We start from the raw sequence: 72,089 nt of genomic DNA on the forward strand, positions 1-72,089 counted from the left end.
CTTGGAACTCTTTTTTATATTGATTTCTATCTTTAATTGTTTTGCTGCTATTGTGAATGAAAGCCTTATTTATTATAATGATTTTACTGGTTGATTCAAATTTTTAAGAAAGCTATTGATTTTGGTATGCTGATTTTGTATAGAACAATATTTTTGGACTCTTCTGTTAGTGGTCATATTTGACGTATAAATTCTATTAAAAATTCCATATACTACGTGAGAACAATGAGAATTTGTTTTTATTTTCTAATCCTTATAACTTTATTTTCTTGTCTTGTACAATGTCAGTATATCCAATACATAGAAGTGGTGCATGTAAGTGGTGATAATAGCCCAATAAGTCTTATTCTTTCAAGGGAGACTTTTAACACTCCATGGCTTATTATCATGTTTACTGTAGGTTTTGGTGCTCTTTTTCAGGTTAAAGGAGTTCCCTTCCATTTCCTCATTAACCCACTTATGTCCAGTGTTCCATTATCGGAACACTAAGCATGTGGGAGTTATTTATATCCTACTACTCAAGGTCATCGCCAAGGTCTGATTTTTTCACTCATGCAAAAATTCAAAAAATTGCAACCTCCAGCATAAATGGGTTAATATTATTTTTCTAGTCATGATGGGGGTTTAACGTATTCATAGGCTTTTTCTGAATTCCAAGTTCAATTGTATTGTTTTTATTTTTTAGTTTATTAATGAGAGGAATTTTACTACTAGGTCTTTTTAATATAAAGACCATTCAGTGTCACACACATATATACATACATACACACATATGTATCACACACAGTGCTAGGTTCAGTTTATTATTTTTCATAATTTTCATATCTATGTTTATAAGTAATATTAGTCCATTTTTCATTTCTATTTTTAATAAACAAATTGGCAGCTTTCTTTGAAACAACTTTTACAAGGTAGTGATTATTTGTTCTTTGTACATTTGGTAAAATTCTCATGTAAAACCTACTGGGCTTGGAATTTTGAGGGATACATTTGGCTACTGTTTAATTTTATTTAATAATTTAAAGGGTAACATGGAGATAGCAATTCACTTTTGTTTGTGAAAGGAAGAGCTTTTAGCCTTTTATCAGTGACAAAGGAAAAAACCAGGATGTCTAAAGAGAAAAAAAGAAGAAAAAGAAAGGAAAGGAGAGAAAGAAAAGAAGAAGAAGAAAGAAGAGAAAAAACTAGGCAGTTTGGGAACAGTGAATCTTGTTTTGTTATTTTTGGGATAAACACACTGAATAACTTGTAGCTAACACCACAAAACAAGGCCAAAACTTTGGGAGTTTAGTTGTCGAATATACTTGACAGGCTATCTCTGAATAAAGTCTGCATAATATCCTTCTGTTGGCACCTTCGCTTTAGTTAGGCAAGATCTGCACTGTTTTACTCAAAAAATTTTTCTTAGTTTCTACTTTTTCAGTCAAAAGAATTTCCCAAAGGAGCAAATTTGACTTTAAGAATGTTTAGTCCTGTGATGCAGAATCATCAGTTAGAAGTTTACTGGACATTAGATGTGAGAGGAAGGAAAACACATAGAAGAAAAATCATAAAAGTTATGAAAAATATTTTGCAGGTATTTTGTATTCATTGTTTTTTTTCTGAGACAGGGTCTGCTCTGTCACCTAGGCTGAAGGTGCAGTGGCGCCATCACAGCTCATTGCAGCCTTGTCCTCCTGGGTTCCAACAATTCTCCTACCTCTACCTCCCAACTAGTTGGGACTACAGGAGCATAGCACTACATCCAGCTAATTTTTAAATTTTTTGTAGAGATGTGGTCTTGCTATGTTACCCAGGCTGGTCTCAAACTCCTGGGCTCAAGCAACCCTCCCACGTTGGCCACCCAAAGTATTGGAATTACAGGCAAGAGCCACTGCACCTGGCCTGTATTCATTTTAAAAGCTACTTTCTGCCTAATAAGCAGAGTAAGTCTCAAGAATTAGTCTGATCAACTTCAGTTAACAAAGTGACCTTTTCATCTCTAATTGATTGTTTTTGTTTACCCATCTATTTAAAAAATCAATTATTACACACATTCCAGAGTGGCTACTTAACAATCAAGGATAACTGTATTACCTATGGCTATTTTAGTTAACAATTCCATGATAATCTTTAAAATTTTGGTTATTTAAACAATTAAATTTTGTTATTTAAGCCATAAGCAAATTAGAAATTACACAGTCTACTTTAGTAACTAGTTTAACTAGAGTAGAAATTCTTTTACAAACAAGTAAAATCCAATGTCAATGTCTTAGGTCCCTCCCTAAAATTATCATGTCTGATTTCTCATAAGATCTAATTAGGAGGCTTCTTTAGAATATTTGGAAAGGTCAAATGAAAGTATCCAAAATACATGTCTAAATTTAGTTTGTCTGATTTTGGAGGGAGACAATCATAGCTAGAATTAAAATATTATATAGTGATTATTGTATTGCTTTAGAAGAAAATAATTAAACTGAAGTTTCTCTCAGTATGCCCATGTCCCTTTCTTTTGTGGTATTCCTTGGATTCCTGTAAAGCTTTAAAAGTATTAGTGGCAGCAAGTAATCATTGGGCATGGTGCCATGCGCCTGTAGTCCCAACTACTTGGGAGTTGGAGGTGGGTGGATCATTTGAATCCAGGAGGTCAAGGCTGCAGTGAGCTGTGACAGTGCCACTGCACCTCCAGCCTGGGTGACAGAGCTGGACCCTGTCTCATACATGTATAAGGGTTAATACTTTGTAGGGTACTCTGAGGCCAGTTATCAAATTTAAAATTTAACACTTGACAGGTGTAGTGGTGGAGAAAAGATTTAAAGAGGATTATTATGAAAGAAAAGAAGAGAATGAGGAGATGCATAATATGATAAAAATACAAAGGTAAGTCTGATGGTCCATCAAAGATTTCAATCTGAAGGTTCTGGAAAGAAGCTCTCTACTCATGAAGACACCTTCTTAATCCATAGAATCTTGAAAGGAATCTGTCTACTTTAACATATGTCCTGCTTCTAGGGATCTTTTCGTGAGCCTCAGGGTCAGATCTTCATTTGTACTTGATGCCCAGGCTATGAAATTCAAAGAATATTTGCATTAGGACACATGTATCTATAGATGTGTGTCCTGAAGCTTAAGGACAACATTTGTAATTAGGAGAACCTGAAGTAGTTCTTTCCAATGCGGCTTCAAGGCTCACTTTTGATACTCTTTTAACGTACTCAATCTTCCAGATGTACATCTTTCATGAGATATAGATCTGGTGGCTGTTATCATTAGTGGTATCATTAGTGCAGGAGGTGAAACTTGAGGACCTTAATATTTTTACTTTAAAATATCATGATCTTGGTTTGTTTTCCGAGGGCCTTAAAGGAAGTTTCTGTTTATGGCTGAGTAGTATTCCATGGTGTATATTTTTAATCATTGGAGAGTATTGAATATATTCTGCACTTGGAAAGACAATGTTAACATATTCATATTGTCTTTAACATATGTTAATGTTTTCTTTCCAAGTGGGGAACGTGTTAACATATTTTATGTGTGTAAATGAGCTTTAGTGTTTTGGTAAGAAAAGAGTTTGAATTAAACCAGGACATTTACACATTATTATTAATGCATATTTAAACTTTGAAGCAACTGAATGAAATTCACTTGTAAATGCACAAATGATTAATGGAGTAGGGTCCTAAGTCTTGCCCTACCTTTGTCACTTTTCCTTAAATATGGAAGTATTTGGTTACTCATTGCGTTTCTCGGGGAACATTTTTCACCCCAATGTTTTTGAAAAGTTTGATCCAATTTTCTCTGTCACATAGATTAGTTTTTGTTAGATAACAACGAGAGGTCAGAGATTGGCTCTGGGTGACTTCATATGGTACATTTTTTGAGATAGTATTTTTTTTTTTTTTTGAGATGGAATTTCTTTCATTCTTATCATCCAGGCTAGAGTGCAATGGTGCAATCTCAGCTCACTGCAACCTCCACCTCCCAGGTTCAAGCGATTCTCCTGCCTCAGCCTCCCAAGTAGCTGGGATTACAGGTGTGTGCCACTATGCCTGGCTAATATTTGTATTATTAGTAGAGATGGGGTTTCACCATGTTATCCACACTGGTCTCGAACTCCTGACCTCAAGTGATCCACCCACCTCAGCCTCTCAAAGTGCTGGGTTTGCAGGCATGAGTCACCACGCCCAGCCATATCTTTTCTTTTTTATGTAAACAGCCAGTTATGTTTAAATATCTTTTTATTATTTAGAAATCAGAGCAAACAATGAATGGTTTTATAGTATTAATTTTGATTAAAACAGTAAAGACAGTTTAGCAAATAGGTGGAAAATGTTCTTTAGTTTTAAGAGTACATTTTTAGACATCCACTTCCCAGAAGATAAAGTAGATGTACTTTTTCCTATTCTTTCTGCTAAATACACCTAAAGACTCCAGACTATAAATAAAACAATATAAAAGAAGGATTCTTAGAGGTAGAGAGAAGAATGTAGGTTAGTTAGGGACCTTCAGATCTGAGAATAATGTGATGATGAGTTCCCTGGATTTTCTTTTTATTTCATAGATCTCAGACTTGGTGCCAAATAACTCAGCAACCCAGAAACACCGAATCACTCAGAGCCCCCCCACCACCCAAATCCCCAAGAAAAACTTCAACAAAATAATCTTGTTCTTTGTAGCCAAAAGACCAAGAAAGGGGTAGCTTAGGAAGAAGACTTTTTGACAATTATTATTCTACTCTATCCAAAAAACCACAGAAAAACTAGTCCTCACTCCACCCCAACACAAGCAAAGGCTGAGTGGAGAGCTTAGACTTCAACCTTCCTGAAGTTGCAATAAGGTACCCTTAAAATCTGACACTGGTTTCACAGAAAGTTAAGTGGGGAGCCAAGACTTTCATCTTGTTGGCAGGTATCAAGAGTTCCCCACACCAAAGTGTCAGTAGAGATATTCTGTAGAAAGCCTAGACTTTCACCTCCATCCAGCAGTAAAGAGGCATTGCACTTTCTCACCGCTGTGTTAGTATCACAGGAAGCTGAGTAGAAAGTCAGTACTTTCAACATTGCCTAACAGTATTGGGGCCACCTCTAACATGTGTCAGTGAAGACCCTGTGGGGACCATGAACTCCTATGCCTGCCCAGCACTTATGAGGAGCTCCTCCCCTTAGGTGTCAGCTGAGACCAAATGGAGAATCTGGACTTCTTGCTCCATCTAGCAGTAGCAAGGCAGTTCCTCACCTTGCCCTGTTGGAGTAGTGTCAGAGAAAGTCAGCTAAAACAGAATTTAAGATCTGTCATCTCAAAACGTAATATAAAAATGTCAGGTTTCAACAGAAAGTTACTTGTTTTACCAAGAACCAGGAACATCTGAAACTAAATGAAAAAAAAAATCAACAGATGCCAACATCAAGATGACAGATATTTTTAAATAATGTGAAAAATATTCTAAATAGCAATGATAAAAATAGCTTAATGAGAATTTACAGAAACAATGGAAACAAATGAGAAAAACAGAAAGCCTTCGCAAGTATGCTAGTTTGCTAGGGCTACCTACCATAGCAAAGTACCACAAATCAAGTGGCAATAGGTTTTAGAGTTCCAGAAGCTAGAGATCCAAGATCAAGGTATTATCATGGTTGATTTCTTCTGAGGGCTTTGAGGGAGGGTCTCTCTCTCCTAGCTTGGGGTGGTTTGCTGGCAGTCTTTGGTGTTCCTTGATTTGTAGGCAAATCACCGTGATATCTGCTTTCATGTTCACATGGTTTTCTCCCAATGTGCATGTCTGTGTCTATATTTTATCTTTTTATAAGAACACTGGCTATATTGGATTAGGGACCCAACCTACTCTAGTATGACCTTATCTTAATTAATTATATTTGCAACAACCCTGTTTCTAACTAAAGCATGTTCTGAGAGACTGGTGGTTAGGACTTTAACCTATGAATTTCTGAGAGACACAATTGTAACCCGTAACAGCAAGAAAACAGAAAGCTTCATCAAAGAAATAGAATATATAAAGAATAAACAAATATGAATGTTAGAACTGAAAAATATAATCATTAAAATAAAAGCTAAGTGGATAGACTCAACAGCAGGATGGAGGAACAGAGAAAAGAATCACTGAACTGGAAGATAAAATAATATAAACCACTCAATTTAAATAACAGAAAAATAGACTAAAAAGAAATGAACAGAGCCTCAGAGGGCTCTGTTTTGGGACTATAACAAAATACCTAACTGTCTGTCATTGGAGTCCCCGAAGGAGAGGTCAAAGAAGGTGGGGGCTGAACATTTTCTAAATTTGGCGTCAGATGTAATCCTAGATTCAAGAAGCTGAGTGAATCCAAAAGGAAGAGCTTTTAGCCTTTTATCAGTGACAAAGGAAAAAACCCAGGATAAATACATCAGTACCAAGACACATCATAATTAAACTTACAAAAACTAAAGACAAAGGTCTTAAAAGCAGAAACAGAGAAATGATACCTAACCATAAGAGAAAACAACAATACAATTACAGAGGATTTCTCATCAGAAATCATGAAGGCCAGAAGGAAGTGTCACAATATTTTCCAAAGGTTAAAAAAGATACCTGTCAGCCTAGAGTCCTATAGCTGGTGAATATATCATGAAATAAATGGGAAATTAGGACATTCTCAGATAAAGGAAAAGACAATTTGTTGCCAGAAGATCTATCCTGAAGAATGCTGAAGGAATTTCTTTAAATAAAAAGGAAATGATAAAAGAAGGAACTTTGGAACATCAGGAAGGAAGAAAGAATAATACAGGCAAAAATATAAATAAATACAATAGTAGGCTTTCTTTCTCTACTGGACTTCTAAATTATGTCTGACAGTTGAAGCAAAAGTTATAACATTGCCTGATGTGGTTCTAAATACATGTAGAGAAAATATTTAAGAAATATATTATAAATGGGGAATGATAAAGGAACACAAAAGGAGATAAGATTTTGATATTTCATTTAATAAAACCACATTATATCACATTTTTGTACACACACATATGTATGAATACACACATATATAAATATATATGTAAATACCTAAAACAGCTATTGAAAAAAGATATACAGAGATAGACTCCAAAAACACTGTAGATAAATCAAAATGGAATTCTAAAATATGTCTAAGTAGCCCACAGAAAAGCATTAAAAAATAAGAAAATAGAGAAAAATAGAAAACAAAATAAAACAGCACACATAAGCCCTAAAATATTTGAATAGCCCTATAACTGTTAAGGAAGTTTCACTCATAATTTTAAAACTCTCCCGCAAAAGAAAGCCCCAGACCCAGAAAGGCCTACTGGGAAATTTTCTAAGATGTTCAAAGAATTAACACCAGCTCTGTATGATCTCTTAACTACATTAAATGTAAATGATCTAAATATACCAACTAAAGGATAGAGATGGATAAAATGAATTAAAATCACAGTCCTTCTATATGCTATCTGCAAGAAGCTCAATTAAGATTCAATGATATAATCAAGTTGAAAGTAAAAGGAAGGAAATGGTTATATCATGCAAAAATTTTTAAAGGAAATCAAGATTAGCTCTGTTGATATCAGATGAAGTAGACTTTAGGGCAAAGAATGTTATCAAAGACATAGAGAGATGTTATATAATGAAAAAGAATCAACTGACCCAGCAGGTATAGCAATACTAAATGTATATACACCAAAAATCAGAGTTGCAAAATGTGTGAAGCAAAAACTGAAGGATCTAAAAGGAGAATTAGACAAATCCACAACTATAGTTGGAGACTATTGTTACAGTTGGAAATATCACTACAGACATTAAAATATCCAAAAATAATGAGATATTACTAGAGACTCTACACATAAATGTAACAACTTAGATGAAATGGACCTTTGAAAAACACAAATTACTAGAACTCATCCAATGTAAAACAAAATTTGAATAACCCTATAAGTGTTAAGGAAATTACCTCTATAATTGAAAAACTCCCCCAAAAAGAAATTTCCAGACCCAGATAAGTTCACTAGAAAATTCTCCAAAATGTTTAAGGAAGAATTAACACCAGGTTTATACAATCTCTCCCAGAAAATGAAAGAGAGAATGCTGCTTAACTCATTTTATGAAGTTAGTGTTACACAAAAAACAGAAATAGTACACACACACATAGACACACACCCACCCCAGAACCTACAGAGCCACAAATAAAAAGGCAAAAGTCTTAAACTAACATTAACAAATAGAAGTCAACAATATATAAAAAGATCGTACACTGATAAGGGTTAGATATTTGTTCCCTCCAAACCTCATGTTGAACTGTGAACTCCAATGCTGGAGATAGGGCCTAGTGGGAATTGTTTGGGCCATAGTGGGGGATTCCTCATAATGGCTTGGTGCCATGCCCTTGGTGATGAGTGAGTTCTCACTCTATTCATGCAAGAGTCAGTTGTTTACAAAAGCCTGGCACCTCTCTCTTGCTCTTCCTGTTGCCATGTGACACCTCCCCCTTCACCTTCCTGGGGCCTTACCAGAAATCAAGCAGATGCTGGCACTATGCTTGTAAAGCCTGCAAAACCGTGAGCCAAATAAACCTGTTTTCCTTATAAGTTATGCAGTTGCAGGATTGATTGATTGATTGATTTATGTTGTTGGTGGTGTTGTTTTTGAGCCAGGGTCTCATTCTGTCACCATGGTTGGAGTACAGGGGCACGATCATGGCTCACTGCAGACTTGAACTCCTGGGCTCAAGTAATCCTCTCACCTCAGCCACAGAGTAGCTGGGACCACAGGGTGTAAGCCACAATACCTGGTCAGTTTTTTAATTTTTTGTAGAGATGCGGTCTCCTTATGTTGCCCAGGCCAGTCTTGAACTCCTGGGCCCAAGTGATCTGCCCATCACAACTTGCCAAAGTACTGGGACTAAAGGCATGCGCCATCGCCCCTGGCCTCAGGTATCACTTTACAGCAATGCAAAACAGACACCATCACCAAGTAGTGTTTATTCCAGAGATGCAAATCTGGTTAATTATTCAAAAATCAATTAATATCACTGGACATGGTGGCACATGAATGTATTTCCAGCTACTTGGGAGACTGAGGCAAAAGGGTCACTTGAGCCTGGCAGTTTGAGGCCAGCCTTGGCAACACAGTGAGACCCTGTCTCTAAAAATAAATTTTAAAAAGTGCATCAACGTAATTCACCACATTAACAGACTGAAGATGAACAATCTCACCATCATATCAATTGACTCAGAAAAGTATCTGACAATATTCAACATCCATTAATGATAAAAATTTTCTGAAAACTAGGAGTAGAGAGGGACTTCCTCAATTTCATAGAGAGCATCTACAGAAAATCTATACCTAACATTATACTTTCCCTTTAAGATTGGGCAAAGGCGAAGATGTCTACTTTTTTTAAATGTAGGTTTTTATTAAATGGTAAGCATCTGTGATAAGATCCCTGAGCAAAAGGCCAATGTATATTTAAAATACCTTCTTTTTAAGATTTTCCAGGCTCTGAAATGCAGCATTTTTTAAAGTGCAGGTCACTGGTAGTCCAACCGAAGATACCCACTCTTAGCACTCTTACTCAACATAATGTTGGAAGGTCTAGCAAATGCAATAAGGCAATACAAATTAGAAAGAAGGAAAATGATCCCTCTTTGCAGATGACATGGAAAATCCCAAAGAATATACAAGAAACCCCAATGGTTATGGAAATATTTTGTATCTTGACTGCATGCTAATATCCTGATTGTGACATTGTACTATAGATTTGCAAAATGTTACCATTGGAGGCAACTGGATGAAGGTTACATGGACTCTTTCTTATTATTTCTTAGAAATGCACGTGAATCTATAATTGTCTGAAAATAAAAAGTTAATTTAAAAATATATCTTTAAAGTAGGTGTTAAGGCTGGGTGCGGTAGCTCACACCTATGACCCTAGCACTTTGAGAGACCAAGGAGGGCAGATTGCTCGAGCTCAGGAGTTTGAGACCAGCCTAGGCAATAAGGTGAAACCCCATCTCTAGAAAAAATACAAAAATTAGTTGGGCATGGTGGCGCATGCCTGTAATCCCAGCTACCTGGGAGGCTGAGGCAGGAGGATCACTTGAACCTGGGAGGCAAAGGTTGCAGTAAGCAGAGATCACGCCACTGCACTGCAGCCTGGGTGACACAGGGAGACCCTGTCTCAGAAAAAAAAAAAAAAAAAAAAAAAGCCTTTAAATGACTGAGTTTGGTTTTCTTTGGATGTTAGATTGTCTGCAATAAGTAGCTCTTAATTTGTTTTAGAATTTTCAGTGGAGAGGCACATGAATAAGTTAGAAAACTCCTTTGTTTCCATAGCATGCTGAAATCATGGATAATTCCAAAAGCAAAGTATATTAGCGGTATATTTACTTTTAAATATCTGTGGAGGTGCTATGTTCATATTGAGCTATCTCAGTAGAATTAGAGCAGAATATTTTACATGAAAATACTTATAAATTATATAGGTACAAAGAATGTCTTATTCTCAAGCTCTGAATTATCTCTAAATATTATATTAGGATTTTCATCAGAGTTGAACATCAGTCAAAAGAGAAAGAAATACTTGAGTGTGAATAACTCTTAGATTGCAGCAAAGAGATTTTCTCTTATTAGCAAGAGAGAAAAAAGGAGCCTGACTTATGTTAGCAGAGTATTTAACAGGTATATAGGAAGAAGACAATAAAACAGGAGACACAGGCTGGGCGCGGTGGCTCATGCCTGTAATCCCAGCACTTTGGGAGGCTAAGGCAGGAGGATTATGAGGTCAAGAGATCGAGACCATCCTGACCAACATGGTGAAACCCTGTCTCTACGAAAAATACAAAAATTAGCTGGGCATGGTGGCACACTCCTATCGTCCCAGCTACTCGGGAGGGTGAGACAGGAGAATCGCTTGGAGGAGGCTGCAGTGAACTGAGATCGTGCCACTGCACTCCAGCCTGGGGACAGAGCCAGCGAGACTCCATCTCAAAAAACAAAACAAGGCCGGGCGCGGAGGCTCAGGCCTGTAATCCCAGCACTTTGGAAGGCCGAGGCGGGTGGATCATGAGTTCAGGAGATTGAGACCATCCTGGCTAACACGGTGAAACCCCGTCTCTACTAAATATACAAAAAATTAGCCGGCGGCGGTGGCGGGCGCCTGTAGTCCCAGCTACTCGGGAGGCTGAGGCAGGAGAATGGCGTGAACCCGGGAGGCGGAGCTTGCAGTCAGCTGAGATGGCCCCACTGCACTCCAGCCTGGGCGACCGAGCGAGACTCAGTCTCAAAAAACAAAACAAAACAAAAAACAGGAGACTCAAATAGCCTGTATCCATTGAGAAAATTATCATTACTGTGAATCTTTTTTCTCTAGTGGCTATTGGACTTTTCTGTAACTTGGTATTCTGCAGTTTGTTTTATTTGCTTGCTCAGGACCTAAGGTGCTTCTTTAATATGAAGAAATATATTTCTTTAATTTTGTGAAATTTTCCGTTATTATACTTTTGAATACTGCCACTTCCCACCCACCTTGTTCTTTACTTCTGGAACTTCGATTTACGTGTGTTGAGCCTCTAATTCCATAGGGTATTTGCAAAGTCAGAAATATGACATATACTCATTTAACATGATTTCAGGTTCATCAAGGAATAATTTATACATAGTAAAGTGGCCTCTTTAGGTGCTCTGTTTGATGAGTTTTGACAAATGTATACACTCATGTGAGTGCTAAAACAATGTAGGATATTCCTATACTCAAATAATTTCGCTAATGCGCCTTTGTATTTAATCTCCTTCACCCACTTCCAGTCCCTGGAAATCACTGATCTGATTGCTGTCCCTATAGTTTTACCTGTTCCAGAAGGTCATATAAATAAAATCCTAGAGGGTATAGCTGTTTATATTTGGCTTCTTTCACTCAGCATAATGCTTTTGAAATTCACCTAGATCGTGGCATGCGTCTGTAGTTCATTCTTTTTATTGCTGAGTAGTGTTCCATAGCATGAGTGTATCACAGTTTGTTGATCCATACTAGTGGTGGACATTTCAGTTATTTCTGTTTTTGGCAATTTTGAATAAAGCTGCTATGAACATTTACCTATGGGTGCTTTTATATCTCCTGGGTAAGCACCTAGGAGTAGAGTTGCTGGGCTGATATGGTAACATCTTAGGTGTGGGATTGCTTATCGGTATTATAAGAAACAAACAGCTTTCCAGTCATTGTACCATTCCATTCTTACCAGCAATGTATGAGAGTTCTAGCTGCTGTGCATTCTTGCTAGCACTTCATACTGTTAGTTTTACATTTTAAAAAAGTTCTTTGGTACAGTGTCTGTTCAAATCTCTTGTCAATTTCAAAATTGAGTTTTGTGCCTTTTTATTATTAAATTGAGTTCTTTATAATTTAAATGCATGTCCTTTACTAGGTATATGTTTTGTAAATATTTTCTCCCCATCTGTGACTTCTCTTTTCATTTTCTTTATGGTATTTTTCAAGAGCCTACTTTTTTATTTTAAGTAAGTCTAATTTAGCAATTTTTTATTTTTTATTTTAATTTTATTGTTTAATTTATATTTATATTTTATTTTAATTTTAATTAAAATATTTTAAATAGGTCTAATTTAGCAATTTTATTTTAGCAAATAAATTTAATTTAGCAAATAAATTTTATTTAATTTATATTTATATTTTATATTTTAGTTTTAATTAAAATATTTCAAATAAATCTAATTTAGCAATTTTTTCCTTTTATGTTTTGTGCTTTTTGTTTCCTAAGACATCTTTGCCTAACCCAAACTGATGTTTAAACAGGCCAGGGGAGAGGTGTCAGTGTTCCTGGAACAACGATTATATTCATTCATTGGCCTGAGGCTTTCACGTAAGGAAGATAGTGTAATTTCAAAACTGCACTTGGTGCAGACCTACAGATGCCTTTGTCTCAACATCAAGGACTGGATATGTAACATTTCTTGCTGCTTCCCAAGGCTGGTGGTGGGCAGCCTCTGTGTATGTGTGTGTGTATGTGTGTGTATATATATGTGTGTGTGTGTGTGTGTGTGTATGTGTGTGTGTGTATGTCTGTGAAGGCATAGAGCTCCTTCTCCTTAGTGCAGGTTTGTAGCAACATTTCCTCTCTCTGCGTGGGTGTCAGAATCCTCATATCTGACCCTAAAGTCCCCACCCCCACTGCCCTGGTAGGATTAGCTTCCCTCTGTTGTACAGACTTTTCTTTTCTTTCATTCTTACTACTTGACAACTGGACGTTTTTCCGTATTTTAAGCTTGAAGATATATTTGGAAATACTTTTTATACTTATGTCATCCAGTATTTTATGTTTATAGCAGGTACAGGCCCTCTTTACAATAGGTGATCACCACATTGCCAGAAATTCTCTTCTTGAAGACTGTGTTTTCTGATTAAACCTGCCCTTACAATTTAGAATTTAGTCTCTCTCTGTGTGTGTGTGTGTGTGTTTTACATTTATTTAGTTATGCTTCAAATGTTTTAAATCAAGTGCTGAATTGTTTTCCAAAAAAAAGGGAGATGGATCCTCCTTCTTGAAGCTCATAACTTTTATAAAATCCAAAGAAGTTCCTTTAAAAATTCCCCTCCCAGACAATTGCATCCCCCACCATCTATGTCTCTGTTATTCAATGTTCAGTTTCTCTTCCTGGTTACATAGTTTGTGCACTTTGGTTTTACTCATTAATTATACCTTTTTCTCCTTGACTTACCAGAATCGTTAAATGACCACAGGATTTTCCCTATTACTGCATATTCTAAAATCTTTTTCATCAAATAATAGTGTAAAATATCAGAATAACCTGCATAGTTGCTGCATTATGCATTTGGAGATTTGTAGAGAACAGGAAAATAATTTTTATTTGAGAACAGAAAAATAATTTTTTATTTCATGGATTTCTGGTTCTATTTTAAGTCTGGAGTGGTATGTGGGAAGTATGAAACATGCCTCAACTCACAATGGTCTTACTACCTGATTGAAGAGGATAGGCTTTTAAAAGAAAAAATCTTACAATGCTGTAATATGAACAGCATGTAATGAAGTGCTGCAACATTGACTCATCAATGCACAGAGGTGGGGACAGCCATGGAAGGATGAGAGGTTGGGTGAGGCTCTCCAGGGCCCTCAGAGTCCTGAAGACACTGAAAGATTTGGAATGACAAAAAAAAGGAGATGCTGTTCTGACCAGGAAACAGCCTTATTAAGATACAGAGTACACATGGAATATGAGGGCTCAGTAAAGGTACCCTCATGTTCCCCACTTCAGCCACAGAAAGTAAACAACTCCCAAGAAAACCTTTTCTGCAAACAACCAGTACTTCTCTTGAAGGGGTCCACAAGGAGCACTTTTACAGATGGGTGAATTAGCAACTATGTTTTGTTTGGTAAAACAGAAACTAACAGGCAAACATCCTGATATTAACTCAGGAACATCTCCAGCCACAACATTTTCATTTGTTCTTACATATTCTTAGACCAGCTGAAGTAGATTTTTCCCTTACAAAGGAATTCAGAATGTATACTAAGGAAACCATTCCCTTCTGGGATCCAATCTAGTCCTTGTTTGGGAAATAAAACGTGGAACATATCCAGGTGGCTGAAAGAGAAGAAGAGACATCCTGACAATACTCATCAGGAGGCTCCCTGGATCCTTCCTTCTTCTAAGTCATTTTACCAGTCCTTGAAAATGTATTTTTCTACCAAATAAGGTTACTTATATTCACATTCTTTAAGCAGTCCTAGTCTTAGTGAGAGAAGACATACATATACCATCCAAAGCATGCACCGCGGAACAAGAGATCAGCGTGCTTCCCCTCAAAAGGCTATTCCCATGGGCCTTTCCCGTGTCCCCTCTTGTCACCACCACTCATCTCTCTATATTTCACAGTGAAGCCAATGGGAGTTCCACATTCTGCCTGGATTCTGTAAGGGTCTCATCATCCAAGGGCAAGAACAAATTGCTGGCAAACAGTCACACACATGTTTATAATCACTGACATTTGCACTGCTACAAAAAAAGAATGCATTCCTCCTACACATGTACATTGAAGATGGTTAGGAAAATCTGTTTTGAGTTAAGCTTCTTCTCTTTGATATGCATTTCCAATCACTAACCCAGTGCTGCTTTAATTTTGTTTGTAGGAAGCTGAACTGACACGAAGCAAAAGAAGTCCATTGTTTTGGACTGTGTTCCATACTTGGCTGTCCCAGAGGTTGATCTCACCACCATTCAGAGATCCAAGAAGAAGCCACTCGTTGGATTTAAGAAAACCCAGTAAGATGTTGCTACTATGTTATTTTTTTCTTTTGTATGTGTGTCTCTGCAGGTAGAGACTTAATTAGCCAATAAAACGTATTTTTGCATGACAATTGAAGTAAACTTTGTCTCAAATATGAGAAACTATGGCAGTCATACAGGAATTGTATGGCAAGCCTAAAGGACGGTCAACTTTAACAAATTTCCACAGGTAGGCCCAGATTTCCTATCTCTTTTCTAGTGTATCCTTCTTGCTCACAAGTACCTTACTCTTTTATTAACTCCTTCATTCAAGTCTCCAGCTCTTAATCAGCTCCTTCTCTCACCTTCCTCCCCTGAGCATCTCTTCTATCATATTTTCCCATCTAGACCACATATCTGCCACTGCTCCCCTCATAACCACCATCTCACTAGCCAGGGTTGACTTAGCTCTATGCACAAGATAGCTCTGACTAACTCCTTCCTATAAGCTGAGACTACCATCCATCAGCATATCTTGGACTTGGTTTTCTAATTTTGTTCTTCCACTTTCCTTTATTGCTCTTTTAATTCTGTTCCAGTGGTTTGTCTGGTGGATTGTTCTTTATTGTGACCAATACAGGATGGAGACATTAACACAGGAATTAATTTATTTGGTGTTTGCTCCCAGTTTGTCCCCAGATAATTTTTCGGTATGGAGACAGGTTGGCATTTTTAGGGCACTGCCATCTGGGCCTCTGCCATCCATAAACAAGGGATGGAGGGGTGGATGGAAAAAAGAAAAATGACTATACTGATTTCTGAAAATTACTGAGATTGAGAAAACCAAGGTCTCACATAGCGTAGTTGTGTTAGATCCCAACCCGGATAGTAAGTCTTCAGTATAGTTTCTCTGAAGTCATTTGGGTTTTAATAAGGTCAGAATAACCAGGACACTGAAGTTGGTACTACTGTCATCAATAAAGAATGGGCAGCATTTTTGGCTATCGTCATTAGCAGGAGGACAGATTGATGGTATTTTTGTCCTAAAAGCTAAGAACCTTCCTACTTCTCACTCAGAATCTTTTCCTTAATTATATTTGCCTGAACCGTTTTGTAGCTATTGGTCCCTATATTCTGTATTAGAAACTAAATAAATCTATTTCAGTCTCTTAACTAAGATTTATAATAATACAAATTTATTTCTTAGTAGTCTATGCTTTGGTTCAGAGTGTACTGTTAGGAAGAGGACCTATTTGGAGGGTTGTTCTCTACCCATCTTTTTGGGAAAGTAGTATGGAAGAATACTGAATCATTAATCAGAAAGGAGACACAATTTCTTTTTCTTCAACTTGATAACCCAATTCTCAACTGCAAGGCAAGAGAAAAAAGTAAGGCACATCTGCTCCATCCCCTGCTGTCTATCCCTACCCTCTATTCTATAGGTTGAGATAAGAGAGGCTAGAAATAAGATGTTGATCTTCAATTATATTTTTCATTCATTCATTCATTCATTCATTCACTTCCCATGGGAAAGATTGATGCCAAGCAGGTGAAACAAGGTGAAGAGGATGAATGGAAAAGAAAACATATAAAATATTTAGCTTCCCAAAGTAGGGGGTGAGGCACTGGTGGAGAAGAAACAGTGGGTGCTCAGCTTTGGACAGGTAAATGCCTGAAGCTAGTGTCTGCCTTGAGATAGTTTTGCTCTTTACCTCTCTAAGTACAAACAGCAGATGACTCAAGTTTGAGTAGAGAAGTGGGCAGAAGCGTTTGTTCTCTGCCTCCATATGTCCCCAGTGATTATCCGGCAAGCCTCCCCACAGGGAGACAATTGACTGAGTGGTACATCTTCCTTATATTCTCGCATTTCTAAAGATCCCAGTTTATTTATTTCTAGTAATTGGTTCTGTCATTGACTGAAAATCATGTATTATTAAAAAAAGTCTTTGTAGAAGACAGCCTATGCACTTCTTTGCTTTTGTGCTTTAGAAAGTAATGTGGTGTTTTCTAAAACATTACTGGTTCCACCCAAACACTTTTCCTTGGAGATACAATTAATTTAGGTTAGCACAACTGAACAAATATCCATTGACTATTCATCTGTAATATACAAGAGGACTTCAAAAAGTTCATGGAAAATGGAATTAAAAGATAGAGGCCAGGCATGGTGACTTATGCCTGTAATCCCAGCAGTTTGGGAGGCCGACGCAGGAGGATCACCTGAGGTCAGGAGTTCAAGACAAGCCTAATCAACATGGAGAAACCCCATCTCTACTAAAAAATACAAAATTAACTGGGCGTGGTGGCACATGCCTGTAATCCCAGCTCCTCAGAAGGCTGAGGCAGGAGAATAGCTTGAACTTGGGAGGTGGAGGTTGCAGTGAGCTGAGATTGTGCCATTGTACTCCAGCATTGGCAACAAGAGCGAAACTCCATCTCAAAAAAAAAAAAAAAAAGATAGAAATAAAAAATATACACTTGATTTCTCAACATAAGGTCTATGTAGTTTAAGACACTTACATAAGTGATTATGCCAGCCATTTTAGTCCATTCCTAAAAAACCGATAGGCCTGGGAATTTAACCATGTCAATAGTTAAAAATAGTCTTTTTTTATTTTTTATTTTTATTTTTATTATACTTTAAGTTCTAGGGTACATGTGCATAACGTGCAGGTTTGTTACATATGTACACTCGTGCCATGTTGGTGTGCTGCACCCATCAACTCGTCAGCACCCATCAACTCGTCATTTACATCAGGTATAACTCCCAATGCAATCCCTCCCCGCTCCCCCCTCCCCGTGACAGGCCCCGGTGTGTGATGTTCCCCTTCCCGAGTCCAAGTGATCTCATTGTTCAGTTCCCACCTATGAGTGAGAACATGCGGTGTTTGGTTTTCTGTTCTTGAGATAGTTTGCTGAGAATGATGGTTTCCAGCTGCATCCATGTCCCTACAAAGGACACAAACTCATCCTTTTTTATGGCTGCATAGTATTCCATGGTGTATATGTGCCACATTTTCTTAATCCAGTCTGTCACTGATGGACATTTGGGTTGATTCCAAGTCTCTGCTATTGTGAATAGTGCTGCAATAAACATACATGTGCATGTGTCTTTATAGCAGCATGATTTATAATCCTTTGGGTATATACCCAGTAATGGGATGACTGGGTCATATGGTACTTCCAATTCTAGATCCTTGAGGAATCGCCATACTGTTTTCCATAATGGTTGAACTAGTTTACAATCCCACCAACAGTGTAAAAGTGTTCCTATTTCTCCACATCCTCTCCAGCACCTGTTGTTTCCTGACTTTTTAATGATTGCCATTCTAACTGGTGTGAGATGGTATCTCATTGTGGTTTTGCTTTGCATTTCTCTGATGGCCAGTGATGATGAGCATTTTTTCATGTGTCTATTGGCTGTATAAATGTCCTCTTTTGAGAAATGTCTGTTCATATCCTTTGCCCACTTTTTGATGGGGTTGTTTGTTTTTTTCTTGTAAATTTGTTTGAGTTCCACAAGGCTACAGTAACCAAAACAGCATGGTACTGGTACCAAAACAGAGATATAGACCAATGGAACAGAACAGAGTCCTCAGAAATAATACCACACATCTACAGCCATCTGATCTTTGATAAACCTGAGAAAAACAAGAAATGGGGAAAGGATTCCCTATTTAATAAATGGTGCTGGGAAAATTGGCTAGCCATAAGTAGAAAGTTGAAACTGGATCCTTTCCTTACTCCTTATATGAAAATTAATTCAAGATGGATTAGAGACTTAAATGTTAGACCTAATACCATAAAAACCCTAGAAGAAAACCTAGGTAATACCATTCAGGACATAGGCATGGGCAAGGACTTCATGTCTAAAACACCAAAAGCAATGGCAACAAAAGCCAAAATTGACAAATGGGATCTAATTAAACTAAAGAGCTTCTGCACAGCAAAAGAAACTACCATCAGAGTGAACAGGCAACCTACAGAATGGGAGAAAATTTTTGCAATCTACTTATCAGACAAAGGGCTAATATCCAGAACCTACCAAAATAGTATTTTTTTACATTATTAAGTGAAGAAAAATAAGCACTCTTTAAAGACATTTTTAAGTTTAGGAAACAAAAAGAAGTCAGAAAGAGCCAGTCAGGACTGTAAGGCAGATGCCTAATCATTTCCCATTGAAATTCTCATAAAATTGCCCTTGTTTGATGAGAGGAATGAGCAGGAGCATGTCAACATGGAGAAGGATTCTCCATTGAAGCTTTTATGGGAATATGTCTGCTAAAGCATTGGCTGACTTTCTTAAAACACTTTCATGGTTAGCAGATGTTATCATTCTTTGGCCTTCCAGAAAGTCAACAAGCGAAATGCCTTGAGCATCCCCCAAAAAACTGTTGCTATGACCTCTTTGCTCTTGACCAATCCACTTTTGCTTTGACTGAACCACTGCTACTTCTTGGTAGCCATTGCTTGGATTGTGCTTTGTCTTCAGGATCATACTTCAAACATAGTAGAGCCATGTTTCATCTCCTGTGACAGTTGTTCAAAGAAATGCTTCAGGATCTTGATCCCACTTGTTTAAAACTTCCATTGAAAGCTCTGCTCTTGTCTGCAGCTGATCTGTCATGCAGTGGTTTTGCACCCACAGAGTGGAACGTTTGTTCAATTTTAATTTTCAGCCAGAATTGTGTAAGATGAATCACTTGAGATATCTGTGGTGTTGGCTATTGTTTCTGTTGCTGATCATCTGTCCTCTTCAGTTTGGATATAAACAAGATGAATTTTTTCTTTCAAATCGATATGAATGGTCTGTTGCTGGGCGTTTCATTTTCAACATCATCTTGTCCCTTCTTAAAACGAACCAGCTATTTGTATACTGCTGATTTCTTTGTGTCATTGTCCCCATAAACTTTTTCTAAAGCATCAGTGACTTCACCATTCTTCCACCCAAGCTTCACCATAAATTTGATGTTTGTTCTTCCTTCAAATTCAGCAGAATTCATGTTGCTCTGATAGGGATGCTTTTCAAACTGAGATCTTATTCTTCTTAGTGCCGCAAACTAGATCCTATTCATACATGTATAACAAGTTAGCACAAGTTTATTTCAGGGTAAACAAGTTTTCAAATCCATGCATAGTTTTTTCATAATATGCATTTCCATGAACTTTTTGAAAAACCTAAATGATATGTGTGTTGTTATAAGCAGTTAGCAAGAATTTTAACCTGCAAATAAATACATTGAGGAGTACATTTTCTATGCCAGAATAATTCTACTTCCTGTATTTAGGAAATAACACAGTAAAAAATGTACTTTGATATATTTTCTATCTATTTTGAATAAACAAAGAATTGTGATTTAAGTTCCATGTGTTTTTTCTGAGGAGCTGTAACATGTTCTGGCAAGTGACAGTCTATAAAACATCTACTTAGATTTCACCTTTGTCTTTGAAATAACAGCCTGACCATGTTTCCAATGAACATGTCTGCAGTCAGTGCCAATTTTCCTTTGTACTATGTATCTTTTAATAAAAAGATAAAATACTAACCTTTTTTTAAATCACAAAACACCTCTACAAGGAAGTGTACTAAAACATCTATGCAAAGGAATGGATGTGATATCTATGACTAAGAGCTATGTGCAGATCACTAAAAATCAAACTGGAGACAAAGCCAGAAAAATGCCCAAAGCCATTTGGAATTTTCTTTCATCTTAAGCTACTTGTTGCATTCCTGTATGTGGTGGAATTTCCACACAGTTGGTACCTTTCTATTCCCTGTTTCAGCAACAAAGTCCACATACAGGCACATCTTTACAGAACTGTTCAATTGTATGCATTTGCACACTCTTCCTCTTCAAACCCAAACAGTACAATCTCAACTTTTGCATAGCATCATTAAAATATTCTATAATTAAACCTATAATGATAGGTACATAAGAACAGGGAGTAAAAATCATAGATATGGCCAGACATTGTGGCTCACAGCTATAAACTCAGTACTTTGGGAGGCTGAGGTGGGAGGATTACTTGAGGCCAGGAGTTCAAGACCAGCATACACAACATAGTGAGATCCCACTTCCATAAATTTTTTAAAAAATTTTCCAGGCATGGTGACACGTGCCTATGGTCCCAGCTACTCAGGAGATTGAAGCAGGAGGATGGCTTGAACCCAGGAGGTTGAGGCTGCTGTGAGCCATAATTGTGCCACTGCATTCCAACCTGGGCAACATATTGATACTCTGTCTCTTAAAAAAAATCATAGGTACTTTCAAAAAAAATGTTAAATCAACTAAAAATGTATCATGTAACTTTTACGAAAACTAACCTAACTCCTTGCAGGCAAGATGGTTGCAAAGATTTTCAGAAGAAGTCTGATTATGGGTCACAAAAGAAGTGTGTCTCACACATAATCCTGTTCTGGGTGGTTAAGGAGGAAGAAAGTGTACTTCATCAGTGGAAGTAATAGAGAATGGAAAAATTATACGGTGGATGGTGCCGTGTGGCTTTGTGAACTACTTTGCTGCATTTTCCCTTGAGCGTGACAACATTTTTAATGTAACTGTGTCTTGCATCTTGCAGCACAAAACCCCTGAAAATGAATTTCTGATGGTTGAGAATGAGTCCCATGAGGAAATCAGGAAAATTTTAAAAAATATTATATGAATAGCTCTTACAATGCATCTTTAAAAAAATAAAATGTGTTTTGAAAGCAAGGTTTGTTTGGGCTTATCTCACCACAGGACTGTCTGGGTTTCTACCCCCAGTGGAAAAGCGACGCCGCTCTGGCTTCCCTCCTCCTTTTGTTCTGTGGCAATCATCCATCCAAGTCTGCAATGTGCCTACAGTTTCCAATCACACATTTCTTTCTTGCTGCCACTGTGGGGTTAAGGCATATGATAGCATTTGGAAGAAAATAAACATCCCTTGTAATAGGCCAATATAGCAAACCCTGGTGAGTGGGATCTATCAAAAGCAAACTTGGGTAATGATCAAGGGAGAAAATAAAGCCTTTATTCTTGGCTGCTGAGAGTGGTGACTTCCAGCTAGGCTGTTCTTTCATTTTATTGTTAGGGTGAGTTCAAGTACACCTAATGCCCTGAGGGAATCACACCGTTGAAAGACTCCATACTTGAAAGAAGAAGAAATTCTAAAGTTATAAACACATCTAACTTGGAACCATCAGGGTATTCCGTATTTTAGGGCATTTTCTTTTCAAGTTTTCCTTCAGTTCACATAAAAGCCCTACTTCTTTGTTTTTCTTTGCCAAAGGATGGGGCCCTGGACAAGAGTTCTGGAAAAGCCTATGAGGCCTTGGGAGCTTCCCCTCCTGGTGCTGGCAGCCGGCAGATGCCTGTGATGCTATCTATGCCTGTCAGTTTAATCTCACAGCGCTGCCTAACAGGCACGACATTGTCCTGGAGTGCTTTTACTGGAACTGTTTTAATGACTGTGAATAATATTTTGAAAGACCCAACACCTGATCTTCCATTAACAAACCTGGCTATTTTGCTTTTGAATGTCCAAAAAAGCCAATTATCCTGCAAATCTCTGATTCAAGTGTACCAGATTGAATTACAGAAGTGCGTATTTCAGGGAACTCCCCTTGCATTCCAAATCTGTCCAGTTGAGGTAGGGTTTTTTGATAGAAAAGATTTTCCTTTTTTTTTCAAACTGTGTCCCATTTCAGAATACTTACTTTACAATATCTCTCACCCTTGGTAACAGAGGGGAGGGGTTCATATGTTGACATCCAACCTCCTGAGAGGTGGTGAGAGACAAAATCTCCCCAGCCTCCTTAGCCAACTGTAATGATGAAAGACATACAACAAAATGATGTCTTGTTTAATGTGGGATTTTATGTACCACTGGAACATAGGCAACATCTAATGTGAAATGGCTTCTGCTTCAAACAGAGGGCCAATATTTTGCCCTCTGTTTACTATGTTGCCCAGGGTTACCACAACCTTGCTAAAGTTCCAAGCACAGTGGTTATCAGCAGAGATGGATGCCATTGTAAGGAGCCTGGAAATCCCAGGTGTAGGTACTGAATAAACAAGAAAGGTATTGTAATAATCTCAGTTGTGAGGATGAGGGAAAGAAACAACCACTGAAGAATTTTGATAAGGGATTTTTCTAGCTTTCAAACCTTTCTCAGGAATATTTCAGCAGGGTGGGACTTAGGGCCACTTATTCGGCTTCATGATTGGCCATTTTCTGTCCATTCCTGCACCTTTTCTCCTCCTTCTCCTGTGGGTAGTTCTCTCCAGTTGCCTCTTCTTTTTACATATCCAGGACATGCTGATAACATTAATGCTTCTACAAAGATATAGGTTTTAACAGGGAAAGGAGGTGGGGTCTGGCATGTGGTAGATAATCAATGTTGGTTGGCTAAATAAAAGCCAAACTTCATCTCCATTGACTTTATTACTACTTAAACTGAACATTTAAAAAAAGAATTAGTCTTGGACGTGATGCAACATTATGTCTAAATCAAACTTTTTCATTACCTTGGGTTTTACAACCTTCTTATCCTTCTGGTTAAGTGAGAGCAGGCAACTCCATCTGGCATGTAAAGAACCGGAAAAAAATTCTATGGATTTTTGTTTATTTATCCTCGTACATGTTGTAGCTACTGGTAGAATATTTGGATTTTTGCCAGTTAGAAGAGTAGATTTTACTTTACATTTATTTTTTATGAACAAGATTGAGCATCTTGTTACATGTTTAAGTGTCATTTGTATTTCTTTTTAAAATAATTTCTTACTGTTACCTCTTGCCCATTTTTTTCTATCAGGTTGTTGGTCTTTTTCTTCTCCACTTTTAGAAGCCTTTGTAAATCAAGGATATTAGCTCTTTGTGTTTGTTACATATGGCAAATACACTTCTCTAGATTGTCATTTGTTTTGTACTTTGCTACTGTAAATGTGTTTTAATTTCATAGTGCTAAATTTATCACTATTTCTCCTTGTTGCCTCTGTTTTGAATCATGATTAGGAATACTTGTGCGTTTTCAGGTAATGAAGAAATTCATCTCTGTTTTCTTCTCATATTTGTGTGGTTTTATTTTTTACATTTCAGTCTCTAAACTATTTTGAATTTCCCTGGTGTCTATTATAAGAAATATATCCTATTTTATCACTTTTCATATTGCTATTGAGTGATCCCAATATTATTTGTTAAGAAGGCCATCCTTTCCGCACTGATTTGAAATTCTGCTTTTTTTTTCATGTATTAAATTTCCACATACTACCATGTCTATTTCTGGATTTTCTGTTTTATGACAATAGTCTGTCTGTGAACCAATATTATGCTATTTTTAATTATATAGACTTTATCATTTATACAGTAACAATAATTTGTAATGTCATTTTATACACAGTACGAAAAGTTTGCCCCCCACAACCAACCCACCATGCTCCTTTCCCAGGGCTTTTGTAGTTATTATTGCTTGTTTGTTCTTCCAAATAAACTTTGTTACCACTTTCTCTAGGTCTAGAGATAAAAGACTGTTGATATTATACTGAGATGGCATTAAGTTTGTTAATCAACTTAGGGATGATTTACATCTTTACAGCAATGAGTTTTTTTTTTTTTTTTTTTAAATTTATTTATTATTATTATACTTTAAGTTGTAGGGTACATGTGCATAACGTGCAGGTTTGTTACATATGTATACTTGTGCCATGTTGGTCTGCTGCACCCATCAACTCGTCATTTACATCAGGTATAACTCCCAATGCAATCCCTCCCCCCTTCCCCCTCCCCATGATAGGCCCCGGTGTGTGATGTTCCCCTTCCTGAGTCCAAGTGATCTCATTGTTCAGTTCCCACCTATGAGTGAGAACATGCAGTGTTTGGTTTTCTGTTCTTGTGATAGTTTGCTAAGAATGATGGTTTCCAGCTGCATCCATGTCCCTACAAAGGACGCAAACTCATCCTTTTTTATGGCTGCATAGTATTCCATGGTGTATATGTGCCACATTTTCTTAATCCAATCTGTCACTGATGGACATTTGGGTTGATTCCAAGTCTTTGCTATTGTGAATAGTGCTGCAATAAACATATGTGTGCATGTGTCTTTATAGCAGCATAATTTATAATCCTTTGGGTATATCCCCAGTAATGGGATGGCTGGGTCATATGGTACATCTAGTTCTAGATCCTTGAGGAATCGCCATACTGTTTTCCATAATGGTTGAACTAGTTTACAGTCCCACCAACAGTGTAAAAGTGTTCCTATTTCTCCACATCCTCTCCAGCACCTGTTGTTTCCTGACTTTTTAATGATCGCCATTCTAACTGGTGTGAGATGGTATCTCATTGTGGTTTTGATTTGCATTTCTCTGATGGCCAGTGATGATGAGCATTTTTTCATGTGTTTGTTGGCTGTATGAATGTCTTCTTTTGAGAAATGTCTATTCATATCCTTTGCCCACTTTTTGATGGGGTTGTTTGTTTTTTTCTTGTAAATTTGTTGGAGTTCTTTGTAGGTTCTGGATATTAGCCCTTTGTCAGATGAGTAGATTGCAAAAATTTTCTCCCATTCTGTAGGTTGCCTGTTCACTCTGATGGTAGTTTCTTTTGCTGTGCAGAAGCTCTTTAGTTTAATGAGATCCCATTTGTCAATTTTGGCTTTTGCTGCCGTTGCTTTTGGTGTTTTAGACATGAAGTCTTTGCCCATGCCTATGTCCTGAATGGTACTACCTAGGTTTTCCTCTAGGATTTTTATGGTATTAGGTCTAACATTTAAGTCTCTAATCCATCTTGAATTAATTTTCGTATAAGGAGTAAGGAAAGGATCCAGTGTCAGCTTTCTACTTATGGCTAGCCAATTTTCCCAGCACCATTTATTAAATAGGGAATCCTTTCCCCATTTCTTGTTTTTCTCAGGTTTGTCAAAGATCAGATGGCTGTAGATGTGTGGTATTATTTCTGAGGACTCTGTTCTGTTCCATTGGTCTATATCTCTGTTTTGGTACCAGTACCATGCTGTTTTGGTTACTGTAGCCTTGTAGTATAGTTTGAAGTCAGGTAGCGTGATGCCTCCAGCTTTGTTCTTTTGACTTAGGATTGTCTTGGAGATGCGGGCTCTTTTTTGGTTCCATATGAACTTTAAAGCAGTTTTTTCCAATTCTGTGAAGAAACTCATTGGTAGCTTGATGGGGATGGCATTGAATCTATAAATAACCTTGGGCAGTATGGCCATTTTCACGATATTGATTCTTCCTATCCATGAGCATGGTATGTTCTTCCATTTGTTTGTGTCCTCTTTTATTTCACTGAGCAGTGGTTTGTAGTTCTCCTTGAAGAGGTCCTTTACATCCCTTGTAAGTTGGATTCCTAGGTATTTTATTCTCTTTGAAGCAATTGTGAATGGAAGTTCATTCCTGATTTGGCTCTCTGTTTGTCTGTTACTGGTGTATAAGAATGCTTGTGATTTTTGCACATTAATTTTGTATCCTGAGACTTTACAGCAATGAGTTTTTTTTGCCAAGGTATACTGCTTGTCTTTCCGTTTTCCACTAAGTAAGCTCTGTAGTTTTTAGGAGTGTTTTATTATTTTCCTCTTATAGGCTTTATATACTTTTTTTTTTTTTTTTTTTGAGACGAATTCTCGCTCTGTCGCTCAGGCTGGAGTGCAGTGGCGTGATCTTGGCTCACAGAAAAGCTCTGCCCCCCAGGTTCATGCCATTCTCCTGCCTCAGCCTCTCAAGTAGCTGGGACTACAGGCGCCCGCCACCGTGCCACTATTTTTTTGTATTTTTAGTAGAGACGGGGTTTCACCATGTTATCCTGGATGATCTCGATATCCTGACCTCGTGATCCGCCCACCTCAGCCTCCCAAAGTGCTGGGATTACAGGTGTGAGCCACCATGCCTGACCGGCTTTATGTATTTCTTAATCTTAATGTTAAAGTTATGCCCAATGTTTTCTTTTCTAAGTGTAAATAGAATCTTTCCCATTATATTTTAATTTCCCATTAGTTTTCAATTTATTTTTGTTTTACATGTGAGAGCTATTTTTGAAAGTATACATTTAAACTACTATAATAAGTTATCTTATTGTTAATAATGATTTTCCACTAATTTATTTTTTAGGGGGACATTACAGATGTATAATTTTATCACATGCAAATACCTCTTTTTAATTCTTAGACTAGTAAGAATTACTTCTTACTAGTAATTGCTTCTCTTGTCTTATTACATTGGCCAAAATCATCAACATGATATTAAATAGTAGCTCTAGTGCATTTTAGAAAGCTATTCACAAAGAGTAAAGTTGATTGTTTCAGGAAGCTTTTCCTCTTTTTCTCGCGTTTCCCTCTTCCTTCCTAGAAAGTGAAAGGAGCTAGGCACATTCCTCAGCCCCCTGGCTCGAAACTCCCTGAGCCCAGTACAAACACCACCTAGAAAGTCTCCGATAAGGAGACAGCCGTTCAAGGTTTTACTGAAAGCGTGGGAACCAAAAGAATTTCTTTGTTCCCCTGCAACTTTCGGGCTATAAAAAGCAAACGCTCGCATTGATTGGGGCCCTCTTGTATACTGTGTAAAGGAGGGACCAGGTTTGAACTTGTAGTAAAGATCCTTGCCGCTTGGCTTTGACTCTGGACTCTGGTGATCTTCTTTAAAGAACAAACAGTCTAGGCATAACAAAAGAAAGAATATGACAATGAGATGCAGAGTAGAGTTCCCAACATTAAGCATAAGATAGACAAAGGGAGTCTAGGAATCTGGATAATAATGTGTTGTTTAGCTGCCAACATTTGGATGCTTCATTTATGTAGATGCTTCCAAGGTAATTGCTCAATTAATTATCAAGACTCTACATGTTCACAGAGATATTTGACCTGAGTTATTTCCTTTGCCAGCATAAATAATGAAGGATGAGTAAAAGACTTAACTTGGATAAGAAAACTTTCTCATACATTCTGCTTAAGCCAGAAAGCCATTTCCTTGAAGTTTCTTAGCATTCTAGGGTTTATATGGTGCCAGGTTGAATGCTAAGTGTTTTATCTCATTGGTTCCACACAACACACCAAATTGAGGACTGGAGGTGTTATGTAACTGGCTCAAAGTTATAAAACTCATAAGAGGCAGAGGAAATTGAAACCGAGGATTGTTGAACTCTAGACTGCCTCCCATGTAGCCCAAGTACTCCAAACTGGGCGCCCTGGTTTGGATATGAACATGCACTGCCAGTGAGGATCTTTGAATAAGGCCTTCTGGGGTATGTAGGTTTCATGGCTGCTCCTGAAGAAATTACTGATTATCTCTAAGTGATCACTGGCATTGGCATTATTAAATGTCCAATCACATTTAAGAAGCTGTGTGGCTATGTGGCTTTGTCACATCTGTTGACCACAGAAAATGACTCAGTCTATTATCCTGACAAATTGCATTTCAATCCCTTGAGAAAGATACTCAAATTGGAAAATCATCTGCACTTTTTCTTCCCTGCTACATCTCTGGCTTTACTGCAATCATTTCTTAAAACTTCCAACAGAACAGCAACAACTCTCACAATTGGCATGTTTTAAAGCTTCTCTTTCTGCTTCTATCTGAATTATTTAGGAAAGCTTTAGAAAATGAAAAAACTAAGACTCAAGAGCAAGCTTCTGTCTCTTTTAGAGGATGAGCTTCACATGGCTATTTTATTATTTTCCATATTAGAAGCAAAGTTTTAAAAACTATTCTTTATGCTTTTATGAAACTGTTATGTGATTTTTAAAAGTATTATGCATAAAGACAATATAAAAATTAAAAGGAAATCCTTTTTTTTTTCATTAGTAAGTATTCAGTAATGTGTCAAATCTTGATATACCTAATTTGTCTTCTTTCAACTTTACTTTTGGATTTCCTGATTCCAGTTTTTCAGAAGTTGACAGACATCATGTTATTGTCACTAATTCCTCCCACTCAGCTCTCAGAGGTTCATTGTTCTGAGGGAGAAATTATCATCTTCCCTTTTCCCTCCACTGGCTCAGTTTAAGAAAGTGAGGCAGATTATGGGTCTTCTGTTTTGTGCTTCAGCACAGGCTGGCATTTGATTCTGTAGTATCCCAAGACCTTTTCTAGAAAGTTCCAACTCTTCATCTTCTTCTCCTGCTCTTCAGTCTTCAGAGCCTCTTTGTGGTTCAAGGGGTGTGGGTAAAAGGGAGAGTTTGCTGGACACCACTGGGAGGAAGCCCATGAGCTGACCCTTAGGTACTGGGGAATACCTGTTCTAAGACAGTTAAGTGAGACTTTTCAAAACTGATGGATAGGATCTGGCTTCATCCGCAGAGAAGACCAGCAGAACCACTTGGATATTGGGACATTAGGCATACTCATCTAGAGCTCCTCCAACCCCCTTTTTTGAGTTCAGGGCATAACTTCTTCCATGGACCATTCAGTCAGTGACATTTTCATGGCTAGTTTGGTGTAGCTAGTTTGTGGGTTCTCTAACACTGATTGCTCAGCCCACTTCTGATAATTGTGGCCTGAGAAAAATTTAAGAATTTAAAGGAGTAATGTTGGCATTTCTGAAAACCTTTTGTTTCTAGTGGTCTAAGCCTGGAATTAAAGCCTAGGAGCCTAGTGGCATCTGTGTACAAGAATCAGCTTTGCAAGCCGAATGTCTCCAGCTGTTGTGGAGCCTCATGCTCCTACAACTTAGTGGAGCATCTTTTAAGTAAAAAAAAATACAAACATTTCTCTTTCTTTCTTTCTTTCTCTTTCTTTCCCTTCCTCCCTCCCTCCCTCCCGCTCGCTCGCGTGCTTGCTTGCTCTTTCTTTCTTTCTTTCTTTCTTTCTTTCTTTCTTTCTTTCTTTCTTTCTTTCTTTCTTTCTTTCCTTCTTTCTTTCTTTCTTTCTTCTCTTTCTCTTTCTTTTCTTCTCTCTTTCTTTTTTAAACAGCATCTCAGTCTGTCACCGAGGCTGGAGTGCAGTGGTACAATCATAGCTCTCAGCCTTGAACTCCTGGGCACAAGTAATCCTCCCATCTCAGCTTCCCAAAGTGCTGAGATTACAGGCATAAACCACCATGCCTGACCATTTTTCCTTATTTTATGAAATATAGAATCATGTGAACAAATTGCTAAGATCTTGGAAGGAGTCTTGAAGGTTAAGCATGGTTAGCTTCCAGTCAAATCTGCCTCATCTCTGAGCAGCTCAATTGACTCTCTTCCCCTGTGGACTTCTGTGGCCTTGTGACTGTCCTAGCAACTCATCTTAACTTTCCTGTCACACCATTGTTTCTTCATTCATAACTATTTCTCAGTTATACACACTTATTTTGATGTGTATTTCTCTGTAGCCCACCCTCTCTCTACCTAACAAGAGTGATCTGACAAATTATTTTCTGGAACAGCTCAATTTCTGTTGTCCTGATAGTTATTAATAGAACCCCTTTTCACTATCAGAACTGCTATAGTTTAGATGATAAGGTTTGTCACTTATTTATTGCTTTTAGTGACTTTATTAATACACTGTCATTGCTCATATGAAATTGTCTAGTTTCTGGACATATTTATATTTCTTCCTAACTTAGTTTTGGCTCTCCACTGTCCTTCCCAGGTTTAGTTAATATCTGAGTTGGAATCAGTCAGGATCCTGGGATTGGATGGATGTTTTATGAATGATTGATGTTTGCAGCAATTTTAGCAAAGTATTCAGCCTTATTTGTGAAGCCATCAGTACAGAACAAATGTTCATGACATCGCAGTTATCCCATCTCAAGTAACCAAACACTACCCTGAACCCCCAAATTGCTCCTCCTCATAATCCATCCCATGTAATATCACATAAACTTGTCTAAGCCAGACACTTCCACTCACTGTAACAGAAGATGAAGTTCAGAAAGAGATATTTTGCTTGGCGCTATGGTTCATGCCTGTAATCTCAGCACTGTGCGAGGCCAAGGCTGGTGGATTGCTTGCGCTCTGGAGTTCAAGACCAGACTGGGCAACATGGCAAAACCCATGTCTCTACTAGTCTCTACTAAAAATACAAAAAAATTATCTAGGTGTGGTGAAGCCCACCTGTAGTCCCAGCTACTTAGAAGGCTCAGGTGGGAGGATTGATTGAGCCTGGGAAGTCGGGGCTGCAGTGAGCTGAGATAGTGCCACTGAAGTCCAGCCTGGGCAACAGAGTGAGACCCTGTCTCAAAAAACAAAAACAAAAAACAGAAAGAAAATTCTAAATGACATATTTTTTTTGGAAATGAGTGTTCATGGTCTATTTATATGACATGTACCTTGACAAAATAGTTTTTATAAATATGGTGTTAGGTTTGTTAGGTGTGTGATGGAACAAGCAGTAAAGAGATCATAAAAGTTTCATGAAACTGCTTGTGCTCAGCAAGCTTGTTTCATGTGTGACTCTTGTATAGAGCAAATAAGAAGTGGCTGAGATCCTCAGGCTCCCTAGACAAGGGGAAATAGATGTTGATGGTTGAAGTCAGTCCTTGGAGTCAGATCTGGGTTTGAATCTGTTCTCTGCTTCTTATAAACTGACTGGGCTTGAGTTACTTAACGTCTCTGAGCCTTGGTTTTCTCATCTGTGAAACTGGCATAATGATGCCACCTGTCTCACAGGTTTATTTTAAAAATTAAATGAGACACTATTTGTGTGCACTAAGCATGCTGCTAAGGCCTAACTGTCAGCATCATCCTCATCATCTGTGTGACTCTGTTGTAGTCTATTGACATTTTTGGCATCATTTTGAAAGAGGTAGAATTGTTGTTGTGGGAAAGCATTGAGGGTAAACCTTAGAAATAGCACTTGTTAGCAGGAAAATGTGGAACCCAGAAGCAGGAATCCAGGTTCTCTTCCTGATTGGCTTTGCAACCACAGGCAGGTTGCTTCTCTGTGTTTTAGGTTTCTCAGTTACCAGTGGCAGGTGCGGGTGTGAGGAACACCAATGCCCTCACAGGTCACGTGAACCAAATGAAATCATACGTATTAAATTATTTTTTTTTAAATACAAAGTACTACGTTTACGTATTATAGGTTTGTGGTTATAAAGATTAAAGACCAGGCCAGGTGTTGTGGCTCATGCCTGTAATCCCAGAACTTTGGGAGGCCAAGGTGGGTGGATCACCTGAGGTCAAGAATTTGAGACAGCCTGACCAATATGGTGAAACCCCATCTCAACTAAAAATACAAAAATTAGCCTGGTGTGGTGGCTGACATCTGTAATCCTAGCTACTCGGGAGGCTGAGACAGGAGAATTGCTTGAACCCAGGAGGCAGAGGTTGTGGTAAACTGAGATCACGCCGCTGCACTCCAGCCTGGCCCACAAAAAGATTAAAGGCCAGACAAGCTTTGGTGAGGATATGTACCTGCTGGGGCTTTATTGGTGAGGCGACTTAAACATCATTACTCACATCTGGTTGTGTTCCACTTGTGTCTAATTCTGGCTGACTTGGCCATATCATTATAAAAGACCAATGCATCAAAGGAGAACACTTAATTAATTTATTTTTTTATAGAGCTAGGGTCTTGCCATGTTGCCCAGACTGGTCTCAAACTCCTGGCCTCAAGCAGTCCTCCCATCTCAGCTTGCTGAGTAGGTGGGATTACAGGTGCAAGCCACAGTGCCTGGCCATGAACATTTATTTTAAAAGCACCTTATGCTTACTTGACCTTTCAGTGCTTCCAGTGTTGGGGTCATGGGACTGGGCTCCAGCCCGTCTACCCCCGTCTAGATGTAGGACTTTGGGGAGGTCAGCTGACTTCTGTAGACACCTGTCCTCATTTCTTCATTGGGGAGCTGAGAATAGATCTTTCAAAGCAATTCACAGACCGCCTGCCTCCCGTGACTACTATAGTCTGAGCAGCCACTCTCTCTTGCCTGGAGTATTGCAAGTTGCAAGTCCTAACTGATTTGTGTAATTTGCTGCTTTGCCAACCACTTCCTCCATGTCTGTTCTCACATCACAGATCAAATTTTTCCAATGGACACCTTCAGTGTCTTCCTCTGCTCTTGGAATAAAAGACAAGCCCCTTCCCCTTCCCTAGGCCTCCAAACCTGTCCTAGTCTGGGTGTCCTGCCTCTTCAGACCCTCTTCCCACCTCACCTCACCTGGGCACTCCCCAACTTCTAGCTCCACTAACTTCTTTCTGCCTCAGTGCTATTACTGCCCCTTTGTCTGGTCAGCCCCTACTCACCCTCCCAGCTCAAGTGCAATTTCCTCACAAAAGCCTCCTGAGGCCTCCCTGGTCTGAGCAGGCCCCCATTCCTGACTCTTCCAGGGCAGGACCTTTCCTTCCTAGCTCATGTCAGCATCGCAATTTTTTTTTTTTTTTTTTTTTTTTTTTTTTTTTTTGAGACGGAGTCTCGCTCTGCCGCCCAGGCTGGAGTGCAGTGGCCGGATCTCAGCTCACTGCAAGCTCCGCCTCCCGGGTTCACGCCATTCTCCGGCCTCAGCCTCCCGAGTAGCTGGGACTACAGGCGCTGCCACCTCGCCCGGCTATTTTTTGTATTTCTTAGTAGAGACGGGGTTTCACCGGGTTAGCCAGGATGGTCTCGATCTCCTGACCTCGTGATCCGCCCATCTCGGCCTCCCAAAGTGCTGGGATTACAGGTTTGAGCCACCGCGCCCGGCCAGCATCGCAGTTTTATATTCGCTCATATGCTCATTCGCTTCCTCCTTGCCTCTCGTGCTGAACATCGCTACTTGAGGACAGAAATCAGGTTTATCTTCATTCACTATGGATCCTCAGGTACCTGGCATGTAGGAGGTGCTGGATAAATATTTTTTGAGTGCATACCAAGATGAATGAAATAAACATGAACTATAAGGTAATTTTAAACATTTCACATATTGTGATTCTATGCTCTTTTATCCACCAACTCAGGGCTGTTCAGTGTGATTCTTACGTGGGACGTCCCAATAAAGCTCTATTATTTCAGGCCGGGCGCGGTGGCTCACGCCTGTAATCCCAGCACTTTGGGAGGCCAAGGTGGATGGATCACAAGGTCAGGAGATCGAGACCATCCTGGCTAACACGGTGAAACCCTATCTCTACTAAAAATACAAAAAATTAGCTGGGTGTGGTGGCGGGCACCTGTAGTCCCAGCTACTCGGCAGGCTGAGGCAGGAGAACGGCGTGAACCCTAGGGGCGGAACTTGCAGTGAGCTGAGATTGCACCACTGCACTCCAGCCCGGGCAACAAAGCGAGACTCCATCTCAGAAAAAAAAAAAAAAAAGCTCTATTATTTCTAGACATCTAACTTCTCAGAGTCCAATACTAGGGATTTAGTAAATTAAGTGGACACAAGTGTTCTGGAATTCTTTCAAGGATGTGAATTATGAGCCAATAAGGCAAGAGAATCAGAATTCCAGAAGAACCCAGTGGGACTGATGATGACCAAGCCTTCTCCATGGACTTTCTTTGGCCAAATTTGCCCAAATTTCCTGCCAGAACAGTGCTGAAGTTAGGACCACACAGAGAGCCCGGCTGTTAGTCAGCACTTGGGTTGTTGGTGCCTGCAATGCCCAGTCATCTTTATCCAGTCTAGGCCATGTTGACCCTCTCTTGCTCCTTCACTCTTCTGGGCAGGCGCTGTGATTCACCCTTGAAAAGTCATGCAACCCTCTGGTGTGCACAAGCCCCAGTCCACTTATTAAGTTTGTGAATTCCAGGGGCAGTGGCTTGCCTGGTGGATGCCCCTCTCCCCATCTTTCCTGGGCTTTGGCACTCATTCTTTCCCAGGAGACCTGTCTTTCAAGTCCCCAGAGTGACTCAGGGTGACTTCATGCTGGATTTCATTTTCAGGTATTCAGTTCAAATACGTTCTTTTAAAAGCTCTACTTTTCATTGACGGTAAGAAAACTGCCCTGGTTTGTAAGTCTGACACAGGGCCCGGAAACTTCAAGTTTTAAAAGGATCACAGGTGATTTTGATACAGATACTCATGGACAAAGCTTTACACTATTCTAGAAGCAGCAGTACCCGCAGCCTAGGCATTCATGTTTCCTTTGAGCCAGCCTCAGGGATGAGTGAGTGTGGTGGAGGGAGCTAATGGGTGATAAATTGGTGGAATAGGTCCCTAGCCAAGGGCAAACCCAATTTTTTTTTTTTTCTGATTTCCAGAGACAGTTCAGCTTCACTTGTTTGTCATATAACACTGTCTCTACCCTGCCTGCTGGTTGGAGCACAGTTGAGCATGTGAGGGTGTGCGGAGCTCCGATTATGGGCACTGGAATTGATGGGGACACATCAGCCTTCACGGACAGCCAGGGCGGGTGAGAGCAGGCCAGACAGCGCCCACGGTCACACAAGTGTAGCAAGAGAACAGTCAGCTTGTTAGGGAAGCAGTGAGTGAAGTGTTATGAGATATTTATGTCTAGGAAGAGTGTGCTGGTTACCAAATGAATCCAGGCATTCTTAAATGTTTTTCTCACTATACCATTATACTTGCTTATTATAGGGAATTAAGAAATATTTTAAAATAGGAAGAGTAATATAAAATTCCTCTGTAAACCAACTACTTAGAAATAACTAGCAAAATTTTATGTATATTCTTCCAGTATGAAATATATATTAAATACATATTATTACAAATATCTGTTATATTATTTATATATAAACATAGATTAATTACATATTTATATGCTAAAATATGTTATGTATTTAATATTGACAATACACAAAATATCACTACTTACATATACATGTGCACATTTATATATAGACAGAAACACACATAAATTTTGTTTTAAACTTAAAATAATAAAGTTTATATTTTGCTTTTTTTCACCTGCCATTACATTGTGATGTTTTCCCCATGAGATTCAATAGTCTTCAAATACATGTCTTTTCTTTTTGTGGGGGTGATGGAGTCTCACTCTGTCACCCAGGCTGGAGTGCAGTGGCGTGATCTGGCTCACTGCAAGCTCTGTCTCCTGGGTTCGTGCCATTCTCCTGCCTCAGCCTCCCGAGTAGCTGGGACTATAGGCATCCACCACCGTGCCTGGTTAATTTTTTTTTTTTTTAAATATTTTTAGTAGAAACGGGGTTTCACCGCGTTAGCCAGGATGGTCTTGATCTCCTGACCTCATGATCCGCCCCCCTCGGCCTTCCAAAGTGCTAGGATTATAGGCATGAGCCATCGTGCCCGGCCAAATACATGCTTTTTAATAGCTGTATGATATATGATGTCATGATCAAAATGAATTATTACTTGGTTTTAGCCATTTGTATTGTTTCTAAATATTCATTATTATAAAAAATGCTTCAATGAGTGATCTTGAACTTAGATTTTAGTCTATTTCTTTGATAATATTAAATTGCCATTCCTTTAATAAGTCAAAAACAGGGATGATTGTGTCCTAATTTAGTGTCTTGCTGAAACTGAGTCAAGAAACATTTCCAAAGTGAACTAGTGGAATTGCTTTCCAAATATCTGATGTCAGAGGAAGGAAAGGAGGCTGGGAGAGCCCCTTCCCACTGCACTATCCCCTCCCATCACAGACAAAAGACTCTCCTCTCTCTGTCTACTGTGCATCTGCACAACCAGTGGAGCCCTGGTTAGTTCTGGCATTTGTGGGCAGGGAAAGCACTGTAACTACTTTAGCAGCTATTTCACTAAACGTTGTCTGTGTGGCATTCATGTATCTCAGAGGGTGTAGCCTGGCTCACAGAGTATCTGATTCCATGTAGCACAGCTTTGCTATGCTGGAGCCAGGGTGGAGAATTGTACCACAGTGTTAAGAAGACAGCCCACAGAACCTTGGCAGGCAGAACATCATGCTTTGAAAAAGTTAAAGATTGATGATAATTAGTTAATGAGATGTCAGGCTCACTAAAGAGAGGAAATCATTAATTAGTACTTAATCTGTTTTTAGATATACTAGACTAGAGTCTTACAATTTCCAGCATCATCAGCTTTAAACCATGACATGAATGCAAAGTGTAATTTCTACCACCAGACTTTTTGTAATTATGTTATTAAAATATGCTTTGGTACACTGAAACAAACATTAGTTTTAGTTCAATTTTAATTGTGGGGAATGAGAATTTGGAGCATTGACTTAGAGTTTATAAGGAAAGGGAAATTTCAAAGTGATGTGTTTAGATTCACTCTCTTTCATCCACTGTAGAGGGGCTAGTTGCCCAAGCATTGCCCCTTGGCAGCTTCTCACAGGGAGGTGCTGTCATGCCTGCCTCTGAAGGCTCATTTGGAGGAGATCCTTGAGATGGTCTGGGATCCACCCCATGCTCACCCCAGTTCTGTACTTTCCTTCTGCCTTCATTCCTGAGGCCATTCCTGCCTTCTCTCGGTCAGCTCTGCCCTTCTCCTGTGTCGCTGGGGTATCCCATGATCCACACACACAGCCCTGGCGAGGACCCACCCCCACTTGCACTGTGCTCTTGGGTTGTGGGGGTCACCATCAGGTGCTTCTGTCTGCTTGGGGCTGGCCCCCAACTCTGCTCACTTCCTGTGTAAGCTTGAGTTAGATAGACTAAGATTCTCTAAGCCTCCATTTCTTCATCTACAAAATGAGGCTAATAACAGGAACAATGCCATCAGGTTTTGAAGATGAAATGAGGTGACAGACATCTGGCACACAGCCAGGATTCATTGAGTGTTCGCTCTTAGGGATATGATCGTAGTGTGAAGTCAGTCAGTTGAGAGCTCTTTAAAGTCAGGGAATTGGCTTTGAGCTTTCTGTTTCATCTCTGCAGGACTCAGCATGGGGTAGAACATCTGTGGATGCTGAATACTTATCATTTGACTCTATTTCCTGGAGGTTAATGATTTTCTATTAGCACACCCTGGCTTTTTTGACTGTGACCTGGGTGTTTCTGCCCAGGTAACAATGAGGCTGCAGCCACTTTCTCATTTTACACACCATCAGTGGTGCATTCATAAATGGTTTCCAACCAGTTCAAAAAAAAAAAAAAACACTGATTTGTGGATTTTGTTAGCGTAAATAGTTTCATTATGGCCAACTTTGAGCTACCGTTGTGACAGGAACTGGCTTGCAAAAGCCCTCAAAGGTTTTGCAGTTGACACTCTTAGCTGCTCGACCTACATACTGCAACTGGACTGGTCTAAAAGTAGAAACCAGGGGACTTCAGTGGTGCCTAACACTGACATCAGAATTCACAAGGGTGAGCTGGTGTTCTGAGTGACTTTTAGCTTTCATGAGATCTCGAGTCAAATCTGAATTCACATCTGGCATTCATCCTACACATTACAGGGCAGCCTTGTGGACAGTGTTGTTGGTCTTCCTAACGATCCTGGGTGTCTCAATGAGAAATGTCAAAATTCGTCTGCTTTACAGAGTATTTCATCGAAAGGAGAACACTTGTTTGCCATATGATGCGTAAAATGGGTCTAATTAGCCACGGATCTAATAGCAAAGCATTCTTTGAATTGAGGTTTGAGCCTGCAGAATACTTCTTCTTTCTAAGCCATCATTCATCGTTAAATGCATAAGGACAGTGCAGGCCATGTCCCTTGCAGTATTCCCAAAGGCCTGCTGCATACAGCTACATGGGTCATACAGAGCACAGCTCCAGAGATGCCGCTCACGTCAGCTCCGATAAGAATGATGCCTGTGGAGCTGTGCAATGCTGCTGCTCTTTCTATTTTTATTTACATGTATTCCCTACTCAAAGAAGTTGACAACCAAATAACTAGAAAACGAGAAATGTCAGAAGTGTCTAGCACACATTTCTAGGGCAGTTTCTCAGAAAAAGGGTCAGCCCTGTTTAGCCTATGGCAGACGAATTGCCTTTATCCAATACAGAAAAGACTGAGTGGTCACCACATATAAGAACTCTGCTAGGTGCAACTATAACATTAAGATGCCCTAAGTAGGCTGAGTGCAGTGACTCACACCTGTAATCCCAGCACTTTGGGAGGCCAAGGCTAGTGGATCACTTGAGGTCGGGAGTTCAAGACCAGTCTGGCCAATATGTACATACCCTGTCTCTACAAAAAATACAAAAATTAGCCGGGTGTGGTAGCACGCACCTATAATCCCAGCTACTCGGGAGGCTGAGGCAGGAGAATTGCTGGAATCCAGGAGGCAGAGGTTGCAGTGAGCCGAGATTGTGCCACTGCACTCCAGCCTGGGTGACAGAACGAGGTTCCATCTGTAAAACAAAACAAAGCAAAACAAAAAACAAACAAAAAAATATAAAATGAAATGCCCTAAGTGCCCAGCAAAAAATTGTAGCTGCCTATCACCCTGTCCATTTTTGAGTTAAATTGTATACCTCCGTGTATTCTATCGTGCACCCTTCTGGGTACAATAAAGGTAACAAAAAGGTACAGAGCACAGGCCACCCTCCAAGAGCTTCCTACCTTTTCAAGACACCCACATGTGTGCATATGCATCCTGTGGGAATAATACAGTAAGCATGCCACTCTGCAGTGACATGCTGACTTGGTTTAAAGCCCGAACATATAAGAAGACATCTGTTTAGATGAATGTGGTCCATTTTAATCTAGTTGCTCTTGGAATCTGAATAATTATTTCAATGTTGCTGCTATTGTCCAAATTATATTTGCATTTTCTTGTTTGGAATTGCCTGCAGAGTCCATGACATGTCCTTGTGAATATCCACAGTTAATGCAGATTTTTCAAGGGTAGATTTAGGGCAAATTCTTTGATAAATGTATAGGTTTATAAGCTGACTATGAAGATACAGCAAATATTATAGGTTGGCTTATTCAACTTGCATCTCAATCTTCCAGCCCCTTGTCTTCCCTTGTCTTCGAGACTGGGAAGCCAAATATTCAATCTCCCAGCTTTTGTGTGTAGCTTAAGGTAGGTAGCAGGGCAAGCACTCCTTGCCAATAATATGTAGGTAGAAGTTCCTGGGAAAGGTTCTCTTCTCTAATTAAAAGGCAAAGCCTTGGAGAAGGAAGTTTTTGGCCATTTGGTCGTCCTCCATGCCTGTATATGGGATATAGGGGGAGTATCAGGTGGATTACAACCATGAGGACACTGTGAGGACAAAAGCCACTTCCTCAGGGTGCTTGGTCAGAACAATCGGAGGACCTGGGCTCGGCAACGCCATGGAACTGCCATCCATCCTGGTCCCAGACTGAACATCACTGGATATCCTATTACACAAACAAAATATGCCTTTGACTTATTAAGCATCTGATCATCCAGTTGTCTGTGATTTATAACCAAACGCACTCCTAACAGAGTACTGAAGACAATTTCATAACGAGAAGTCTAAACATATCTTGAACCACAGCAGAATTATGAAAGAAGTACTGCTTTTCACCTGAGCAAGGTTAGGATGGCTGGGTTTTGATATATGGAGGCAAGGGACAGAACACTGCCGTTTACTGAAGGTCTTCTTTGTGCCAGGCACATTTCAAATGTCATTTCCTTTAATGTCGTTGAGATCAGAGTTGGTACCATTCCCCGCCACTAAAAGGAGGAGCTGGAGTTCACACGGGAGTCTGGATGGCTCCCAGGTCTGGCATGTGCATAGAGGGAGTATGTGGGTTGGGTTGTGGGGAGGGGATCAAGGGGGACTTGAGAAGTTTATGCAAGAGTAAGATGGGCGTGGTGGCTCACGCCTGTAATCCCAGTACTTTGGGAGGGTGAGGAGGGTGGATCTCCTGAGGTCAAGATTTGGAGACCAGCCTGGCCAACATGGTGAAACCCTGTCTCTACTAAAAATACAAAAACTAGCCAGGTGTGGTAGCCTGTAATCCTAGCTACTCGGGAGGCTGAGGCAGGAGAATCCCTTGAACCCAGGTGGCAGAGGTTGCATTGAGCTGAGATCGTGCCACTGCACTCCAGCTTGGGCAACACAGCAAGACTCCATCTCAAAAAAGAAAAAAAAAGAACAAGAGTAAGCAGGAAAAACAGAAGATTGTCCTGGCTAGAAATTAGGATTCATTTTGAGAAGTACAGGAAGATAAATATGGGCAGAAGAAAGCAGAGACAGATTATGGAGGACCATAAATGTTAATTTAGAAACCAGATCCACAGGTAGGAAACAATTGCACATTCTTTAGAAGATAAGTGATATGGTGTGCTTTCATATGAGTTATCCGGCACCTCTTCTGCTATAAATAGAAAAGGAACCAGACTTAATTAAAACAGGCCAAGATGACTTTTTAGGAGAGTACTTTTGCTAACATGCTGTTTCTTGGATTGTAAATCCTGAACACCAGGTACAGTTCCTGTACCTGCTTGATATACAGTTCCCTTGCTGGAAACCTCAGGCAGGTGAGGACAGTGTTTGTGGAATAAAGGGAAGAGGAATTTGTTTCTTGCCTTGATGCACTTTCAGCAACTTTGCATCCTTAGTGCTACTATTTCTTAAGATTTGACAAGGAATAGAAAGGTATGTTACATCTGGGATAGGAATAGAGCATTAGAAAATTCTTTAATCATTTTAAATTATGCATGATGCTAAATAGCAGAAAATTAAGTCAGTGGTCTTGGAGGCTGGCTTGTAATGGAAACCTGCTACAGTATACTTAGTGTATAGACACAGTCTATTTCTAGTATAGTGATGACAATGCAGTCAAAAGTTTGCTGCTTGAGATGGCTTTAATGAAATAGATAGCTTGATTCTCCCTCCTCCTCCCCCTCCTCCACCTCCCCCTCTTCCTCCTCCTCCCTCTTTCTTTTTCTTTTCCTTATTTTGTTTGAGAACTATTTAACTTAAGCATTCATTAAAGCATCTTTTTCAGATTTTGTCAACGTTAATGCAGCATTGATTGTAATTGAACTATAGATAGAGGCTACTGGGACCAATCAAACTTGAAGTTAGAATTAATGCTATGTGCATCTGTAATTTTTATCTACAGATTCCCATTTCTATTTGTTCCATCATTTGATCTTTCCTGCTGATAAAAACTAGTCTCCAGTTTCTTTTCTTTTCTTTTCTTTCTTTCTTTTTTTTTTTTTTGGTCAGACAGAGTCTTGTTCTGTCCCCCAGGCTGGAGTACAGTGGCGCGATCTCCACTGACTGCAACTTCTGCCTCCCGTGTTCAAGTGATTCTCCTGTCTCAGCCTCCTGAGTAGCTGGGATTACAGGTGCACACCACCACGCCCAGCTAATTTTTGTATTTTTAGTAGAGACAGGGTTTCACCTTGTTGGCCAGGCTGGTCTCGAACTCTTGACCTCAGGTGATCTACCTGCCTCAGCCTCCCGAAGTGCTAGGATTACAGGCGTGAGCCACTGCACCTGGTCTCCATTTTCTTTTTCTGCAAACATGTTCTCTGTTAAGTCCAGACAGTGAATCCTGAGTTTAGCCATCTGGGGATAAGTTGACATTTTGCATAACTTAGATTTTCGGGGTCTCTTCTTATCACTTTCCATCTTTGCAGCTAAAACCAGGTTGCCATTTAGGAATAGCTCTTTGCAGTTTTTATTTGAATGAAAATTTTCCTTTGATTTCATGTAGTTCTCCACATCTTTAACATATCAGAATTTAAAATAAACTACAGATTGCTCAGTTCAATAGATACAATGTTTTTATGTATGATAATACATAAGTCAACATATACATAAGGTTTTAGACTTAACTAAAATATTGATTAGATGAAATAGAAATAAATTAATACAAATCTCTGCCCAAGTTATGTCAGAATAATTAGTATACTATACTTATACATTATTACATATAAGGCCCACATATGATGTTTTATATGTAATCCTAGTATGAGTCACCATTTTGGAAATAAATCATCTTTATGAACCAAGATATACATATTTTTAAACATACAAAGCCAAATTCTTGCCTGTCTGCAAGTTGAAACACGTGTGCAATTAATGGTGCTTCACAAAACTGAAAAAGATCTCTCAAAGATTTATGAAAGATTGTTAAATTTTTAGCATTTTTAGCAACACAGTTCCAGACCTAAAGCGATCCGAGGCTTCTCTATTTTGCTAGTATCTGAGACATGTTAAAGCTCTATTTAGCGCTAGAAGTGTTGACCATTTGCTCTCTAGAGCCACCCCATCTGCTCTGGAGCTTGCGGAGGGTGGGCAAGGCTGCACCCTGGGGGCTCGTCCTTGCTGGGAGCCTCTCTGTAGCTTAGCGGGAGTCTGCCCCTTGTTCCAAAGCAACACAGGCCTCTCTTTGCTTAACCTAAAGAGACATGAGGTGCCAGGAGCCACAAGGCAGGGCAGTTTTACTGTGGTGGTTCTGTGTTAGTGACAATACTGAGTCAGTGTGTCGCTTTCCAACAGGCATTTTAAATTTCCTTCGGATATTGTGAGCACTCTCCCAGCAGGTCCCTCATTCCTATCCCTTCAGCTCCCATTTCTCTTTACTCTCATTGTTCATGTAATAAAGCAATGGGAAATTTCCTGAAACGACTTTTATTTTTATAACCTTACTCTGTGGTGTGTCTGTGGACAAAGACTACTCTAAAGGAGTCGAAGCTCATTACCAGTAATGTTTTCGAGGACTTTAAAACCAACTTTTCTGAGCTGAGCTGTCTGAGAGTTCCTCATGATACCGGTGACCACATTTTTCTTATCATTTTCTTATGAAGTTATTTTGAAAATTTTCCCATCCAAATGGACCAGTGGGTGGACAGGGGACACAATTACTAATAAACTATGTCATCATTTACAATATAAAATGGGAGAACTTCAACCAGGTTTTGGCAGCTAGCTGGTAACACTCCCGGTAACGTAAAAAGGTATCTTGCAGTTAAAAAAATAAGTTTTGAAATAGTAAACTCATGACGGAAATCTTAAGTTATTTAAACATTTTCCAAAGGACACAGTCATCCCAAGAGCAATAGAATTGAAATAGGAACATTGTTCATTTATGTTGGGTTAAAAATACTTTGCATATTCAGTGTTAATTTTAGCTTTAGCTTTTGCTCAGAAGTTCTGCAAATACCTGAAGGGATTTCAGCTTGCTCACCACCTCTCCTACACACCCCTGTCAAATGGCATGGACTGCTATTGTTATCAGTTTTAGTAGTCGCGTTATTTTCCATGTGAAGTCAGAGTTTAGAAGTGCTGCTCTTTTACCACTTTGGATGATTCCTACACTTCCTGGGAGGGAAGGATGACAATAGTCATATTGAATTGGTGTTCCATTTGGTCTCCTTTCCTTTAAAATTTTGTCACTGAAAGTGCAGAATATCTGAAACAGAATGAAATCTTACTGGAAAATACAGTCTGTTAGTGGGTGCTGGTGATACAACTTACTCCAAAGGAACAAGTTCAAATTCTGAAGTTCTGACCTTGGTGAGGGTGAGATAAGTTGCCTTGCTGTAGCATGCATTGATGTCTAAGAATGCCTTAGGAGGAAATAATAATGCACATAGCGATTGTTAAAAGTACTATCTGCTCCATAGAAACCCGGCATCTTTTGCAAAGTCTGTGATACTTTGAAACATAAAAGGCTGGGAGTGTCATCAGCTAGGAAGGATGAATGCAGCTGCTGTTGACTGGAATAAGCAGAAGGTCCAGGTGGGAGCCGATTCTCCAAGGAGCTCACTTCTTTGGTTCTCAATGGGATAGTGGAAATAAGCTTCAGACATTAAGAAGCCTGAAGTGGGTTAAGGTTCCAGTTCTCTTCTTGAGGAGTCCTCTGTCTTCCTGGTCCCAAATGCAGACCACTTTATGAAAGGCCTTTACCAGGCAGCTTTTCAGCTTCTGGAGAAACATTTCCTGCCAACTGGGCTCCACCTGCAGAGACGAGACACAGCTTGGGCAGGAGCATGGACCTCCAGTATCTGAAACTGAGCACAGAAGACCTACCTTCTTGGTAAAATGCATGAAGTATTCTTTTACAGTGATGACTGCAACTTTAGTGGAGCACATAAGTTTATTGTGTGCCTGCATACTCTGTGCCATGCCCTGCTCCAGGCCCTGAGAGTGTTAACAGTAAGACTGAGCCAACTTGCGTCCTGGACGAGCTGACATTTTACGGAGGGAGACAAACAATATGCTAAGAAACAAGAGAAAAATAAGATAAAGACAGAGATGATAATAGATTCAGATTAGAGTAATAGAAGACACTAACAGGATTCCAGGAGACAAGAACTTGTTTCGGAAACAATATAGGTAAGGTGATTCAGGAAGGCCTTTCTGAAGACGTAGTAGATCTCATTGCAAATGATGACAAGAATCTAGCAATGGGAAGAATCCAAGGACAAGCATTCCTGGCAGAGAAAACAGCAGCTGCAAAGATGCTGAAGCCCTTTGCACTCTAAGAATAACATGATTTGGGTCATCATTGAAGAGACTGTAAATCTTTTAGCTACCTTACTTTATTTTTAGAGGCTTGTTTTTGTGAGAAATAATTGTTCCCATCCCCACTTGATTTTGACATTAGGCTAAGTAGAAGGACTGATTTTCCAATATTAAGTCCTGCACTGGATAAAGAGAATGTGAAGTTTTCTGTTGTGCTGTTGTTTATTTTTGTTTTTTTCTCTTGGAGCTGCTTTAAATTAGAAACAAAACATGGCTTTAATGTTAACATCTGATTAATGTAAAGATATATGTGTGCATGCTTTTTCTTGTTTCTCCTCTGTTCTACCCAAGCTCATGAATATAGGTTTATTTTTAAAGTCGTTGTGAAACTAAATGTGCATGTCACTAGAAATCACACACTTCTGAAGGGTTATAATCCTTCTCTCCTAAAAGTCTATCAGTTGAATCTGTCTTATTATAGAGAAGCCATCTACTTTGTTGTTTTCAATAAGTTCTGAATAATTTTCAAAATAAGATGGCATTTTACTCTTTCTGATAAAGAGAGCAAAGACACTGCTTTGCATTTCAAAGTATGACAGCATTATTACTCAGACAGCCTTCATTCTTTTCTGAAGTAGCAGTTCTTTTCCTTTTTCCTAAACTGTTGTAACTGAAATATGAAGTTACTTTCATAATAACATGGTTAAAAATATTAAAACTTTCAAAAATATTACCTAATATGATAAAGGAAAATTTATGCTCATATTTAAATTAGAACAATGAGTCTGTGCTAAACTTATTATAGAGTTTTATTACTTATAGTAGATGGATATATATAATTTTAGAAATAACGCAGAATTTACTTTTCAGAGTATTGCCATTTTGGGCTGTGCTTACTAAATAGCAAAGAGGTGGAAGTACATGAGTAAATGGTTGTGGGTGGTGGACCAAGTAGTTTATCTTCAAAATGTTACTCTGTCACAAGTGGCTTATCTGTTTTGCAGCCACAGGATCTAAACTACTCTGCATGAGCAAAAGAAAATGCACAGAAAGAGACATTCTTCAAAAGGAGTTTGTTTCATGTTGTTTCAGCTCAGGGTGACAAATACTGGAGCATCGAAATGGAACTAGCCAGGTACAGGAAGAGCTGCTGCAAAGAGCAAAGAGTGGATGCATTTTCCCCTCTTATCCCTAGATCTGGGAGATACGGCTTTCCTTTGAAGTTTTTCTGTACTGTGGAATTGCAGCAATTTCCTTGTGATTCTGTTTCCAAGCCTGGGCTTGTAGAAGATGGAGGCAGAAGGCAGGAAAGTTAGATGCCGAAAGGCAAAGCAGAGCCTTCGGGATTGTGGAAAGTCAGGGCCATCTTCCTGCAGCAACACATCATGCAGAGATTGGATTTACCGTAACTTTCTTCATGGGAATCTGCAGCTCCTCATACACTCGGCAACTCATTACACAAATATTCTGAAACCCCTTCTGCTGAGATTCACAATGGCCTGATGGCTTTCAGAGCTCCCTACCTATACACACTGGATCACCGTTTTTTCCTCCTGTCCACCCTTCTTGGCCTAACCCTTCGTGTGGCTCTCTGGTCATGTCCTTAGTCCTCTTTTCGATTTCTATCAGGACTTCTATGAAATCTGTGTGGCTTCCATTTTCTATCATGTCCCAGACCCTGATATTCAGCTGCCTCCTGATTGCTTCCTCTAAGAACATAGACATCAAAGTTAATTTAGGTTAACCCAAAATTTAGCTTAATCCCCTCAAGCATAAAATTCATCTGCCTTCTCTGTTCCCAATCATGTTGTATGCCTGCAGCCACCCATTTTTCATAAGAGTTAGTTTTGACTACAACTTCTTAGTAGTCCCTTGGTCACCAGGCACTATTGCTTCTGTGGCATATATATCCTAAACCTATGAAATCATCACAGTTCCATTGCTGTCCTTCCTGCCTCCGATCCCTCAGTACTGTAGTTGTTTCCTGCAGTCCCTGAAAGGAGCTGGGCACATTCCTCAGCCCCGGGCTCAAAACTCCCTGAGCCCAGTACAAACACCACCTGGAAAGTCTCCGATAAGGGGACAGCCGTTCAAGGTTACTGAAAGCGCGGGAGCCAAAAGAATTTCTTTGTTCCCCTGCAACTTTCGGGCTATAAAAAGCAAACGCTCGCATTGTTCGGGGCCCTCTTGTATACTGTGGAATGGAGGGACCAAGTTCGAACTTGTAGTAAAGATCCTTGCCGCTTGGCTTTGACACTGGACTCTGGTGGTCTTCTTTGGGGATCAAACGGTCTGGGCATAACATCCCCAGTACACACACACAGAGCCAGGAGATTTTCCCTCTAAAAGACAGATGTGCTTCCTTCATCCTAACAAAGTCTTCAGCAGAGCCTCCAACCTCTCCCCGTAAGTGTGTATAGGATGAAGTCCAAACTCCATATGTTACAGAACCCTTCACATCCAACCCCACTTACTTCTTGCCTAAATTCGAGGCAATAAATACTATTGCATACCTAATGTATGCAAGGCACTGAGAAAATAAAGATGGGTAAGACACTCCTAGGAAACTTGCAGTCTGAAGGGGTAGAGAGAAGAACTGGTGACTTAAAAATAATGAGTGAAGTGCTGGGAAGAAGACACCCATCCACCCACTTTTTATACTCCAGGTACGCTGGACATCTCCCTGCTTCCAAAGCAGGCTGAGCTTCACATTGCATTTTCTGATTTTCCTCCCTGAAATTTCCAGTCGCCCTTTCCTGCATGCCATTCCTGCTCCACCTTTCAGATCCTAGGGGACTTTGTTTCCTCTGTGAAGTTTTCCCTTACTTCTGCAGATAGCTGCTTGCTCCTTGTTTTAAAGTTGCTAATGCATGGGATCATGCTGCTGTCACCTTGCTCACTGAAAGGCTGGACTGCCTTTTCTATGTCTGTATTCTTTGCCCTCCTCTTATTCTTTGGTACTTCGTAGGTGCCCAGTTTCTGTTCATTGAATAAATGAATCCCTCACTTGGCTCAAGTTAAAATCAAGCATCTTACCTGGAGTGATAAACATTCCAGCTCCCTGGAGCTCCTCAGTCATAAGTATATTGAGGTAGCAGGTTACCTAGATGAAGTCTTAGAAAGCAACACCAATTATCTCCCACTCCTTCCCTGCTTTCCTTCCTTTTATCATTCTTCTAGTAAAGAGAAGAGGACCTAGAAAAGACTAGCATTTGGGAGACTGGGAATGGTGACTGGGAGGCTACAGGAGGGCTGCGTGAAGAATGTGCTGGAATGAGGGAAAGAGATTGCGTAACAGGGTTTGGGCTGTCCCATCCTCCAGGACTCATTCGAAAGCACTGTTCAGTCACTAGCGTTTTTCTACTTAATCGATGGGGAACAGCTTTCCACAGGATTTCACTTTTGCAACATGATTGGTAACAGCTACACAGTGTTCTTTAGATGACATCTTAAAATTGAATTAACTTTAGATGATGGCTTATAATTTAATTAACTTCCCCTATTATTGGGAAGTCAGACTGTTGTCTCTTTTGCACATCTAAAAAAAGGAGCACCTCCCAGGTCTGGCTCCCTCCTGAGGACAGAGATCTGGCTGTGCCCTTGTCTTTTGCATGGAAATCTACATGTTGCTAGGCTGTTTTGCACCCCCAGCCTGTCCTCTGGGGATAAGAACAAGCCTGCTCACTGGCCTGGATATTCTGTCGTAAGAGTCATTTTTTTTGGCTTTGTAACACATGAGTATTTCAAAAGCCACTCTTGTGGCCTTCTATTACACTATGGAAAATTGAGGGTCCACGTTTGCCTTGAATGCAGTCCTCCATGCCCTGTTGGGGATGTCCCTCTCATTTATCTTTGCTGGAGATCCCTGACTTACACCCTGACTTATAATCTGGAACCACGCAGAGATTTTCAATGACAATGTGGGCAAACAGAATTTGTCTGCACTTGGGTGATTTTGAATGAGGTTTATATAATAATTAAAGCCAGGTATGATTGTTCTAGCTCCTTTTCCACCTGAACTGGGAGTGGTGCAATTAAATCCCGACTAACGATCCAGAGCTAGCATCAGACCCTACAGTGAAGGGTTCAGTCTTCCATAAGACAGCCCTTACCTCAGAGGCCAGCAGCAAGTTCCAGCCCCTCCGGGGCCTCCCACACCTCTGACTGATGAGCCCTTCAGTTTGGATAATTCACAGGAATGCCTCACAGAACTCAGAAAAGCATTATACTTACTCTTACAGTTTGTTTGTTTGTTTGTTTTTTGAGACTGAGGCTCGCTCTGTCGCCAGGCTGGAGTGCAGTGGGACGATCTCCTCTCACTGCAGCTCCGACTCCTGGGCTCAAGTGATTTTCCTGCCCCAGCCTCCCAAGTAGCTGGGACTACAGGCACATGACACAACACCGAGCTAATTTTTGTATTTTTAGTAGAGATGGGGTTTCACCATGTTGGCCAGGATGGTCTCCATCTCTTGACCTTGTGATTCACTTGCCTTGGCCTCCCAAAGTGCTGGGATTACAGGCGTGAGCTACTGTGCCTGGCCTCTTACAGTTTTATTATAAGGGTGTAAACCAAAAAGTGTCCGAGACAAAAATCAATCAGTATAGAGGTTATTTTGCTAAGTCTAAAGATGCACCCAGGAAAAAGAAACACATATCACAATAGGATCTGTGGCCTGTGCCTTTTCCAAAGAGGGTTTTGAGGACTTCAATATTTAAATGGGAAAGATCGGGTAGGAGGGGAAAGATGAAAGAAACTAGAAAGGGGAAGATAGGCAATGAGGCCAGTGGCTACATTCTTGTGAGGTTTTAATTAATGTTCACCGAATCCACATTTTATCTGTCCAAAGAGAGACGTGGGGGAAAGTTAGTTATGCAAGCATCTTGCCCTCGGTAGATCTATATTTAAATCAGGTGAAGTAAGTATGTGGAATCACAGCTCTCTGAGGACAAAAGGTGGCAGTTTTTGTTTGTTTCATTTGAGTTCTCGAGCTTAACTTTTTTCTTTGGCATATCAAGTGTGGAGTCCAAAGATTTTATTTTATTTTTTTACAAGGGATAAGCACAGAGCCAGAGGCAGAACTTCCACGCTCTCTCCTCAGAGAATTGCCCTCCTTGCACATCAGCAGTTCACCAACCAAGAGGCTCCTCTCAGCCTTGATGCACAGAGTTTTTATTGGGGTTTTATTAAACCATTGGCCACATGATTGAACTCAGTCTCCAGCTCTTCTTCCCAAAGGTTAGGTGGCTGAAAGTCCCAGCTCTGTAATACACACGTGGTCTCTCTGGGACCAGCTCTCCCTCCTGAAGCTATCCAGGGTCACCACTAGTCACCTCCTTAGCATAACAAAGATACTCCCATCACTCAGGCAATTCCAAGGAGTTTTAAAGCTCTGTGTTAAGAACTGAGGGAAATGACCAGAGAAGCATATATATATATATATATATATATATATATATATATATATAAATGAGACAGGGTCTCGCCCTGTTACCCAGACCAGAGTGCAGTGACACGTTCATAGCTCACTGCAGCTTCAAACTCATGGGCTCAAGTGATCCTCCTGCCTCAACCTCCTCAGTAGTTGAGATGATAGGTGCACACCACTATGCCTGGCTAATTTCTGTATTGTTTGTAGATACATGCTCTTACTATATTGCTCAGGCTGGTCTTGAACTCCTAACCTCAAGCAATTCTCCTGCCTCAGCCTCCAGTCCTCTCTATTAGTCTGTTCTCACACTGCTATGCTATAAAGATACTACTTGAGATTGGGTAATTTATAGAGAGGAAGTTTTTTTTTTTTTTTTTTTTTTTTTGAGATGGAGTCTGGCTCTGTGGCCCAGGCTGGAGTACAGTGGCGTGATCTCAGCCCACTGCAAGCTCCACCTCCCAGGTTCACGCCATTCTTCTGCCTCAGCCTCCCGAGTAGCTGGGACTACAGACGCCCGCCACCGCACCTGGCTAATTTTTTGTATTTTTTAGTTGAGATGGGATTTCACCATGTTAGCCAGGATGGTCTCGAACTCCTGACCTCGTGATCTGCCTGTCTCGGCCTCTCAAGAGAGGAGGTTTAATTGACTCACAGTTCCGCATGGTTGGAAAGGTCTGAGGAAACTTACAATCATGGTGGAATGTGAAGGGGAAAGAAGGTATATCTTCTCATGGTGGCAGGAGAGAGAGAGAGAGGGAGAGGGAAAGCAGGGGAAACAGCCACTTTTAAAACCATCAGATCTTATGAGAACCTCCTCACTATCACAAGAACAGCGTGGGGGAACCCGCCCCTATGATCCAATCACCTCCCACCAGGTCCCTTCCTTGATATGTAGGGATTACAATTCAAGATGAGATTTGGGCGGGGACACAGAGCCAAACCATATCAGCTTGTGTTTCTGAGCAGGGAGTGTGATTCCAAATAATGAAGTGGCTTTCTGAAGCTTGTTCTCTTTCCACTGTACCTACCACATTTTCTCTAGTTTTTCACTACTTTGAATACCTAGTTGAAGCATATTTTTACAGTTAAGATTTTTCAAAATTATGTTTGTTTTTGTCTTTTCTAAGGGCTGATTTGGTAGTCTTCTTGAAAGGAAGTAATGCTTATTGTAGCCAGAAGAAAGAGTGAGGCAACTCAGGGTCTGAAAAAAGAGACACGAAGAAAGCTGAGGACCAATTCATTCCAAGGTTCACTGTGGAAATGGGGCCCAACCCCTAAAAGGTGTGTCCAGATATTGGTCTTTTCTTTCTCTAGGTCAGTTAACTACTGCTGCTGCTGCTACTACTACTATTGCTAGTATGCATTCTCTCTCAAATATCTTCAGATTTTTTTTTTTTTTTTGAGACAGAGTTTCACTCATGTCTCCCAGGCTGGAGTGCAGTGGCGCAATCTCAGCTCACTGCAGCCTCCACCTCCCAAGTTCAAATGATTCTCCTGCCTTAGCCTCCCGAGTAGCTGGGATTACACGTGTCTGCCACCACGCCCAGCTAATTTTTGCATTTTTAGTATAAACAGGATTTCACCATGTTGGCCAGGCTGGTCTCAAACTCCTGACCTCGTGATCCCCTCGTCTTGACCTCCCAAAGTGCTGGGATTACAGGCGTGAGCCACCACACCGGGTCATATCTTCAGATCTTACTGTTGATGTCCCAGCAAGATTTCCTACTAGAAAGTGTGATTGCCCATTTGGGTTTTCATCCAAATCAGCCTGATGTGGGTTGGACCCTGTACATCAGCTGCTATTCAGTCTCTGACACATTTCTGGGCAAATCAAGCTAGGAAACCACACACTGGTGTGCAGAGGGACAACGACCACCACATCAGCCATTCACAGCATGACTGTGGGTTTCCTGCTGTACTAAAACTGAGATGAAGGCAAGGGAGTACGGACTGACGTCTGGGAAAGTACAGAATTGATAACTGTCACACTATATGCATGTGATTGTGTCAGACATCAAAGGCAGCTGATCTTTGCCTAAAGAAGAAAGGATAGAAAGGAACAACCATATACCATTCTGAAAACATTTCTTTTTTTTTTTTTTTTTGAGACGGAGTCTCGCTCTGTCGCCCAGGCTGGAGTGCACTGGCCGGATCTCGGCTCACTGCAAGCTCCGCCTCCCGGGTTTATGCCATTCTCCTGCCTCAGCCTCCCGAGTAGCTGGGACTACAGACACTCGCCACCTCGCCCGGCTATTTTTTTGTATTTTTTTACTAGAGACGGGGTTTCACCGGGTTAGCCAGGATAGTCTTGATCTCCTGACCTCGTGATCCGCCCGTCTCGGCCTCCCAAAGTGCTGGGATTACAGGCTTGAGCCACCGCGCCCGGCCTGAAAACATTTCTTAATTAGAGAAAATGATTATTACTTTTTTTCCAGAGTTGTGCTGTATTTCCCAAGCTATATGTTTTTCATCTTACCATTGCACAAGTAAAACTGAGGAAGCTGTGAATTTATTGTTGACTTAGGAATTCAAATAATCCATGTGAAAAGAGAAGCAAGCCTGAACAAAGGAGCTGCAGGTAGAAAAGAAAAATGTAGCGTAAAAATTCAAGGAATGAACATTGAACTCTCTGTGTATAATTAAAAATTACACCACTTAGAATACAATTGCAAAAACAAATTGCATGTAAATCTTTTCTGTCCAATTATGTGATTTAATGCAGTGGCTTACAAAAAATCACTGCTCATTTTTATCTGTGTGTCAAACATTAAACCCCTAGCGGTATTTTTCAGGGTCCATTTTTACTGTTGCAGAGAAATAATTAAGGTTATTATAATTAACTTTCCCATGACTGAAAAACTCTGAGTAATGTGAGCACCTGCTGATACATGAGTCACAGAATTATATAGTGTCTTTTAAAATACTGTCAATTTAAAGTAATTTGATAATTAATGGTAAATAAAAAGTGCCTAGGAAAAATATTTCTGGAACCATTGTGGTCAAAAGTGCAACTTAGAAATTGCTAACCTTTTGCTCATAGCTTTGTTTTAAGGCTATTCATGATTCAAAGAGGCTAATTCATACTAATGCTGGTAGGCATGTAAATTTCAATGTCTATATAATATTTAAAGCAACAGTACCTAGCTCCAAATGCTGGAATCTTGGAGAGCCAAATGCAGCTTATATTTCATGATTGCCATTCAGCTAAAAATGTACTACTGAAATCAGATATTCTAAGAATTGGCAGGTGTCGTTTCTACACAATGCCTGTAATTCTCTTTGGTGAAAGACACATCTGGTGATGTACTAAATTTTAAACCAGGCTGAGTCTATTGCTTCCTTTATCAAAATAACCGTTAAGTTTTAAAATCTGATTTGTCTTGGAGACAAAATGCTGAAGTCTAGGCTTTATTTGGAGTCAAAATTTCCAGTCACATCAATGAAGAAAAGACCACACTAGTTGTAACTAGCCTCATCATTTGATGTGTATATTGTTTCATGAAGGAGTTGGAGGCCTATTGATTGAAAATGAGATGCTATTGAAAAGAGTTACTAAGAAATAGCAGATCTGAGTTCTGGTTTCAACTTTGTGATTCAGCTGTTGAGAGATAGTTGGGCATAAGTTGGCATTGTTTAAACCTCATTTCCTCATCCTTAGAGAACATTTCTTGCATAATGACTAAATTTGGGTGGCATTTTATTATTCTGAAAAGTGGTACAGGTTGGAATAAAATTTCTGTGTTTTTCATTTAAAATAGTAATTTTGGTACCGAAGTGCTGGGAAGGAAAGAGTATGGTCCTTTTAAATGGTACAGAAGCTGGGAAGGGAAGTGCTGGGTAGAGGAGGGCGTGGTCCCTGGCTAAGCCTCCACCCCCACGTACCTAGGTGAGGATAGGCATTTCCTGCCCAAATGTTGCATTGCCCAAGACCATCCTGACCTGCCACGCCCATCCTGTGCCTATAAACACCGCTCCCCCGCCGCCGCCCCAGTAGGCAGATGCACAGGCAGCTGGACTTCCAGAGGAACACATCAGTGGAGGAAGACACAGGCAGCTGAACGTCGAGAGGAATGCACCAACAGGCACCGGCACGCCAGCAGGCCACGACTAGCAGAAGTAGAACGACATGGAGTTTCGCTGGGGCGGTCGGAGGAGAGCCTGGGCCACCAAGGGCCCGACTCTAGGGGAAAATCATCTCCCTTCTGGCTCACCCATCTGCTGAGAACTATTTCCACTCAATGAAACCTTGCACTCATTCCCCAAGGCCACGTGTGATCCGATTTTTCTGGTATACCAACACAAGAACCCGGGGATACAGAAAGCCCTCTGTCCTTGTAATAAGGTAGAGGATGTAACTGAGCTGACTAACACAAGCTGTCTATCCACAGCTAAACTAAAAGAGCATCCTGTAACACATGCCCACTGGGGCTTCAGGAGCTGTACACATTCACCCCTAGACACTGCTGTGGGGTCGGAGCCCCACAGCCTGCCCATCTGTATGTCCTTAGAGGTTTGAGCACTGAAGAAGTGAGCCACACCCCCATCCCATGCCATCTGAGGGGGAAAAGGGAACTTTTCCCGTTTCAGTATCAGTCTTACAAACATCTTACAGGAATACAATGTACGGTTCCGTGTTGTAGGAGTAAAATATTTACAGATGACTCTGAGGTACAGAGCCATAAATGTGGAATGAGTTATGTTAGAAGGAAACAGACTCCCCATTGTGGGAGGTGCGGGATTGCCAGAGGCTCCGGGAGTGAGCATCCGGATGCTGGATGTGTTGAAGAGGCTCAAGTACCAGATTGGGAGTCAAACAGCCTGACTTGTAAGAGTTCTAAAAGGCTTGAGGGTCTGTGATGGTATCTTTGAAAACTGTACAATGTTGTACAAACTAAGGTATCACTGTGAAGAAAGATGAAGACTAAAGTGAAATCTTCTTTTAAAAGAGCTCACCCACTACAAGTTTGAATAAATAAATTTACTCTTCTTGTAATCCTGGAGTAAAATATTTTAGCTGGGCCAGACGCAGTGGCTCAGGCCTGTAATCCCAGCACTTTGGGAGGCTGAGGTGGGTGGATCACAAGGTCAGGAGACCATGCTGGCCAACATGGTGAAACCCCATCTCTACTAAAAATACAAAAATTAGCTGGGTGTGGTGACGTGCGCCTGTAATCCCAGCTACTCAAGAGGCTGAGGCAGGGAATAGCTTGAACTCAGGAGGTGGAGATCACGCCATTGCCTCCAGCCTGGGTAACAAGAGCGAAACTCGGTCTCAAAAAAAATACATAATATAATATTTGATATAATATTTAATGTATATAATATAACATATAATATATTATATATTTAATATACAATATAATATATAATATTGTATAATATATAATATATAACATACATGTAGATATTTCATATATACATATATACACTTGTGTTTGGGAAGTGTCAATGCAACTTTCACTATTTATTACTTAATAGAGTTGATTTAAGATTGTAAGCACAGTCATTTAAATGCTTCCCTTTTTTTTTTTTTGAGACGAAGTCTGGCTACGTCACCTAAGTTGGAGTGCGTGGCGCCATCTTGGCTCACTGCAAGCTCCGCCTCCCGGGTTCACGCCATTCTCCTGCCTCAGCCTCCCAAGTAGCTGAGACTACAGGCACCCGCCACCGTACCCGGCCAATTTTTTTTTTTTTTTTGATATTTTTAGTAGAGATGGGGTTTCACCGTGTTAGCCAAGGTGGTCTGGGTCTCCTGACCTTGTGGTCCGCCTGCCTCGGGCTCCCAAAGTGCTGGGGTTACAGGCATGAGGCACCGCGTCTGGCTGAATGCCTCCTTACACTTCAGATGCCTTCTCATACGCTCTTCATTCTTATTCTTTGGCGTCTTTTGGACATTTTGGTCATTTAGAGACACCTGAACAGTTATATATCTGTCTTCTAAAAAGCCAAGGCAAATCTCCACCTGACAGTCTTTGAAGATATGGTATTAGTCAAGCTGTTCTCTTTGGACTATTTAACAAGCAAAAACCTTAATTCCCTGCTGTAATTCAAATTAAGGTATTATTTCTTGAAAACCTGGGGAAATAAATGAAATTTTGGAACAGTTTATATTTTTTCAAAATAAAGATATGACAAAGGGTATATATTTTACAAGCCACAAGTAGAACTTCATTTATTTACAGTTTATGCCTGAGGGGTTGGATGAGACTATGTTCATATGTAGAGTTTATGCTAGAATATGGGGAAGGATTGCTTACCAATCCGTGTCATAAGGGGACACTAATTAAGTTTGGATAACAGCTAGAGAAGAGAAAAAACCTAAGGCCGATATTTAGATCTCTTAAAATGTTTGTTGCAAACCCAGTGCCTCTCAGATGCCCGCTCTGTGCCAGATACTGTGCCAGTATTATGGAGCTTTGAAATGATTCCACTTTTGTAGTTTGCTATGTGAGTGACATGTTTTGCTGTGAGGAGAACTTGGAGGGTTTTCCTGCTGTCTTGAGCATGTGACATCATACATTATGAGACCGCACATGTTAGCTGCTGAAATTCAAATACATAGAAACTCCAGAGTTTCATAGATACTCCAAAAGCTTAGGCTGCACTCCACCAGCCACTTCTCTGACAAAACAAAGTTAGCCAGCGTCCAGGTGCCTTCTAGTAGTCACATATCTCTGCTGCCATCTCTTGGATGCCATCTCTTCTGAGAACTGCTTGTGTAAAGATACACCTCAATCTTTGATTAGACTCTCCTTTCCACAGAGGCCTGCTTCCATCCCACTTGAGCAATTTGACTTTAATAATTTTGAAGCTCACTCACTATGTGGTAAATGGACGTTATCTAATCGAGGGTATTCCCTGTGAAATGTGCTCATGTGTAAGCATTGTGACCCAAAAGAAAAAATACCTCTTTGTATGGCAATAAACTGAGTGATTTGCGGTATCATACCTTGATAATTTCTTTAACCATACAGAACAGCCAGGCACTTTACATGCATTATATTATTTGGTACTTATGATAATAGTTATCATTCCCATACTGGAAGGACATCTCATGGAAAACTGACATTTTTTACAAACTCTACAAGTAGTAAGACAGTTGGGAGAAGAATCCTGGGAGTTATCACTTGGTTCACTATAACAGAAGGACAAGGTGGTCTGGATGTACCATTTTGGTCCCACGGGGCTGGCTGGGCTGGTGTGGCTGCCTGGACCACTACTGTGCCCTCCATCAGTGACAATGAGGCCTGGACAGAGAAGGACTGGTGGGTCAAGAACATTCAGGGCATTTGTCCCTTGCTCAATGCTCCAATGTAACCCACCATCAGTAGAAAGGTTGAAAAAGTACACTTCCAGCTGAACGCAGTGGTGCACGCCTGTAATCCCAGGACTTCGGGAGGCTGAGGCAGGTGGATCACCTGAGGTCAGGAGTTTGAGGCCAGGTTGGCCAACATGGTGAAACCCTGGCTCTACTAACAATATAAAAAATTAGCCAGGCGTGGTAGGGGGTACCTGTAATCCCAGCTACTTGGGAGGCTAAGGCAGGAGAATCACTTGAAACTGGGAGGTGGAGGTTGGGGTTGCAGTGAGCCGAGATTGTGCCATTGCACTCCAGTCTGGGCAACAGAGAGAGACTCAGTCGGAAAAAAAAAAAAAAAAAAAAAAACACATACACACATACACACACACACACAAAAGTACACTTCCAAAAAGGGAACTTCCTTGTGACATAAATAATCTCTGTCACCATCAGCCTCCCAATAAGCTGAATTATGACATAGGATGGAAAGTGGGGCGAGGTGATCTTTCCCTCCCCTGCTTCTATCTCAACATTTCATGACTGTATGAGCTGCAGAACGAGCAGGTGTTAATTATCTAAGAAGAACAAAGAGAACAAAGTGCCCCACTGGCTTGTTGAGAAATGCTCAGTTACTTTCTGAGACAGCCTCAGCTTGGCTCAAACCTAATCATTTGCTAAGCCAAAGAGGCTCAGGAATAGTTGAAAGTCAAAGTCAGGAAATAGTATCATGCAACCTCACCGAGACAAAATAGAAAGGAACAGAGCTTCCTGTATAATATACACTTGGAAAAACACAGTAACTAGACTAATAGATTAATTGCTTCCTCTCAATAATTTTTTAATTTAATTTTTTATTGTTAGTTTTCAATACAACACACACATACTGTGGATCTAGAAACAAATGACTATTGCGTGGCAGGGCAGCAATGGAGGGATGGCGGGTTGCAGGCCTGCTAGGGAACCATCTAGTGTTGACTCAAGAATAGGGCTCCATGGGGCAAGCCCAGGAGCAGAAAGTGATCATGAGGAACTGGAGAGGATAGTGGAATTCAGCTCTGCGATGTCAGGAAGATAAGTCCAATGCCCAGGGCCTGAGTCACAGGTATGAGGTATGAGGGACAAGGTATAGGCCAGGAATTTGGAGTCAAGAAGAGGAGACCAAGCAAAAAGCTGACCAAAAGCACGCGGTAAGTTATTCCTGAGTCAGCCCCAACTTACGGAAGCCCTTGCACATATTAGGCACGAAGGAAATATTTGTCGGATGAATGAAGGGATGCTTGAAGAATGAGGGTCTGTAAGGTTTGCCTTCCAAGGCTCATGGGACCTGATGATAGGATGCATTGGTCAGGATCCAAGTGTGAGTGGGAGCAGAGCGGGCAGCAAAGTGACAGATCTGATTCCACATACAGATGGGTCAACAAGGCAGGAATCCAAGTAACTGAAAGAAACAATTATCTGTAAATTGAATGCCAGGAAAGTGTGGAGAGAGGTGGAGGATGAGGGAGATTTCATGGCATAATTTGGGGAAGAATATCCCGAGGTGGAGAGAAAGTAAAGAGTGAAAATAGGGCACTAGCAGAAGGCATCAGAATAGCCAGGGCATGCAGTGTATGGGGCCTGTGGGCCAAGAAGCCAGGAAAGCTGTCTGAGCCTGAATGGGGAGAGCTCAAATTCTGGCTGAGAACTTCAGACAGGGGACATGCCCATCACTGCATCATCTCATCACAATAGATGTGAGACCGGGGAAAGAAAGAGTGAGTTCTCTGAAGGGTTAGGCCTGTGTTGTGGTGTAGCAGGACATTCACGTAGTCCATAATTCTCTCTGAATTATGGAAATATCATGGCATTACCAAAAAGGGAAAAAAGCGAAATTATGGCACAAAAATTTTACAACATGTGTCTATTTTCCATCTTACGGACAATAAAATAGGAAACAGGACAGCATTGTAAGTGCAGTTGACCCTTAAACAACTTGGGAGTCAGGGGTGCCGAACTCCTGCACAATCAAAAATCCACATATAACTTTTGACTTTCCCCAAACTTAACTACTAATAGCTTACTGTTGACCATAAGCCTTACCAATAACATAAAACATTGACTAACACATATTTCGTATATCATATGTGTTAAATACTGTATTCTTACAATAAAGTACGCTAAAGAAAAAGTGTTATTATTAAGAAAATTGTAAGGAAGAGAAAATATATTTACTGTTCATTAAGTGGAAGTGGACCACCATAAAAGTCTTCATCCTCATCATCTCATATTGAGTAGGCTGAGGAGGAAGAGAAAGAGGAGGGTTGGTCTTGCTGTTTCAGGGGCGGCAAAGTTGGAGGAAATCCACCCATAAGTGGACCTTCGAAGTTTAAAACTGTTTAAGGGCCAACCATCAATGCAATGTGAACAACAGATCTAGTGCTCTGCTAAACTCTTGAGAGTGTGACATGGAAGGACACTACCACATACAACTAGTGATGGGATTTTCCCCCACCTTAAACGTTTTTGGAACAAGGAAGATGTAAATTTTTTAAAAGGAGTAGTTTAAAAACCTTCTAGGTGTCGCATTTACAGTGCAATTCATTGTTATAAAATACTGATAACAATTGTATATCTAACATACTTTACCAAGAGAAATACTTTACAGGGGTTTACATGGCACATTTATCTCCTCCACTCTATAAAGCACAATCTTGTTTAAGTGAAGAATTTTGTGTCTTCATTTGGAGGATTTCTTGTGATTAGAAAATCCTTTTTGCTAGAATCATGGTGGTTGAAAAATTGTGCTTAGTGTTCTGATTTTCCAAGTTTCCTTTGCACAGGCAAAAAATGTAGAGAGGAGGGGAAGAGGAAAACAGAAAGAGGAAATTTTTGTCCAAATAATGACAATGGAAAGGTGAACATTTTGCTAACTGAAACCAACCCAATAGTCTCATAGATAGTTTCTTGCATAAACACAGAACTTGACCCTTCTGGTCTTAAGGCTTAAACCTTACATTTGTTTTATCTGAGTTCCTTCCTCAGGAAATGACCTTCAGGTCTCTCAAAAAAAGTGACAAAGAATTGAAACTCACCAGATCATCACATTCAGACAATGAGATGGAAGACCCCTCATTCATCCTGATTGCTTCTCTGGCCCTCCCTAATTCCTGTTTTCTTACACATTGTTACATTTCTTCTACTATAGAAACCCCTAGGTTTAGGTTTAGTAGGTCAGGGAGATGGGTTTGAGACTGGGCTCCCATTGCCTTGGCTGCAGCACTGGATTAAAGACTTCTTTCTTGGCAATAATTGTCTCAGCGCTTGGCTTTCTGCCATGTGGCAAGCCGGAGGACCTAGGCCAAACCCCTGGTGTTCTGGTAACATAACCAGAAGTCTTTGCTTTGGTGGGTAGACGTGGTTATTTTCCAGCAGAAAAATAGCCAAGTGAGAAATAGGTGTTGTCTCAGAGAGGTCTATGAGGTGGGGAGCAGGAAGGGTCTGGCGGGATGGGGCTGGTGTGCGAGGCACATTCCTGAGGATTCTTTATTGGGAGAGATTTCTGCCTTAGTAAGAAACACCCTAGAAGCTTCTTGCCTGGGGCAGATGGTTGATTCTGTATGCAGTCTTCTAAATGGTGTGGGGTTTGCCAAACATGGTGCTTAGAATCTGGACTATCCCTTGTATTTCTGTCTTGCTTTATCCCAACCTCTTGCTCGGTGGCCTCTTCCATTTGCTTCTTGAAATGTGTGGTCTCCGGTTCCCAGACTGCTGTTTTACTCTTCCTTGCGACTCTGCTTTGATGTACCATGGTGCCTGGCACATAGCACACCGTTATTAAGAACTTGTTGAATAAATGGCCCAATATGGCATTGACGTTTTCTTTGAAGTGCCTGTCTTCGTTTGTTCAGACTGCTGTAAAAAAATTACCATAGACTGGGTGGCTCACACAACAGAAATTTATTTAACACGGTCTGGAGTCTGGGAAGTCTGAGATCAGGGTGCCAGCATGGTTGGATTCTGCTGGGGGCCCTCTTCCTGGTTTGTAGACAATTTCAGACCTCACATGGGGAGAGCGAGAGGAAACAAACACTCTGCTGCCTTTTCTTGTAAGGCACTAATGTCATTCATGAGGGCTTCACTTTAGTGATCTTATCACCTCCCAAAGGCCCAACTCCAAATACCATCACACTAGGGGCTCGGGCTTTAACATATGTATTTAGAGGGGATAATCCATGGCAGTGCTGAATAGTCTAGGGATCCCAGGCTCTTCAAAATCTCTCTGGTTTGCATCTGTTCTTGCCCAGTGAACCCTGCTGTGTATGTACCTTGTTTTGGTCAGATATTCCTTGTTTTTGTTTGTTTTGTTTTTTCTTTTATCTATAGTGAACCACAGGAGATTTGGGGGCTGATTATATCTGACTGCTGGTAGCCCAGTACATGTGATTTCTGGTCCTCACTCTTCACTAGACCTGGGACCTAGGATGAGTCATTTCAACTTGCAGTATTTCAGCTTTCTCATCCACAAAATAGAAAGGTCCTAAATGTTTTATATGATTCTGGAGCTTCTAGTTCCAACATTTTGTCACTACAAGAATTTCCCCTAAATCATTCCTTTCTTATTATAGTCATTGATTACTTAAATTCAGTGATGTTGAGATGGATGGCTGTGTTTCCTTTTTCTTTAACAATGACCACAACTGTATGTCATTATTATTATTTAGTAGAAAGCTTGAGGGGAGGAAGTATCCTTAGAATATTTTGGATTTTTCTCTTATCTGTAAGCTGGCTTTCTCATTTTGCTCCAACAGTCCTTATGATTCTGGGAAAGAGGACAGGGCAGAAGCCCCTTTGGAAGGGAGGAGCATGACCCTGGGGAAGTGGCTCTGTCTGGCTTGTGGATTGTGGGAGAGAATAAGGTAGCAGCCAAACCCCGTCTGCTGCATTAACCTCACTCTGAGCGCAGACTTTTGAAAGAGGGGGTGGCATTGAATGGGATGGAAGCAAAGCTAAAAGTGAACAGGCCCTTTCCCTTCACCCAGTGGGCCTAGACCGACACCATCTTGCATGGGATCCTGCCAGAAACATCCTACAGCCACATCAGAATAAATGGTATGGCAGGTGGGTGTATGTAGACAGATGAGGCTCAAAATTTATTGACCATGAGTCTGTTTTGACCTTGAGTATCTTGGAAGGTGTCTTGGAGTTCCCATGTAGCAGAGGAGAGACGGAGGGGCTGAGGTCAGAACCACTAGGTGAGGGTAAGCACCCAGGGGCCTCGCTATAGGGAGCATGGTGACCCTATCCACCAGGGCTGCAGAATAGATGAGAGAGCCAAAGCAAGGCCATGTCAGCAGCTGAGAAAGATGCCAGGCCCGACAGAGACAACATGGACCTTGAGATGCCAGGTGCAGGGTTCGGGAGCAGAGGTGAGCTGGGCCTGGCAGAGAGGACTCCATTGCTGCAAGGGCCAGCAGGGGCCCAGACAGCAGGGCCTATATTGACTGCCCACAGACCTGTGACCTGTGTCTCCCTCGCCCACCTGGGGACATGGTAACTCCATGTGTATCCCACCCACTGGGTGCCCTTGTGGCGGGACAGGCCAAAGAAGGAGCATACACTTGACATGACAGCTGCAGTGAGGAAGTGAGGAAGGAGGCAGTCGGAAGCCTTACTGCTTTCCTGTGAATGGACATGTTGAAAAGGCCTTTTCCCTTCCCTTGCTGTCCAGTGGAGCTGATGGGGTGGGAGACTAAGGAAGGAAAGATCAATAGTAGAAAATATGCAACACAGATGTGCTTTGCTCACTTGAGTGGAAGTGAGCACAATTTCAATCCAGCCACGGCAGCGCCGTTAGAGGAGGCTGCCTGCCTTGCGTTTCCCACCTGGAAGGGAGCTCCTGCCTGCTCTCTCCATATCATTTCTCCAGCTGGTGGTCTGGGCCCCAAGATGACCTGGAAGGGAGAATATTGCCTCGTCTCCCCTGGGGCCAACAGTGCACAGAATGGATGGGCTTGGTGAAGGAAAGTCTATGAGCACTTGAGGCTAATACTGTGGCCTCTGTCCCGTGTCTGATAAGGCCCTCCGTGTGCAGGAGTTGTTTTCTGTTAAGGAGTTACACATGAAATAAGAGAAAGAAGTAGTCCCATGAATGCCATTTTCCATTTTGGACATACAGACGGTCCCTCAAATTCGCACTTTGATTTTCCTGGGTGGAAATGGCAAAGAGTGACAGGTCCATTATCAATCTACTAAAAAACTGACCTGGTGATCATGAGAGTCTTTCATGATGAATTTTATTCTATAGTCTCTTAGAATTGAGGTGAATTTGTTTTTTTTTAAATCCCAGAATATAATTAATAAAAATGGTAAATGTCTTCTCATTCCCCTTCATAAGTGTGATGCCAGGAAAGGACATTTGCAATCTCATGCTGGGGAAAGACACTGTCATGGGAGAGGGAGAATGCTGGGCAGGAACGGGATGGGGAGGAGGAGGGAGGGCAATGGTGTTAGTAAAATTCCCCTGCATGGGAATAATGTACTTGGCACAGCCTGGTGTTCTCATAATAAAAAGAATAACTATCATTCTGCTTTCCCCATGAGGCAAAACAGATGCTGTCTCTATGACGAAGTGCTCACTCTTGAGTGGAACAGCCATTTCCACAGCCAAATGTCTCAACAGCAAACTGAAATTCCCGGGCCAGATTCCCCACTCTGTGCAGCACACCCCTGAAGCAGGTGGAGACTGTGCTCACCTCACAGTGGCAGCTGGAATGTGAGCGTGCTTGGAGGGTGGTGGTTGCAGAGGGAGGGAGGAAGGGAGAGAAAGAAGGAGACTGAGAGAGAGAAAGAGAGAGAGGGAGAGACAGCAGGAGAAAGGGGGGCAGCCAGAGAAGCAAGTGCTATAGCGTGCATGTGCGCGTGCACACACACACACGCACACACACACGCACGCACACACGCAGAGAGAGAGAGAGAGGGAACTTCTGAGACAGAGGGGCAGGGAGAGAGGGAGAGACAGCGGAGAGGTGGGGCAGAGAAGCGCACACACAGAGGCAGAGAGAGAGAAAGAGGGAGAGAGATACAGAGAGAGAGGCAGACACAGACACAGAGAGAGAAGGAGAGACAGTGCAGGGGGGAACAGAGAAGCACAAACATGCACACAGAGGCAGAGAGAGAAAGACAGACAGAGAGGAAGAGACGGAAGGAGAGAGAGAGGGAGAAGCAGAGGGAAAGAGAGGCAGAGACAGGGGAGAAAGAGAGGGAGAGGCAGAGGGGGAGAGAGGGAGAGAGAGGGAGAAAGCGGGGAGAGGCAAGGAGAGAGGGAGTGGAGAGAGAGAGGGAGAGACAGTGGCGGGGCAGAGAAGCACCGACATACAGAAAGGCAGAGACATGGGGGTAGGGTGGGGGAGAGTGGTGGAGAGTCAGGGAGAGAGAGAAAATTGGTCTCCCCATCCTGCCCTCACTGACCTCCTGCCAGGGTGCATGGGACAAGCAAGGGAGCCACCATAGTGAGAGCAGAGAACTCTCCTAATATTCTCGATTGAGAACAAAAAAGAGGTCCTGTACTTGTGGAAGGATGACTTGGATACAAAGAAGGAAGCGGCCACCTCTGCAGAGGTCTCAGGGCTGTATGCGACCTGGGCATTTACCTGCCCACCAGACACACTGAGGCCCGCAGTGGACATGCAGGGGAGAGGGAAGGGGGGTCCAACCTGGGGAGCCCACGTGCTAGTCAGGGAAGGGGTGACATCGAATTGTGCTTTCGAGCTCACAAAGCCCTTTATTGAGCTCCACTGCATTTGTTCTTCACACGCACCCTGCGTGATGTTACCAGGGTTTTAGCGTCTCCTAGCTTACCCAGTTAACCCGACTTGGAAGTGGCAGAGACGGACTCAACTGAAGCCTGCTAACTCTCATTTGAGCCCCTTTCTACCACATGCTGCCTCTTATGGCACAGACCCCAGCACGCCCAGGTGGAGATCTGCTGGAGTTTATGAGCCTGGGTACCCTGGGAAAAGATGTGGATGGGATTGGGTGAATGGAGGTGCAAGTAGTTCCTCTGTCTGGGCAGCAGTCACTACTTGGACATCACAAACACTTCCCTGCAGCTGAGCACCAGGCTCTTTAGAGCATAACATTTCTGGGGAAAATGGGAAAACTTGCAAAATGCAGTCTGTTGTTTCTGCGGGTCCATGAGAATGTTTGTCTGCTTCCTTCTTTTTGTGCCTTTATGCACAAGCAGAGGCAAATCTGAAGTGATGCTTGCAGCAAGGCCTTCTCTACAATGGCGAGGAGGCGCTCCAACTCCCTTTCCCCTCCCCTTGCTTTCTGAGGCCCCTGTTTTACTTGTCATGAAGGTGGATTCGAGGCACTCAGATGTATGTAGGGCACAAACAAGCTGCTAAGAGAGCTAATATCCACGTGATGACGACCCCTTCCTTCTCCATGGCAATGTAAGTGCTTCCAGTGATTCTATGCATTAGGATCATTTTTCGATTTAAGGGAGATTTCCATCTACCTTTCCTGGTCCATTTCTTTTTCTAAGGAGAACAAATATCAGAAAAATAAAAGGAAATCAAACAGCACAAGTATTTAACGCGAGTCTGGCTGCTCCTGGCCAATCCGCCCACCTTTTAAAGGACAGAGGTGAGGGGCCAAATCTCCCTTGGATAAGTGCCTCTGCTAGAGTCACAGACTGGCTCAGCGATCTTAGCACTTAGCTTTTCAGTTACCCAGTTTCCACATCTGTGCAATGTGGACACAAATATACCTATCCTGTGGGGTGGTAAGGAGGATTAAACCAAACATGCACATCCCAGGTGGAACGCAGTGCCAGGCACACAGTGCACACTCAGGTATGGTTTGCTGGATCCTCAGCCGCAGCACATGTGTTCCAGACCCGTTTGCTACCACAGGTGTACTTGTGTCACAGGAAAAGGGAAAGGCAAAAGCCATGCACTTGAGGCACATGAGCTCCACGAAGCTCAGAAACTTTCTCTGGGGACAGAGGGAGGTGAATTTGCTAGGGGCCCCGCCTCACGCCTCCTCCTATCCTCACGGTAACAAATGCTTCAAATAGCATCACCTGTCAGAGTGTGTTCAGTTTCTAGATTGTCAGGCAAAACCTCAATTAAAAAGAGAAAAAAAACCACCAGGAAACTTAGTTTAGATCATGTCACATGGCCAAGAATATGTCAGTTCTGGAGGAAACTTGTTTGTCAGAAGGTAAGATATTCATGGCACCCCATAGAGCCGAATTTCCAGGGTGGCAATATCGTGTCCAGGGGTTAGTTTCTCTTCTAATGAAGGCTGTCACACTGCAATGCTCTGGAGGATGTGCAGACTGGAGGAGCCCGGCCCTGTGCATGACACCCTCCAACAACAAGGAGATTGCATCTTACAACTGTCAGGAAAATAGATTTGCTGCTGAGCACTTGTCTTGGTGCAGTTTATTAGACTGCATCGGTCGTCTTAGGCTGCTTTGTCCTCAACACAAGACTTCAGACGAGGAAGGGCATGTGAGATGAAAACACAAAGGGAGAATACACAAAAGCTAGAGGCTCATCTTCACCAAGGAAGGATAGGTGGGTTGCCTAGGTGATGATGGGGAGCACAGAAAAGGTGCCCATGCAGTCCCTGGTGTCCTGGGGACACAACAGTGCAGGCTCTCCTTTTGAAAGTGGTTTTGAGGTGACTACCGTGTGCTGCCATTTCCATTCTTGTCCTGTAAGAGAGGCAGGAGTGTGTCAGTGGGATTGTCTCTGTGCCCAGTGGGACTCAGTGACAGCAGCCAGCTGAGGTAGCAAATGCAGCAGCGTGGCGGATCTGACTGCAAAGTCTTTGCCAGGCTCAGGCTTGCTTGGGCCATTGAAGGATTCTGTGTGTTTTCTCCTCTGGCCTCAGATGTGTTAAGTATTCCTCCAGTATGCCCACCCTCTGAGGCAAGAGATTGGAGGTCATCAGGCTGTCAGCTGGCCGAGTGGAAGTCCCTTCTGACCTTGAAAAGCCAGCAAACTGCTATCCACAGTCTGAGAAGTAGCCACCCTCACATGTTGCCCATGCCTTGATGAAATACCTACCCAACTTTGAGGCCTTCCCCATGTGCCTTTAACCCTCCTGTACCAGGGATTTTCAAGTAGCTGTTTCTTTTCTTTGGAAATTTTCTCTTTCTCTGTCTAGACACATTCTTCAAAGTCTAGACAGAGACCCAACTCCTCCAGGAAGCCTGTGTGCATGATGCCAGTCTCTGATAGTTTTTCCTTCTTCTCATTACCTGCATTTTCTGTACAAATTTACCACAGACTTGCCTGTATCATGGTTACCTTAGAAATAATGTTGATCTTGTTTTACATTTTCTTTCATTTCTAAAAGGCATGCATTGTACTTAATACTTCTTTGAATGTCTGCAGACCAGCACATAAAAAGAGCTCAATGTCGCTTTTTAAAATGGCCTTTCTGTGATTCTAGGAGAACCTGGTTTACACCGTGGACTATCAGGGATGTGTGTGTGTGTGTTTGTGTGTTGATGGACAGCCATCCTGCTGGAGGTCTCAGGAAGTGGGAGTAGGCAACTGTGAGATTAGACAAATCTGGAATATCCACAGCATTGTCCCCTTTAATACATACCAAATGTGAACTGCAGTGGCCAAGAGTGACTTGTTTCAAAGGCTCCTTTCTTTCCCCTGCCGGCCCATGAGTATTAGGAAAGGAGAGTTGCCTAATTGATCTCTGCAGCCGCAGGACCCAGCCCAAAGCCCTGCCCTCAGTAAGTACTCATACATTTGTAGGAAACATTGTTCTCTCCTCTCCCCATCATCCCAGGTTGGCCCATGCTAATAAAAAAGAAGTCCCTCCCTTCCTTTCCTTGCCCTGCACTCATCATCCCCAAGGGAGGGGAGCATGGGGTCGGATGTGAAACTGCGGGAAGGAGCTGGAATCGGATGGCTCCTATCATTGGGGTGGTCTCTTTTCCAGAACAGCCTATCCAGGGCCATACACTTCCTTCTTCCCTCCCTATGGAGAGGTCTGCAGTGGTCTGTCTGTCAGCCCATGGGAAAGGGCAATTGGAGGGGAGGATGTAAGTGCTCTATTATGTCCCCAGACGCAAAACGTTTCCAGTTCTGCTTCACTCACAACAAACCTGATGTTTTTGTCTCTTTCTCGATTCTTTCTGAACTCTGAGCAGGAAGAGGAGCCATCATTAACTATCACTACCACATCTCACTAAAGGGAAATATCTTGAAATAATATATCTTGAAAAATGAATGCTGGGCCTGCCTTACTGTCTGTATGTGTCACTCTTGGAGGCCAGTCTCTCACTTTACCTCCAGGCAAGGGTTCAGTGTTGGTGTGAACCATGGCAGGACTGATGCCTCTGGATTTCAGAAAGAAGAAGAAAGCAACAGACTTTTCTGAGCATTTCTTTTTGCCCTGAGCTGGCCTCTACTATCTGGGAGACCGTATATTTGCAAGAGGTCCTATGTAATGGCTTTGAGGATTTGGGGAAAGGTGGGTGAGGAGAAGCCTAATGTGAACTCAGATATGCAGGTCTCCTAAGGTATGGAAGGAGAGTTTATGTATTCACCATGCCTTTTCTTTTCTTCATATTTTGATGGTATGAAGTGTGAAGTGGGTAGCTAATTCCCAGAGATCACACACAACTCCTCTGAGAGCTTGCCTTTCATATGCAAAACAACCAAACCACAGCCTACTCCCACCACCTCCTCTATGGGGTTTCACACTCTGGGCCAGTGTTCCCTTCCCTAATCACCCGAGGACAGGGACCAGACAGCTGAGGACAGCCCCTAAGGCCTGAGAGCCCTGAAATGATTCAAACCAGCCAGTCCTAAGCCTGGGTGTCCTGCCTTGCCTGTGTTCCCCATAGAAACCACAGTAAAGGCTCTTACTCGTGCTTTGGTCCCGCACCCACCTCCAGACTGACCCTGATGCTTCCCTCTATGCACTGCCCCCATGTAGTGCACCCTGTCCTCTTGGGACCTGTGAGTAATGAACTATCTCTTCAGCGGCACTTGTCTCCTGATCTGTTGGCCTTGCCAGACCTCAATGATAAAAAAGCTTATATTTTAAAAGTTTAGAATTACTGAACTTGAAAGAGAGTTATGAATAGGAGAAGAATAATATCTCCATCTCTCATTGGAAACTCACTTTGTGCCAGTCGTTGCTGTAAGTTTATTCACTGCATTAGTTCATTCAGTTTTCACACGTTCTCCTGTCCACTGATGTATTTTTCAAATCAGGAAAATGACTGGGATCAGAGGAGATAAATAAACCTTCCAAGGTGACACATCCAGGGAGTGGACAAGCAGACTCAGAAGACAGCACACATTTGCTGAAAGGAAAGAAAATGGTGGAAATGGCTGTGGGCTGGCTTCAAAGTGAAGGATTTTGTGTTTGTGAGAACTGGAAATCACTGTTGCTTGCATGAAGTTGCAGCAGATAAGCCATCTGGCCTTTGCACATGAAAGACCTCTGTCCCTGGTTATTTATTTATTTTTTAATTAGTTAATTAATTAATTAATTTTCAGACACAGTCTCATTTTGTTGCCAGGCTAGAGTGCAGTGGGATGATCTTAGCTCACTGCAACCTCTGCCTTCCTGATTCAAGCGATTCTCCTGCCTCAGCTTCCAGAGTAGTTGGGACTACAGGGGTGCACCACCACGCACAGCTAATTTTTTTTTGTATTTTTAGTAGAGACGGGGTTTCATCATGCTGGCCAGGCTGGTCTGGATCTCCTGACCTCGTGATTCACCCACCTCGGCCTCCCGAAGTGCTGGGATTACGGGTGTGAGTCACTGCACCTGGCCCTGTCCCTGGTTTTTTAATAACTGGTGATGAAAACTGATGGGTTGGCTGGACACCCATGAAGAGTCTTCTGCTTATCAGCTGAAGACAGGGCCAGGCCTCACAAATCCCTGCCGCTCACAGGCTCCTGTTCTCACGCTCCAGGTAGCTCAGAGACCGCTGGAAGTCTGAATCACATCAAGCCATTGCCTGAGCCACAGTTCCTCACGGCCTCACTGGGCTTCTGTTGCTTAAAGGCCCCAGGGAGTGCTTTGTGGAAACCATAAATCCATTTTACAGTTGAACATCAACTGTAATGCCTTCTACTCAAAGGAAGCCAAGAATTAAATTTCAGAAAAAGTGAACGCCACAAACTCCGGCTGTTTACATCACATCAAAAGAAGTTGAAAATTCAAGTTCAGTTGCTGCCCGTCTTCATGTGTTTTTCAATTTTGCTGTAAGAGAGATTCACAAAGGTGGTGTTTCTTTCTTTCTTTTCTTTTTCTTTTTTTTTTTTTTGCCAGATTCTTTGTAACTTAAAACTGATTGACATTGGTCTGATGCATGTGTGTGGTGTAGACAGTCCAGGAATTTCAAGTCCATGTGGGCAAGGCACCATATTTCAAAAGACAACCTAGAGGGGAAGTGTTAGTGCCTCGAAATTCAGTGTGAGTTGAGCATCAAAATCACCTGGCAGGCTCTATGAATGTGACCTCAACTAATGGCCCTTTGACACTACCTGCTGGAGCCCGCCAGGTTTGCCCATCTCACTTATTAAACAGTTGCTCCTTCAGAAAACCCTACTTTAGCTTTTGTTTAGCTGGGAAGTTCAAAGACAGATCTTTCCTTCCAAAAAACATATTTGAGGCCTGCAGGGTCTGGACAAGAGGATGCTTTAAATAGCTCTTACTATTTTCCCCCATTAACTGGGCCACCCCACCAAGGATGTACATCTTTAAATTCTTCCAGAGATTTCAGATGTCAGCACCAGCAGAACACAAAGAATGAATGGTTACTACCGGTGTGTTATGGAGGAGAAATCAGCACTCTGGGCGACAGCGCACGGATTTTCTATTTTTGTATTTTGTTTGTTTGTTTGTTTCCAGTCGGAGTCTTGCTCTGTTGCCCAGGCTGGAGTGCAGTGGTGCAATCTCGGCTCACTGCAACCTTCTCCCAGGTTCAAGCAGTTCTGCTTCAGCTTCCCAAGTAGCTGGGATT

At 41.3% G+C, this 72,089-nt stretch overlaps 2 long non-coding RNA genes across 4 annotated transcripts in view; one reads left to right on the forward strand and one right to left on the reverse strand.

Moving 5' to 3' along the window:
- The first annotated feature begins 22,011 nt into the window (after positions 1-22,011).
- Positions 22,012-53,568, forward strand: LOC103886812. Of its 2 annotated transcripts, XR_650636.4 has the most exons (4): positions 22,012-23,281; positions 46,366-46,496; positions 51,918-52,071; positions 53,226-53,568. It is a non-coding gene; the product is annotated as an uncharacterized LOC103886812 (long non-coding RNA). The 2 variants fall into 2 exon arrangements; XR_001905540.3 differs by lacking the exon at positions 46,366-46,496.
- A 13,665-nt stretch (positions 53,569-67,233) lies between these two features.
- Positions 67,234-72,089, reverse strand: part of LOC103886815 — a 13,340-nt gene continuing 8,484 nt past the window's right edge. For both annotated transcript variants that reach the window (XR_650639.4, XR_002523809.2), the window contains 2 exons: positions 70,235-70,418; positions 67,234-67,793 (listed from right to left, as the gene is read on the reverse strand). This is a non-coding gene — a long non-coding RNA (uncharacterized LOC103886815). The remainder of the gene's footprint in view (positions 67,794-70,234; positions 70,419-72,089) is intronic.

This window comes from Papio anubis, chromosome 8 (genome assembly GCF_008728515.1).
Source record: "Papio anubis isolate 15944 chromosome 8, Panubis1.0, whole genome shotgun sequence".
NCBI lineage: Eukaryota > Metazoa > Chordata > Mammalia > Primates > Cercopithecidae > Papio > Papio anubis.